Genomic DNA, 72,089 nt, shown 5'->3' on the forward strand with positions numbered 1-72,089 from the left:
TGCCAGAAGAATGAACAAATCAGCCATGGAGGAAGTACAGTCTGAGTCCTCCTCGGAAGTGAGATGGTAAGATTTTGTCTCACTTACTTTGGAAACATCATCAGGAGGGACCGATTGCTGGAGAAGGACATCATGCTTGGTCAAGCAGAAGGTCAGCAAAAAAGAGGGAGAACCATAAGATGGATTGACACAGTGGCTGCAACAATGGGCTCAAACATACCAACAATTGTGAAGAGGGCACAGGATCAGACAACTGTTTCCTTCTGTTATACATAAGGTTGCTGTGAATCAGAGTCAACTCAACAGCAACTAACAGTAAGTAGGTGGTGCAAGCAGTTTGCACTCAACTAAAAGTTGACGGTTTGAACTGTAGCAGCACTGCAGGTCTGGTGATCCGCTTCCACGAAGATTACAGCCAACAAACCCTACAGAGCAGTTCTACTCTGTAACACATGGGGTCGCCACGAGTCAGAATCAACTGGATGGCAATGGGTTTGGGTTTTGGTTTTTAGTAGGTGCCGGGACCTCGTCAGTGCTGAGTATGGGGCTGAAGATAAGACCCAGTCCTCTGTGGGACTATTGAGACAGCAGCCTCCTGAACACATTCTACAAAATAGTTTGTACTTACCTTCATGAGTTCACATCTAAAATCAAGAAACCCCAATGTACACCAATGTTCATTACAGCATTATTCACATTAGCCAAAAGATGGAACCCTAAATGTCCATCAACAGATGAATGTATAAACAAAATGCCGTACCAACATACAAAGAAGCATCACTCAGCAATAAAGAGAAATGAAGTTCTAACACAAGCAATGACATGGGTGAACCTTGAACACATCATGCTGGGTGTAATAACTCAGTCACAAAAGGCCAAATGCTGTATTATTCCACTTGTATGAAATATCTAGAATAGGCAAGTGTAGACAGACCTAAGTTCATTAGTGGTTACTAGGGGCAGGAGGGAGGGACGGGGTAAGGGACACTCCTTGCTCAGCGACACTGAGCTTCTATTAAGGTTGATGAAAAAATTTGGAAACAGGTAAGGGTGATAGTTGCAGAACATGATGGAAATATCACTGACTTGTACATGTGAAGAACGTGTGAAGAACATTGAAATGGCAAATGTTTTGTTACACATGTATTTACCCAAATAAAAAAAGACACTAACAAGATGAAACCCAAAGTCCAATTCCCCTTGAGTCTGGGCTACACAAGCTAGAAAACCATGCTTTCCTAGGGCACATACGAGACACCTGTCAAAACTAAGCACTAGACTTTTTCACCGATTCTGTATACACAAAATACCGCTAGCCTTGAGCAAGTGTACTTCTTTTTAAATAAAGTCAATATGCAGAAATTGTGATTTATATAACAGAAACTAAAACCTGCTGATAATCCCCCATACACAAATAAACTTAAAGAAACCCCAGTCATGACATACCCACATGCACAAATTCCAAATGTCTATTTCTGCCTGCCTCACAAGTTTTAACATGTTCTTTTTCAGATAAGATATGGAAATGGGAGCTGAAGAGTAATCTATTATGCCATTAGTACCAATATTTACTGCACAGCCCCTGCTCTATCCGGAAAACATGTCTGGGAGAAGGACACAGTAACTCTGTACATGAGTAGGATACACAAGTGCTGTAAAACTCAAATGTGGATCTCGGGTCCCTCATCCAGCTGCTTAGGTCTCTCTTTAAGACTCCAGCAACATTTTTACACTCCAAAAGTCAGAGGCTACTTGACTGCAACACTGGACTTGGGTGGCAAAGACTGTGTCATCAGGAAGAGCCCAAAAACTCTAGATTCACTAAGGGGAATGATCCTCCAGGTTGAAGGAGCCTTCCATCACAGACAACAGGGAGCCCGAAATGCTACAAAGAGCATACTGATACACAGCTAACTTTTTTACAATCATACTTTGCTACAGTTGTCAATAAACTTTAGCACCTAGCAATAAATTAGACCTAAAGAAGGATTTAGAAATGTAAGTGCAGCTCACAGAGGTGGAGTTCTACTGCTGAGAGGAATAACTGCAAGTCAGTCACAGTCTAGCTTCCTTCCAGACACAGCCCTTCCCTCTGTCATCATGAAAACACCTCAAGACCCCATGCCCTCATCAAAATGAAACACACTTAATGAAATCATGGATTTATATCTTTCCATTTATTTTTTAAAATCTTATTCAAAATATTAAATAATACAATTTCAGATATGAAAAAAATTACTGCAATAAAACAGTTGTATTTCCATTGTGCTTCCCTTCCTTATTAGGACAGTAAATTGTCCACCTGGAAGAAATGATGGACTGCCCTGCTTCTTCCATTTCTTTATAAAGCGCATACCCACTGACTCGTCTGGGCTTTGTGGATGGGTGTTTACAGAATATTAGGGATAATGTTTTCTAAAAAGTTGTACAATGACACTTTAAGTCAACCATGGTTCAAATCACATATTTACATAGTGATCAATTCTTTATGATAGAAAGATAGTCAAAAATAAAATACAGTAAATACTTTCTAGTCACTGTAAATAAACAAAGAAAATAAAACAAGTACAGGGGGAAAATAGGGCAGCGTACACATGTATCTTTTATGTATACAAACAACTTCATTCAGGTATAATTAACATTTGAAAGACCTAGATACAATTTTATTTAAGTGATAATGGCCCCTAAGATTTATTCAAACTTACTATAAAATAATAAACAAAGTAAGCAAATCTTATATAATTTTCACCTCTGCCCCTTGCATGAAGGCTTGAAGGAACCCATGCTACAATCAATTGCTAGCTAAAAGCAACCATATATGTATTTGATATTTTATCACAATTTCTACTTCTAAACTTAATTCAGTAAATCAAACAAAAAATATCTCTATAACATTTATCTATGCCCACTGCAAGTTGCAAAGTTTCTATTGCCAGAATTTCTAGACACATTTAATGTGTACCTAAAAGTGGGGTCAATCTGAGCAATATCATTATCTTAAATTATATTTAAATTATCCAAAAATATCCAGAGCAGTTTTTCTGAAAGGAAAAATGTTACTTAAATGCAAAGTACTATCACATATATCCTTGTACATGACAGTTTGAAAGCACAAAATAATGCGTGCTTAATAGTTTTTTTTTTTTTTTTTGAATAGTATTTGGATGGTAGAGAATCTGAGTCAGCAGTACCAGATATTTTAGGATTTTGTTACGAATTTGGGATTTTTTAAAAGTAACATTACAAATACTTCCAGAAGTATGGTAAAGAAATCTAAAACAAAAAAACTAACACAGTAAATATAAGGTAATGCTCAGCTCTACATTTTGGACACCTGATTGAATTCAACTCTAAAAGTGTAGATAAAAAACCATATACTCCTTGTTTGTGAATTTAATTTCCAAAGCACCAAGGCAAAACAAAGAGGGACCCACCTCCCATTTAAATACCAATTGTCTATGGCAAACATCTGCACAATATCATATAAAAAGTCAAGCAAACAAAATTATATAATAAGCAAACTCAAATCACAGTATTTTAAAAAATATAATCATTGGTAATCTTCAGAGAAGGCATTGCCTCATTAACATTCTGGTCGAGACGATGATATTCCACTGTTTTGGAACAAAGACCATCACGCCATTTCCGGCTTTGAACCAGAAGAAAAATCTGAAATAAAACAAAATTAATTAGATACGCAAAAGAAAACATGGAGGATACGGTAAAAGTTTTTATAACAATTGAATTCTCACTCTCCTACGTTCCCAAATACAAAGAGTGAAATATCAACTACAACAACAAAAAAGGCTATTTTGTTTTCCATCTTGTAAACAACACTAGAGTGCATCTCAAATTTTAACGTATATATAAGGAGTGCCTGTTAAAGACTCATATTCCTGGGCTTTACTTTCAGAGATTGAGTTAGTAGATTTCAGCAGAGCCCAGGAACCCACTTGTTTAACAAGGCCTAGGTGTTTAGAAGAGAGATGGTCCAATCCTAAACACTGGGATAAAATACCACTGGCATTCAAAATTTTGTCCACTGACAAGTATTTACAAAGCCAGTGGTAAGGAGACATTGAGCTACAAAAAACCAGAAGGGTTTGTTTGCTAATTTTTTTAACTCAAAACCGCAAACAAAATATTAGAAGCACTGACCCTCAAAGCTGGAAGGCATTTTGAAATTATCCGGTCTAGTTTTGCCATTTCTCACGTATGAAAATCAAAGCCCAAAGGTAATGTGCCAGAAATCACAAACCAATTTACTGTAAAGTCAAGAATTGAGATTTCCTGACTCATAAGCTTTAAAAAGGAAATTTTGTGTGCACTTTCCAATTAAATATTCTGAAAGGCCTAAATATTCCAAGACACACCCCCTCATTAAATTGCCCGTTCAGTCCTATTTATGCGTTCTTTGCCAAGTGTAATCCAACAAACATTCTTATGTCATTTAAAACGTGGCAGAATTATAAATATTCCAGTACTGAAATGTTCATCACAATACTGTTTCTGAAACCAAAAATTGGAAACAATCTAAACGTGCAACAAGGGAAACAGCTAATTAAATTGTGCAGCTATTAAATCATGTCTTCAAAGAATATTAATGATACGTAAAATGTTCATGATTTCTTAGGTTAAAAACGAGAAAAAAATCACCATATGAGATCAAATTCACTTAAAATTTATAACACACACATATATGTGTCTATTTATATACACATTTACAGATTAGAAATACACCAAACATTACTAATGCCCAGCACTAGGTGGTAGCTTAAGTTTTCTATACTTTTACTTTCTGAACGCCCTAAAATAAAAACACTTTTAAAAACAGAAAAAAAAAAAATTATTTCAAAAATAATGAAGTTCAATGTTTAATGAATTAAAGGACAAAAGTATTAATCTTTCTCCACAAGTATACCCACTGAAGCAGCATTGCTAAATCAAGATATGAAAACTTTTTTTAAAAAATAATTTGGCTTTGGTTTTGCTTATTAAGAAATAATTTGAACTGGAATTGGTACAACCAGAACGGAATGAATGAGAATTAGGACACACTTTGAAAAATGTAACCGATATCACTGAATAACCCATGTAGAAATTATTAAATGGGAACGTAATTTGCCGTGTAAATTTTTACCTTAAACACAACAAAATATCATTAGAAAAAGAATTTGACTACTTCTTTTCTTAGAAGCACATGTAGTCAAGCTTCCTTCAATTTGTTAAAATACTCTGCAGATTTATAAACTGATTAGACATCTCAATACTTAAACTTGACTTAAAAATTTTTTAAAAACCCTGAAATCTTCAAAAGCATTAATAAGAAATACGACTGATGTAAACTTTCACTTAAAGCACAATTAAAAAAAAAAGAGACAATAAAGAGCAACTAAAGGGGCTGAAAATTGCCAACGTACCTTCCTTTTGTTGTGATACGTAATGTAAACGACAGCAATACAAAAAGCAAAAATAATAAGATGAAAAAAGAAATGGCTGTCTTCCTCTTCTATATCTGAGGACGGGGTCTTAAAGGATTTCACTGACTGTTCGATTTCCATGTAACCCCTGTTTTCTTCCAAGGTCTCCTCAGACTCATCGTCCCTGGGGCTGGTGGTCCAGTCATAATCTCCATAATCTCCATTGTCCTGAGTGTCTTTGGCTGTGGCTGGAGAACTATTCAGTGTGAAAAGAACTTCCTCCTCTATGTTAGGGTCTTCATTGTTATCAGCTTCCTCTTGGGGCAGAGTAGTAGTAGGTGAGATATGAGAGGCCACAGATGCTCGTCTACTTTCCTCTGTACTAGTTATGGGAGGGAGAGTAGTACTGGTCTGGGCAACAGAAGATCTGGTTTGGTTTTCACGTGTTACAGCATTCCTATTTGGAGTAGAACCATCTGGGTTGTGTACAGTCTGGCTCGGTGAATCAGTCAGCGATAGAGCTGAAATAATAAAGAACATTCAGCTAAAATCTCCAACTTTATCTCTACAAAGCTAAAAGCACATTGACCTCAATTTTCACAGGCCTATCACTAAGCACTTCTCTCCTAAATTCCTGTAACTTTCTCTTGAGAACGAGTTAATAAGCCTCAACAGCCAGCAATCAGTTACATTTCTTCCTAGTCAATTATGAATCAGGTAACAATTGCTTTGCCAGGTAACAACTTAAGCATCATAAAAGACCTACTTCATTACATAGCCTGCCACCAGAAGAAAAGAGATTTATTTAGGTCACAATGGCAAGGTCCACACAGCTCTTACTCATTACCCGTTTTTATTCACAAGGAGGTTGGACTGAAGTCATCCTTGTCTCGACTGCACCCCATCACAGATCCTGGCTCAAGTAGGTCACAAACTAAACATGGAATTCAGACCTAAATACTTTCATCAAGATACAACCAATTCAAGAGAAGCTATACGCAAGTGTAGACAGTATTCTATGGGATACTAGAATTGGAAGACTCCCTCCCCCAAGTTAATAATTTTTTTTAGGGAGAAGAAAGGGAACACTCCTAAAGGACAAAAATGGGGAACTAGAACTTGAAAGCTAAGTGCAAGATTATGAAAGGCAGATTAGGTATGAGGAATGCACCAAAGGCATACAAGCTCTTATTTCTCTATGTTCCTACCCCCTCTGCGTGGTTTACTAAAGGTAAAATTATTTACATAAGTAATTCTAGGGACTAGAACTTCAGAGGAATCCCTGTTGAAATTTAACAGTGTCTCATTAAATACTAATCTAATGTAATACCTGTTAAAGGACTGAGTTCATACTTTAAAAAATATGAACTCTGTCACACGAGATTGAAATATGCTTAGATAATATTTTAAAGTCTACGAAAGTAAAATATTTCACAGGTATAAGAATAAACCAAGTCATTCCAGGGCTTTCACAAACGTGTGCACGCACACAAATTAACAACCTAACAGACAACTCTTTGTTTATGTGAATACACTTTGGTTTGTGTATCACAGTTGACATCTATTTCGTGCAGAAAAAAAAGAAACAGCTGGTCCTCAACTGAACTGAATAGAGTCTCCCTGAAAATACTTAGTAAATTAGTAAAACTCTCTTAAAACATTTCTAATGGTTGGTTCTTTGAAATTTTAACTGGAAGAAAAGAGAAATAAGCAGGTCCTACAACTGAGTACATTACTCAGAAAACTATTAACAGAAATTATTAAAAAGGATTTTTTACATTTATCACCTCAACTTATGATTTGGGCATTTATGAAGTACTATTTCTCTGATACATTTAATTTTCCTGCCAAAATATGGGAAATTATGTTTAAAATAGAATTAAAAATTAAAATAACTAAGTGCCAACTAGCTAATCTTGATTTTTAAAAGCATTGTTTTTCTACACTCAACTTTTGGGAAAATCGTATATCTTTAAAGGACACAGCTAATATGTGTGGGTTTGATTATAATTTTGTTCTCCCACTCTCTTCATACCCAGAAACCCCTCCACTGGTCACTCCAGATTCACAATCAGCAAATCCCTTCTGTCTCTCACCCTTTACTTTCTTGTTATAACTGAAGCTTGCCTCTCCCTTAAGGACATGCTTTCCTTGCAGCCCTTTCAATGAATAGCTATTTTTTCTCCAACAACTTTGTACCACTGAGTCTGGAAGGGGGGGGAGCTATCTTTCTTCTCATTGCCCCTTCCAGACCATTCTCCCATCCTCCTCTCTAACCGCCCACAGCTTTGATTCTCATGTCATCACCTATCACTCACTGCCCTTCCTCCACCAACTCCCAGGTCACGCCCATTTCTCAACCATTTTAGCTCCTGGCTTATTCTCATTCTACCTAAGACATGTCTTCCTCTCTTGATTTCAAAATCCTTGACTTCCTCACCTCTGATGATCTAGCCTTCCCCCTTATCTTCACCTCTTACTCACATGGTCATTATCTATCACCAAGACTCCTCCATAATCTCAATGTCAGGTGTTCCATTTACTGGCATGCTCTCCTATCCTTCCAGTTTATTCCCTGATATATATTCCGACTCCATCAGATCCACCATCCTTTGATCCTGCCACCTTTTCAGTCCCTCACCACCACTGCCACCACTGCCTCCCCCCACCCCGCTCCACCTGCCCCAGCCATGTACTCTCTTCCCTCTTTACCCAGATTAACTTCTGAGGTGAACCATTATAATCCCTCTCTTATATACACCTCCAACTCCCTTCCCCCTCACTCACTCTACTCACTTTGCCCCACTCACCTGGAAGGCTACAATCCTAGTTGAAACCAACTCTCTTCACTACTCCCCATCTGCACCAAGCAGGTGAACATGGCTGGAAAAAAAATACACAACCATGCCACTCTTTTTGTTTCATTTTAAATTCAATGCCAAAGACTCAGGCTGGCTTTAACTATTTTCCTGGTTCATTCATCTTCCTGCTCCCTTAGAACAACATTCACATTCCCCTCTATCCTCAAACTTCCAACATCTTCTCTGTCATACTCGTTTTTCAAACAATGACATCACTTCCTAACTTCTCTGAGAAAAATGAAGCAATCAGAAGAGAACTTCCATGAACTACTAGACCTCTAGATTCATATACCCAACTGCCTACTTGGCATTTCCTCTTAGGTGTCTGACATTCAAGTCAACATGTTAAAAATGAATTCTGACATACATTTCCCTATTCCTCCTGCTAAGAACAACTAAGAATCTTGCACGTTATATATAAAAATAACTTGAGAAGACTCTGAAAGGTAGAGAGAGGGCAGACTGGCTAGAAACCTAGAGTGGGACCTGAGAAATGACATGGTGATGAGTTCCCGAGATTTTCTTTTTGCTTCATGTTTTCTAAACTTGGAGATGAAAAAGCCAGCAAACTGGACACGCCAACGCATATAGACAAAAAGGGCCACCACCAACTCTGCTCTCCCTAGCAAAAGGACCAGGAGAAAGGCAGCCTAGCAAGAAAGAAAACTTTTAAACAATAACATTTTTGCTTCCACCTGGCAGTAACACGAGCACCGAACTTTCCTTGCTAAAACAACATCATCATAAAAAGCCAGCTAAAACAAAGTTTAAAAAAGATTCAGAGTCTCATAACATAAAATGATGTCCAGATTTCAATCAAAAATCACTTCCAACAGCAGAACAAAGAAGATCTCAAACTGAATTAAAAAAGGCAATCTATAGATGTCAAAACACAAATGACATATATATTAGAAGTATATGACAAAATTTTAAAGCAGTCATCATAAAAATGCTTCAACAAGCAATTACAAACATGCTTGAGATAAATGAAAAAGCAGAAAGCCCCAGCAAAGAACTGGGAGATACAAAGAACCAAATAGTTTTTTTTAGAACTGAAAAATATAATCATTGAAATAAAAAATTCAGTGAATAGGTTCGACAACAGAAGGGAGGGGATAGAGGAAAGAATCAGTTGACTGGAAGATAGAGCAATAAAAATTACCCAATCTGAATAGCAGAGAAAAAACAGACTGGAAAAAAAAAAAATGAACAATCCCACAGGGACCTGTGGGACTATAAAAAAAAAGATCTAACGTTCATTAGATTGGAAGGAGAGGAGAAAGACAGTAGGGATGAAGAGGTGCCCAAGAGAATAATGGCTGGACACTGAAAATTTCTCAAATTTGGAAGAGAAATAAATGTGCAGATTCAAGAAGCTGAATGAACAGAAAACAGGGTAAGCTTAAAGAAGACACAGTAAGACACATCCTAATTAAACTTCTAGAAACTAAAAAGACAAAGAAAATAATAAAACCATAGACTTAAGCCCTAATATATCAATAATTGGAAACCCTGGTGGTAAAGTGGTTAAGAGCTATGGCTACTAACCAAAAGATCAGCAGTTCAAATCCACCACGAGCTCCCTGGAAACCCTATGGGGCAGTTCAACTCTGTCCTATAGGGTCGCCATGAGTTGGAATCAACTCAATGACAATGGGTATGGTTTCTTTTTTTTTCCATATATATCAACAATACATTAAGTGTAAATGGTCTAAATATGCCAATTAAAAGACATATTTGGCAGATCCAGCTCTACACTGTCTACAAGAAACTCATTTCTTAGATAAGAACTACTTTAGGTGACGGGAAAGACAACACACAATATAGGCAAGGTCAGCACAATTGGACCAAACCAAAAGCAAAGAAGTTTCCTGAATAAACTGAATGATTCAAAAGCCAGTGAAGCAGGGGCTGGGGTTTGGGGACCATGGTTTCAGGGGACATCTAAGTCAATTGGCATAATAAAATCTATTACAAAAAAATTCTGCATCCCACTTTGAAGAGTGGCGTCTGGGGTCTTAAACAATAGCAAGCGGCCATCTAAGATGCATCAATTGGTCTCAACCCACCTGGATCAAAAAAGAATGAAGAACACCAAGGATACAAGGTAATTATGAACCCAAGAGACAAAAAGTACCACATAAACCAGAGACTACCTCAGCCTGAGACCAGAAGAACTAGACGCTGCCCGGCTACAACCGATGACTGCCCTGACAGGGAACACAACAGAGGACTCCTGAGGGAGCAGGAAAGCAGTGGGATGCGGACCCCAAATTCTCATAAAAAGACCAGACTTAATGGTCTGACTGAGATTAGAAGGACCCCAGTGGTCACAGCCCCCAGACCTTCTGTTGGCCAAGGACAGGAACCATTCCCAAAGCCAACTCTTCAGACAGGGACTGGACTGGACAATGGATTGGAGAGGGATGCTGGTGAGGAGTGAGCTTCTTGGATCAGGTGGACACTTGAGACTATGTTGGCATCTCCTGCCTGGAGGGGAGATGAGAGGGTAGAGGGGGTTAGAAGCTGGTGAAATGGACATGAAAAGAGAGAGTGGAGGGAGGGAGCGGGCTGTCTTATTAGGGGGAGAGCAATTGGGGGTATGTAGCAAGGTGTATACAAGTTTTTGTGTGAGAGACTGACTTGATTTGTAAACTTTCACTTAAGGCACAATAAAAAATTTTTTAAAACTCACTTCAAATATAGGCAGACTGAAATTAAAAGGATGCAGAAAGATATATCACACAAACATCAGAGGAAAGAAAATACCAGGGTCAATCACATAGAAAACATAGCAGTCCTAAATATGAATGCACAAACAATACAGCTGCAAAATATTTGAAACAACCGATAGAACCGAAAAGAGAAACAAACAAACCCATAATTACAACTGGAGATTTCAACACCCCTCTCTCAAAAACTGACAGAACACTGAGGTCTTAAAAGCCTGTGAGCGGCCATCTAGGATACTCCACTGGTCTTACCCCTTCGGGAGCAAGGAAGAATGAAGAAAACTAAAGATACAAGGGAAAGATTAGTCCAAAGGATTAATGGACCACATCTACCATGGCCTCCACCAGACTGAGTCCAGTACAACTAGATGGTGCCCCGCTGCCACAATGGACTGCACTGACAAGGACCACAATAGAGGGTCCTGGACAAAGCCGGAGAAAAATGTAGAACAAAATTCTAACTCAAAAAGAAAGACCAGACTTAATGGCCTGACAAAGACTGGAGAAACCCTGAAAGTATGCCCCTCCCAGACACCCTGTCAGCTCAGTAATGAAGTCACTCCTGAGGTTCACCCCTCAGCTGAAGATTGTACAGGCCCATAAAACAAAACGAGACTAAAGGGGCACGCCAGCCCTGGGGCAGGGACTAGCAGGCAGGAGGGAACACGAAAGCTGGTAATAGGGAACCCAAGGTTGAAAAAGAAGAGTGTTGACACGTCATGTGGTCGTCAAGCAATGTCACAGAATAATGTGTGTACTGACTGTTTAATGAGAAACTAGTTTGTTCTGTAAACTCCATCTAAAGTACAATAAAAAATCTAAAAAATTTTTTAAAAATCGACAGAACAATTAGAAAATCAGCAAGGATACAGAAGAGCTCAACAACACCAACAACCAACAGAATCTAACCCACATATACAGAACAGTACACCCAAAAACAGCAGAAAACACTCTTTTCAAGCGCCTATGGAACATATACAAGTTAGGCCATATTCTGCACCATAAAATAAACAAACTTAGAAGAATTAAAATCATGCAGAGTATTTTCTGTGACCACAGTGGAATCTAACTAGAAATTGGTAAGAGAAAGATAACAGGAAATCTCCAAACTCTTAGAAACTGAACAATATACTTATAAATAAGCCAAGGGTCAAAGAGAAAGTCCCAAGGAAAAACTATTTTTAAATATATACATTGAACTGAATAGAAATTAAAATACAGCATGTCAAAATTTGTGGGACCCAGCTAAAGAGTGCGAGAGGGAGATTTATAGCATTAAATGCATACATTAGAAAAGAGGGAAAGTCTCCAATCAGTCATCAGCTCCTACCTCAAGAACCCAGAAAAAGAAGAGCAAATAAACCCAAAGCAAGAAGAAGAAAGGAAATAATGAATAGCAAGAATCAATGAAATTGAAAATAAAAAGCAGTAGAGAAAAATCAGTGAGACAAAACACTGGTTCTTTGAAAAAAATCACTAGCAAGACTAACAAAAAAGAGAGACATTGCAAATTACCATTATCAGGAAGGAACAGGGGATATCACTACAGAACCTGCAGACATCAAACGTAAATTAAGGGAATAAGACCAACAACTCTACACATATAAATCTGGCAACTTAGAAAAAATGAGCCAATTCCTTGAAAAACACAAACTACCATCACTCACCTAATATGAAATACTTCATTTGAGTAATTGAATTCATAATTTTAAAACTCCCAAAAAATAAATATCTAGGCCCAGATGGCTTCACAGGAGAACCCTACCGCAGTTGAACAATGAATTAACACTAATTCTATATAATCTTTCCCAGAGAACAGAACACTTTGCAATTCATTTTATGAAGCTAATATTACCCTGACACCAAAAAAAAAAAAACTATAGAACTATATCTCAATTATAATCCTGGACATTTATCCCAAACAAATGAAACTTAAGTTCACACAAAAATCTGTACACAAATGTTTATAGCAGCTTTATTTATAAAAGCCAAAACTGGAAACAGACATCCTTCTGCGAGTGCATGGTTGAACAGACTATAGCACATCCATACTACGGAACACTATTCATCAATAAAAAGGAGCGAACTACTGACAATGCAACAGTTTGGAATTACTACACCAGAAAATAATGCTGAACGGGGGGGAAAAAAAGCCAATGCCAAAAACTTACATACTGTATGATTCCATTCATATAACATTCTTGAAACAGGAAAATTATAGAAATGGAGGAACAGATTAGTGGCTGCCAGGAGTTCAGGAGGGGGTGGGTATAGGGGAGAAGTGGATGTGGCTACAAACGGGCAACATGGGGGATGTGTGGTGATGGGAATGTTCTGTATCTTGACTGTATCAATGTTAATATCCTGGTTATGATATTGTATTTTGCAATATATTACTATTTTGGGAAACTAGGTAGAGTATACAGGATCTCCCTGTATTAATATCTCTGCAAATCTGTCTTGGAAGAAGTAGAACCAGAACGCTCCTTAGAAGCACAGATGGTGAGACTATGTCTCACATACTTTGGACATCATGCTTGGTAAAGTAGAGGGTCAGTGAAAAAGAGGAAGAACCTCAACGAGACGGACTGACACAGTGGCTGCAACGATGAGCTCAAGCATAACAACAATTGTGAGGATGATGCAGGACTCAGCAGTGTTTCATTCTGTTGTACGCTATGAGTTGGAACTGACTGAACGGCACCTAACAACAACAACAGGTTAAGGGTACACAGGATCTCTCTGCATTATTTCTTATATCTGCATGTGAATCTACAATTATCTCAAAACAAAATTTAAATTCAAAAAAGGAATATCTACTTCCCGCTCAAAACAAAAACACACACACAAAAATTTGTGCTACCCATATTCTTCCCCATTTCAGTTAATGGCAACTCTATCTTTCTAATTGTTCAAGCCAAAAACTTTGTAGTCATCCTTTTCTTAACACCCTACATTCATCCTTCAAAATATGTGCAGAATTTGATGACTTTTCACCCCTCCACTGCTTCTGCCTGGTCCAAGCCACCATTATCTCACCTGGATTATTACAGTATCCTCCTAATTGATCTACCTGCTTCCACTACAACCCCAACAGTCCGCTCTCAACACAGTAGCCATAGTCATCCTGCTAAAACTTGAGTCAGATGTCTCCTCTGCTTAAAACCCTCCAATGGCTGTTTCTCTTAACAAGGTCAGTCTTTTTAACAGCGTACAAGATCCTATATGATCTGGCCCCCGTTACCTCACTATCATTAGCTCTTACTCATCTCCCTAATTACTCTATTCCCACTGCCTACTTAACAGATAGCGAACATTCAAATAAGTATTCATTGACTACGCTCTTGATCCAACTAACTCTCACCACAAATCCTACACCCCAAGCAGTAGGACCTAGTGCACTCCTGGCCTGAAAAGCCCTTCCCATGCTTCTCAGGCAGGCAAAACCCCACTCATTCTTCTAATGATACTTCCAGTGTCACCCTACTCATTGTTGTTAGACCAATATCTAGCAACAAGTAGGAGCAGAATTACTATTTATTTTCAAGGAATAAAAACTTGGAAGGAATACACAAACATAACACAAGCAAACTAAGAATTCATCTGAAAGATTTAATTCAAATTAGATTACCTCTTTGATCTCTTCTCCTTCAGAGACGGTGATGCAGTTAGATATGAAGAGTATTCAGAACAAAGTGGTAACTCTGACTTCATGAACTTAATTGTTGAGCCTCTACAAATATATACATTACTTTAGACTTTTAAATCTTCCATTTCTACTCTTTCCTATTTGATATTTATTACCTATTTAGTTAAAAACTAACATTTTAAAAATAAAATTTTCTAAATTTAATTCTTTTCTTTTACTGGTCCTTTTTAAAAACTGCCTTACCTAATCATAAAATGGGCAAAGGACTTGAACAGACGTTTCATCAAAGAGGACATTCAGATAGATGGCCACCAAACACATGAAAAGACGCTCAGTGTCATTGCCATCAGAGAGATGCAAAACAAAACCGCAATAAGATACCATATTTCACTCCCACTAGGATGATTAAGATAAAAAAAATTTAACAAATGTTGGTGATGATGTGGGGAAACTGGAACCCTTACCCATTGCTGGTGGGAATGCAAAACTGTACAGCTGCTGTGAAAAACAGTGTGGTGGTCCTTCGAAAAACTAAAAATAGAACTACCATATGACCCAGCAATTCCACTCCTGGGTATATACCCAAAAGACGTGAAAACAGAGACTCAAAAAATAGAGACTTGTACACCAATGTTCATTAACGGCACTATTTGTAATACCCAAAAGGAGGAAATAACCTAGATGCCCACCAACAGATGAATGGATAAACAAAATGTGGTACATACATACAGTGGACTACTACTCAGCCAGTAGGAGAAATGATACCTGCTACAATATGGACGGAGCTAGAAGACGTTATGCTGAGTGAAATAAGTCAATCGCAAAAGGACAAACACTGTATGACCTTGCTTATATAAAAAGACAAGGCAAATGCATAGAGGCCAAAGTTTAACAGTGGTCTCCAGGGGCAGGAGGAAGGGGAAAAGGGGGGAGGTTAAAAGTGATGGAAATATCACATTGATTAAGGGTAGGATTGCACAGCCGATTATTGTAGTATTTATTAAGTTGTACACCTGTAAAAAGTTGAATTGGCAAAAATTATGTGATATATTCACAACAACAACAAAAAGAAAAGGAATAGCTGCTAAGGCTGCTTATGTACAATCAAAAACCTCATGGGATTTGGAGATTTAGGTCATAGCTTCATGGGACATCCCAGTTAAATGGCCTAATAGCATGTTTAGCAATTCTGTTCTACCGCCTAGTTTGTCACGTAGTACCTGGGGTCTCAAAAGCTTGCAAGCAGCCATCCAAGGCACAACAATTGGTGTCTAGTCACCTAGAGCAACAGAGGAAGAAGGAGCATCAGGAACAGAAGAATATGGAATGTGTTGGTAACTGCCTCCATGAACAACTGCCTCCTTTGCCATGAGGCCAGAAGAACAGTATAGTGCCTAGCTACCATTACTGAACATTTTGATCAGGGATTCAATAGAAGAATCCTGATCAAAAGGGAGAAAATGCAGAACAAAATGCAGACTCCCTGGAGCCATGAAGAAGGTTGGATGAACCCGTGAAACTACTGCCTTGAGATAATCTTTACACCTTAAACCAAAAATATCCCTTGTAGTAGTCTCAAAAACAAAACAAAAAAAATAGTTTAACTAGTAAAAAAGGTCTGCCTTGAGCAATATGCTCTTTTAAGAACTATCTATATGGGATTAAACTGACAATACCAACCTGAAAGATTAGATAGGAATCTTAGGGGACAGTGAATTTATGTTAACGGGAGAGGAACAACTCAGAAAAGGAGGGTGAGAATGGTTGCACAACTCTAATGAAATCAAGGTCACTGAACAGTACATGTAGAAACTATTGAATTGGTGTATGTTTTACTGCATATATTCTCAACAATAACAACAAAATAAATATTTTTTAACTGCCTTAAAATAAACTATACCCGTATCCTCAAACTTGATAATGCAGAAGACCTGAGAAATCATGTACATGCACACATTAGAGAAACACTGCCTTGAAAATTAAATGCATTACAGGGGGAAAGGAAGACAGAACACTTAGGGGACACTGAGTTTCTGTTAGGGGTAATGGAAAAATTTGCCAACGGTGATGGTTGAACTACATGATGAACATATTTAATGGTATTGTGCTGTACATATGAAGACTGCTGAAATGGCAAAAGTTTTGTTACCTATATATGTACTATAATTTAAAAAGAAAGAAAGTAGAAAGAAAAAAAATGAATTACATATTAAATTTAAGTGATCATTTAGAAGCAATGTGATGGTAAATGCAGAGAAGCAGGCACTTAGAAATGGCATGACAAGACTTAACATACATACGGTAGTCATCCAGTGATCCAGAACAGTGCTTATATTAATTTTCTTTTGACTTCATCAAAGCAAAAACTTAAAAATTCTTAAATACCGCCAAGAATATTCACAAGCACTGAAATTTTAAGAAACCTAACATGAAACACGTTTAAATAAATCCAGTATGGTAACTCTGTAACTTTTTATACTTGAGATATGGAACTCAACACATTCTAGATTTTAACTTTTTCTATTGACTAAGTACATTTACCATAAGCAGACTTTCAAAAAGTACTTACATTACCCCAAGCCTTGCCAACGAAACAGAGCTGCTTCCCCATTAAAGGCATATATGTTAATTTTTCATTTAAGTTTTTTCAGTAGATAAAATCTGAATTTATAACATTTAAAATTAGTATATATAAAGACCTAGTCAAAAAAATAAACATTCCCTAAAATGTCTCAGTGTAGTTGGAGCAATATTTATGGCACTCTAACAAAGACAGAGACAAAAGGACACCTTAATACAGCACACTCCTGTCACCAGCCACCATCACAAGATTTTCAACCACCTCTTGGGAGAAAAAGTTGTTTCTGAAACTACAGTTACTAGATATATATCCTCCAAACCATACTTCTTAAGCATTCCAGCAGGACACGTAAATGTTTAAATGTCATTTTTTCTTAGAAGATTAAATGATCAAAACAATTATGCTAATTGAAGTACTTTAGGTACAGCAATGTTTGCATCAACCAGGGAAATCCTCATTACATTTTACGAATGATGAAAGGACCTTGGGAAAATGGACATCACTCCTTTCCACAGACTTGCAAACACTTCTGGGAGGGTGGTCCAGGAGCTACCCTGCCCTTCTTGCTGCTGGGGAAACACAAGGATGTGCCCACAGTACTGTGATAAAGGAATGTGTGGTTGGGCAGTCCTTGTTAAATAAAGAATGAGAACGCTATCCAGTTCATGTGCTTTTTCATCTGAATACCCAAAAAACATTTAGGGAGAAGGGCAGGATTGTGACTGGGCCTGAAAGAAAAAAGGGACTACAAAACAAGATACTGCATAAAAAAAAAAAAAAAATGATTATAAATTCTTATTAGTGTATATGTTCCCACTAAGTCTCAGGTCCTGGTTTATAGATTTCCTCACTTCTCAATAAAGCCTTCAATATCTTGATTCACATTTGCAAGAAAAATCCTATTCAATCAAATCCCACGGATTCATAAAAAAGAGGTAGGATTGTCCTTTTCACCCAAGACACAGGGAAGGAGGGCCATGTTTACCAAGAATCTCTCTGGTCCCAGGACTCCTCTCCTCCAAGCCCCTAAGGAGTCCAGTGCCCGAGGATTCTGGCTCTTTACCAAGTCAAGAAACTCCCAGATCTAGAGATGCACCAGCGCCCGAAGATAGCTCTTTCCCCTTCACTTACGCTCTCCAAAATATTTCAGCAGCTCAGTCTGGCTACTTCCCCTGCTTCCCTTGGCCTTTGGCACAGACCTTAATAAGCCTTCCGGAAAACTCCCACCCTCCCTTGTGCCCTCTAGATCCCTGAGTCCCCCCGCCTCCGGACTCTGTCTAGACACCAACCCTCCCAACCCTGGTCATCTTCTCAACCCCATCTCCTCGATCCCCTCTTCCAGACTCTCCTGACACCCCCGTCCTCAGAACTTTGGAGACCCCAGCACCACCACTGCTTGTGCCAAACCATTCTTCAAGTCCCTCTAGACACCACCGCCACTCCACCCTCCTCCGCCCATCTACACAGTCTGTCCCCTGTTCCCTGGGTCCCTGCATCTCTCAGCCCCACGTCTCAGGCCCCTAGAGACCCCACTTCCTTGGACCCTTTCAAACACCCTACCCTCCCTCCTCGGGCCGGTAGAGACACTACTAGTCCATCCTGACATCGCCGTCAGCTCTGGACATTTGGAAGTGCCTTTTTCCCGGCCTGCCGGTCTCCCGGTTCGCGCCCACGGCCGCCCTGCCCCCGCGCCCCCTTTACCACTGGACAGCGTAGCGGAAGCAAACAGGAACGCCAAGACCAGCGGCCGCGCCAGCCCTCCAGGAGCCTGGATGCTCAGCCCGGGCAAAAGCTTCGCTTGGGCAGCCCCCCTCATCCTCCCTTGGGCAGCAGCAGCCATAACGGACTCGACCGGGAGCCTGCGCCGTTGCTAGGCTCTACGTCATGACATCAGATACTACGTAAGGCGGTGCCTCGGCCCTAGGCGTCTACGTCCCAGCGTGATGACGTAGAAGCCTGGCGGTGGCTGTAGTAAACGGAACAAGCAAGGGTGTTACACAGCCTGGTTGCAGCGAGCCCGGTCCGCCAAACTCCGCCGCCGGCTAAGGGTGTGGTGTGTAAGGTGCTAGAGGGCCAGAGCGAGCCCCTCACTCCCTCCCACAGGATGAGATACTGCAGAGCCAATAAAAGTGTTTTTAAGTATTTTTAAAAGGAAACTCCAATTGTGTAAATTCACTGATGCTAAAACCCAAGTAACTGCTCTTCCCCCTTCCAAAGCGAAGGAAACGCAAATGTTAACGATGGTTATATCCGGGTGGTGGAATTACAGGTAATATTGTATTTTTTTTATCCTTTCCCACATCATTTGTTATTGCAACAAGTATTTAGCACCTCTTCATATTTCTGGATACGGCAGGGAAAAAACGAACTCCTGACTTCATGTAGAGTTTATGCTCTAGGGGAGACGATAGTGTAAAATACACAGTATACACACGATGGTAATGATCATATGCACGAAGAGCAGGGAAGGGGGCTCAGAACTAGAGGTGAGGGGTTGCTATTGTGAATAGCTTCCAAATTTCCTGCAATAAACACATATTACTATTTAAGTTTTGTTGTTTAAAATAAAACCCCAGTACAGGCAGTCCCAGATTACAAACATCCGACTTAAACGCACAAGTCGTACTTAGGAACAAACTCCCATAAAACATATTAAAAATTTGAGTTAAATACATGCAATGGTTTATAACGATCAACCCACGCACTACGTTGTGACACTCAAGAAAACATTGCGCAGTTTGGAAGTGTCAAGTGTTTTACATGCATGTTGTTGTTAGGTGCCCTCAAGTCGATTCCGACTCACAGCTACCCTTTGTACCACAGAAGGAAACACTGCCCCATCCTGCACAGTGCTCACAATCGTTATTCCTGAGCCAATTGTTGCAGCCACTGTGTCAATCCACCTCCTAGAGGGTCGCTGACCCTCTACCAAGCATGATGTTCTTCTCCACGGACCGATCCCTCCTGACTACATGTCCAACGTATATAAGACACAGTCCCGCCATCCGTGTTTCTAAGGAACATTCTGGTTATATTTCTTCCCAGACAGATTTCTTCGTCCTTTTGGCAGTCCATGGTATGTTCAATATTCCTCACCAACACCACAATTCAAAGATGTCAATTCTTCTTTGGTCTTCCTTATTCATTGTCCAGCTTTCACATGCATATGATGCGACTGGAAATACCCTGGGCTTGGGTCAGGCACACCTTAGTCTTCGAAGTGACAACTTTGCTTTTCAGCAATTTAAAGAGGCCTTTTGCAGCAGATCTGCCCAAGGCACTTCATCTTTAGATTTCTTGACTGCTACTTTCATGAGTGTTGATTGTGGATCCTAGCAAAATGAAATCCTTGACAACTTCAATCTTTTCTCCATTTGTCATGATGTTGCTTATTGGTCCAGTGTGAGGATTTTTGTTTTCTTTATGTTGAGGTATAATCCACACTGAAGGCTATGGTCTCTGATCTTCATCAATAAGTGCTTCAAGTTTTCTTCTCTTTCAGCAAGCAAGGTTGTGTGATCTGCTTAATGCAGATAGGTTGTTAATGAGTCTTCCTCCAATCCTGATGCCCCATTCTTCTTCACAGAGTCCAGGTTCTCGGATTATTTGCACAGCATACAGATCGAATAGGTATGGTGAAACTATACAACCCTGATGCACACCTTTCCTGACTTTAAACCATGCAGTATCTCCTCCTTCTGTCTGAAAAACTGCCTCTTGATCTATATACAGGTTCCTCATGAGCACAATTAAGTGTTCTGGAATTCCCCTTCTTTGCAATATTATCCATAATTTGTTATGATCCACACAGTCAAATGCTTTTGCATAGTCAATAAAACATAGGTAAACACCCTTCCGGTATTCTCCGCTTTCAGCCAGGATCCATCTGATATCAGCGATGATATCCCTGGTTCCACAGCCCCTTCTGAATCGGCCTCAATTTCTGGCAGTTCCCTGTAGATATACTGCTGCAGCTGCTTTTAAATGATCTTCAGCAAAATTTTACTTGTGTGTGATATAAGTGATATTGTTCAATAATTTCCACATTCAGTTGGATCACCCTTCCTGGTAATAGGCATAATATGGATCTCTTCCAGTCAGTTGGCCAAATTTCTTGGCATAGACTAGTGAGGACTTCCAGCACTGCATCCATTTGTTGAAACATCTCAATTGATACTTTCAGTTCCTGGAGCCTTGTTTTTTGCCAATGCCTTCAGTGCAGCTTGGACTTCTTCCTTCAGTACCATCAGTTCCTGATCATACGCTACCTCTTGAAATGGCTGAATGTCCACCAATTCTTTCTGGTATAATGACTCTGTATATTCCTTCCATCTTCTTTTGATGCTTCCTGCTTCATTTAATATTTTCCCCGTAGAATCCTTCACTATTGCAACTTGAGGTTTGAATTTTGTATTCAGTTCTTTCAGCTTGAGAAATGCCATGCATGTTCTTCCTGTTTGGTTTTCTATTTCCAGCTCTTTGCTCATGTCATCATAATACGTTACTTTGTCTTTTCAAGCCACCCTTTGAAATCTTCTGTTCAGTTCTTTTACTTCATCATTTCTTCCTTTTGCTTTAGCTGCTCAGCATTCAAGAGCAAGTTTCAGAGTCTCTTCTGACATCCATTTTGGTGTGTTTTTTTTTTTTTTCCTGTCGTTTTAATGACCGCTTGCTTTCTTCATGTATGATGTCCTTGATGTCATTCCACAACTCCTCTGGTCTTCAGTCATCAGTGTTCAACACATCAAATCTATTCTTGAGATGGTCTCTAAATTCAGGTGGGAGATACTCAAGGTCATACTTTGGCACTCATGGACTTGTTCTAGCTTTCTTCAGTTTCGACTTGAACTTGTATATGAGCAGTTGATGGTCTATTCCACAGTCGGCCCTTGCTCTTGTTCTGATTGATGATATTGAGCTTTTCCATCATTTCTTTCCACAGATGTTGTCGATTTGATTCCTGTGTATTCCATCTGGTGAGGTCCATGTGTATAGTCAGCGTTTATGTTGGTGAAAAAAGGTCTCTGCAACGAAGAAGTCATTGGTCTTGCAAAATTCTATCACGTGATCTCCAGCATCGTTTCTATCACCAAGGCCATATTTTCCAACTACCAATCCTTCTTCTCTGTTTCCAACTTTCATATTCCAATCACCAGTAATTATCAACGCACCCTGATTGCATGTTCAATCAATTTCAGACTGCAGAAGTTGGTAAAAAATCTTTAATTTCTTCATCTTTGGCGTTAGTGGTTGGTGCCTAAAGTTGAATAATAGTCTTATCAACTGGCCTTCCATGTAGGCGTATTATCCTATCACTGACAGCATTGTACTTCAGGATAGATCTTGAAATGTTCTTTTTGACACCATTCCTCTTCAAGTTGTCATACCTGGCTTAGTAGGCCATATGATTGTCCAATTCAAAATGGCCAATACCAGTCCATTTCAGCTAATGCCTAGGATATCAATGTCTATGCATCCATTTCATTTTTGATGATTTCCAATTTTCCTAGATTCATACTTTGTACATTCCAGGTTCTGATTATGAATGGATGTTTGCAGCTGTTTCTCCTCATTTTGAATCATGCCACATCAGCGAATGAAGGTCCTGAAAGCATGACTCCATCCACGTCATTAAGGTCAGCTCTACTTTGAGGAAGCAGCTCTTCCCTAGTCGTCTTTTGCGTGCCTTCCAACTTGGGGGGGCTCATCTTCTGGCACTGTGTCAGACAATGTTTCACTGCTATTCATAAGGTTTTCATTGGCTAATTCTTTTCAGAAGTAGACTGCCAGGTCCTTCTTCCTAGTCGGTCTTAGTCTGGAAGCTCAACTGAAACCTGTCCTCCATGGGTGACCCTGCTGGAATCTGAATACCAGTGGCATAGCTTCCAGTGTCACAACACACAAGCCCCCACAGTATGACAAACTGAGACACGTGGGGGTTTATATGCATAGAAAGGTAAAATATATGCTATATACCAAGATAAACATTTGACTAACTGATGCCAAACAAAAACTGCATGTGCCTGATCTGACTTACCTACAAATTCAACTTAAAGACAGACTTAGGAATGAATCTCATTGTAACCAAGGGACTGCCTATATATGAAACGCAAATTTAAAGACTTCCAGCAAGTTTACTTTGGGCCTTGGTACAATTCTTCAGTCTGTGTGCATGTTCTGTGAATGCTTTCTTAATAAACATTTATAGGCTTCGATTCATAAAAGTTTCATTTGATCAATTTTCAGGAAAATCAGCATGGCATAAAGCAAAATATTTACTGTGGCCACAGCTTCACCACTCTGGCCTCAGAAAATTGCTGCTATCCCAAAACTGAGACACAGCTGAGCTGCCTCTGAAGAGAGAAGAGCCTATGTTCTACTCCTGACTCTGGTTTCTCCATAACATTTATCTGGCCCCAGTGACAGCTCAGAAACACATACTCTGTGTTAAGAAAACTAAGAGATCATTCATCTGCTCATTTCCCCAAGCCCAGATATACTGAATGGTGCCTTTATTGCAAAACTTCCAAGTTAGCCAGAGTACAAAGTCCTCCCCAGAAGTCCCCTTAGAGCTTTCCTTCTTCACAGAAGGGGGCTGAGGAGACAGCCGAGATTGGGAGGTGTGCAGAAAACACCACACTCAGTTTAACCAAGCCTTGGCTTGGAGATTGGTTCAGACTTAAACAGGGCTTTTTCTGTAATAAACACACCTTGAATACTTTTTTTCCAATTCTTTGTCCACTTTGACCTTTGCCCCCATACCAGATTGTCTCAATTCTCTTAACTGGTGAGCTATCATGAACTTAAGGCATTGAAGACTTTTACACAATGATATTCCAAAATGCTATATACAACAGGCAGACAATAAGTAACTGGGGACAGAAATTCTCCCTTATATTCAGAGGGGTCTTTATATATTTCAAGATACATTTTATGCTGTACCTGGCATATGATTGGATGTACCCAGCACCCAATACATGCCATAATCTCTGGACGAATTCAACAAATTTCAAATGATTCTCTTGGGAATAGCTGTAGGTTCTGACAAACCTGGTGAAGGCAGTATGTCAAATACTGAGTGCAGCAGTTCTTAAGTGATCAATTATAGAAATTGCCAAATCTGTTTTGAATTGTCACTTTCAAACACCCCCAAAAGAAGAAATTTTGCTAAAAATGTCATCGAATGGAAAAAAAAAAGTTCATATTTGTTGAAGCTGGATGATGGACTATGTGGTTTGTTATACTACTGGTTGAATTTTCTGAAATCAGGTTATTAAAAATATGTATATGGCAGAATTTTAAAATGACCCCCTTGTACAACGCCCTGTCCTTGAATATGGTATGGACCTGTGAAATGATAGGCTATTATTCCTGTGATTAATCAGTTGCCATTGAGTCAATTCTAACTCATGGTAACCACATGTGTCAAGAGAACTGTGCTCCACAGGGTTTTCAAGAACTGATTTTTCAGTATATCGCTAGGCCTTTCTTCCAAGGCACCTCTTGGTGGACTTGAACTGCCAACTTTTCAGTTAGCATCCAAGAACATTAACCATTTGCACCACCCAGGGACTTGACTCCTGTGATTAGATTGTTATTATGGCACAGTTCACTTCAAGAAAGGAAAATTATCCTTGGTGGCCTGACCTAATCAAGTGAACACTTAAAAGAGCCATGGGCTCTTCCTGGAAGAGATTCAGTTATATCCCTGAGAGGGATATAGCTCAGGAAGCTTTTCTGTTCCTGACTCTAGAGATGGAGGAGACCACACGGCAAGGAATGTGGGTGGCCTCTAGGAGCTGAGAGCCACTCCCAGCTAACAACCAGCAATGAAATGGGGACCTTCATCTGACAACGGAAGGGAACTAAATTTTGCCACACTCAAGAGGACCCTGAGCTCCATGTGAAAAAGCAGTTGGTTGACACCCTGACATCATCATGGTGAGAACTGACCAGAGAACCCAGCCACACCATGACCTACAGAAGTGTGAAATAAATGAGTGTTGTTTTAAGCTGCTAACTTTGTGGTAATTTGTTATGCAGCAATAAAACCCATACCATTGCTGTCTAGTCGATTCTGGCTAACAATAGAAAAGTTAATAATACATAATACCCACATATACACAGCAAGGGGCCAAAGAACAAATCAAAACAAATGTCAAGTTTCCATTACTTTTTTTTAATAAAGACAACAGAAGAAGGATGAGGTTTCAGTATTTTATTCAAGTTTTATTTTAAGTGATGTGAATTACAGCATTTGAAGGGGAGGATCTAATCCACACAAAAATGGAAGACTCTAAAACGTACCCATTAAACTGCTAAAAAATAAATTGAGTGGTGAATACAACACAAGTCCAATTTAGATTCTGAGTGTTGTCACCATGTAATTACAGTCACAGAGACCCTTCCCAGCTCACAGCTGGAGCTGTTGGAAGCTATTTCATACTCTGGTACAAGTGCACAAAACCACAACATGAGAGGGATTTAAAGTTCTGAATTATTGGCTTCATCACATCCACCCTCTCCACCCCAAAATGGCACAAAAAAAAAAAAAAAAAGCTACCACACCCTGCAGACTACTTTTGGTGTAAAAGAGGTGATAGACTGGGGTGGAAACAGGTCATGAATGTCTGTCTAAAAAAGTCCCTTTCAGATGAGTTTGTACACACCATCGCGCAATGAGCTTCTTCTCAGTTAGGATTAGGAAAGCAAGGTTCAATTTGCAGAAGTCACAATTTCATTCGTTTGCTCAGTATGAATTTACAAAGTGCCTATACATTATCAGCTTCCACGCGCAACCACTTCTAGGTAAAAAAGAAACCTCACATCTCTAGAGGGGCTACCACGTTTCCCCAAAGTCTACAGCTGAAAGGACCTTTTTGGAATTGGGTTTTTTCTGTACCTCTGAAAGGGTAACACTTTAAAGCTGAATCATCTTTAACCTGGAGGTCTAACATGATATTTAGCAATACTTGCATCCCAGACATACGACATTAAAGGTACACTAAAATTCTGAAGGTAGCTATGCTGCAAAATAGTTAAAATTAAATGATTGTACAGTATTCATTTATGCTTGAAATTCCAGTCCTAGACCAAGCTTGTGGCCACCGGCATTGACATTCTTGCCATCCAGCAGAGCTGACAGCGTCAGTTTGATACCTGCAGGGGGAAAATCCAGGGAGAGAAAGGGGAGGGGATGGAGGAAAGAAAAGAAAGGTTATCAGATGAAGGATGCTGAAGCACACTGGCAAAACCACGCCAAATTCAGGACCCTAACCATTTGCACCACCGAGGGACTTGGCTCCTGTGATTAGATTGTTATTATGGCACAGTTCACTTCAGGATTTTTATTTTAAGGGGCAATTGCTGAAAAAGCTCACTCCATGGTGCCAGTGGTAGAGAATCAGTTGTGGCAGGGGGACAATGAGAGGGAAATGGAAAGTGGGGTTCTCTGAAGTGAGTTTGGCCGGACTCTCTTGTTTAAGAATAATTACAGTTATTTTATGAGCTCGCTGTAGGATACCTGTTGGTCACTGTTAAGTAGTAAGGACTGAAGTGCCAGGTATTCTCACTGCTGCTGAGCACACCCTTAGTCAGGTCACCTCCCTGATCCAAGGTGAAGAGAGTTTCCCTGGGGTGTGACCTACACCACCATTTCTCTCTCAAGAGATAAAAGTGAAGCAAGCAGAGAGTTGGGGACCTGCTACCACCAAGAAAGCAGCACCAGGAGCAGAGCGCATTCTTTGGACCTGGGGTCCCTGTGCCTGAGAAGCTCCTCGACCATGGGAAGGCTCAGAACAAAGACCTTTCTCCAGAGTCGACAGAAAGAGAAAGCCTTCCCCTGGAGCCAACGCCCTGAATTCCGACCTTTAGCCTACTTTACTGTGAGGAAATAAATTTCTTTGTTAAAACCATCCACTTGCAGTATTTCTGTTATAACAGCACTAGATGACTAAGACACCCCACATTCCTTTATAACATTTAATTATAAAACTTTATATACGCTCATTCACAATGTACTATAACGTGCATTTTATAAGCAATAACATAAATCAGCAAACTGACACAATTTTTTTGAAGACAAAGAACTGATTTCACACATAGTGAAAACGTACCTGGCTTTAGGGTCTGAGTGTATCCTAAACCTATCAGGCTGGAGTTGTTCACTTTTGCCTAGACAGGGAAAAGATAAGAGAGTGAAAACATTCAGTACTTTACACATCCCATCTCCAAAATAACCAAGAGTTCTTGAACCAGCCAACTCTGGACTTCAGAATCAAACTATCTTTTTTCATGACCACCTCCTTGCTTATGGGATTCATCAAATCAATACGAAATATATCAAATTTGGGAGCTGCATCTCAGAAGGCAGAAGGGAAACTCAAAGACCCAGACCATTTTCAAATGTTTATGCTTTTACATCAACAAGATTTCCAACCAGAAGGAAGTCATTATTTACATCTGATTATAAGAGGTATGAATGTCTGAGCCCGTTTATACTGAGCAGGTCTAAGAGCAAGTAAGGATACTTTCATTTAGGGCCAGAGAAATAAGGCTTAAAAAGGCTTCCTTGTATTACTGATTCCTTTAAGATCTGTTTGTTGTGATGAAGGAAATCAAAGCAAATGCCAGCCTGGGTACTGAAGCTTTTTAAGGTAGAGCATGGTTAGGGTTTTCTCTTCATGAAAAAGAGAAGCAAAAACCATAATGACATGACATGAACGAATCTGAATTTAAATATATATTAGAACAAAGAATGACCTTGCCAGACAATCATTTAAATTTCAGCAATACTGAATGTTAAGTTCAATAAAGCAGTTGAGCCAATAATAATTTCCTCCCCCCCATTCCTCTGCCTGGGTAGTAGGAAATTTAAATGGTTAAATTAGAAGGGGCAGGAGCAGAACAAGCTCAGACCATGAGAATGCCAAGTCCCAAGAGATGCTGGGGCTGCCAAGGTATTTGTCTGCCTGCTCAAATGGCATTTTGAGACCTGACCTCCTCTGTAAGAAAGAGCAGAGCAGGGAGAAGAAAGGCCTCCAGGCAGCCAGTGCCCCCTCTAGCTGTCCCCTTTGACTCATACCATCCATGTAGAGGACATTTTTCCCCTGTATTTAAGTGCCTAACATTAAGGGAGCCAAATTCAGTTCCCAGTTTAAGAGACTTGAAATGCGCTGTCTGTAAATTACACAAACCAGCACATAAACCATTCTGCGACATTTAGATTTCTTCATTTCATCCTAATAGGGGTACTTCCTGCAGCCCCTGTGACAACACAGAGAGCTCAACAGGATATATTGCAAAAATTTTGAAGCAACCCAAGGGCTCACAAGCAATGCTACAGGATCTGCAAGGCAAGATGCCAACTGCCCACTGCCAGGGCCTGATTTCTTCATATGCAATGCAGGAGCTGGGCAAGACAATGAACACTGAGGGGTGAGGGAGGTATGTGAACATTTACCCCTCTTTATAGTAAGTCTGCATTATGAACAACAAAAAAAAACCTAAACTGTCAACTTGATTTTGACTCACAGAGGCCCCATGTATGCAGAGTAGAACTGCTCCATAGGGTTTCCAAGGCTGTTACCTTTTGAAAGATAGCCAGGCCTTTTTTCCCCGAGGTGCATCTGGGTGGCTGTGAACCACTAACCTTTCAGTTAGTAGACAAGTACTTAACATTTTGTATCACCCAGGTACACAAATTATGGAACAGTGACTAGTTAAAAGGAGGACGCTGGATAGCAAGCCAGTATCGTCAAATCCAGGCCCCTGCACTCACCAGTTGTGTGCCTTAGGCAAGTTACTCAACATCTCTAAGCTTTCATTTCTTCAGCTGCAAAAACAGATGTGAGTAGGGGGGAAGGGGAAGCATCTACCTCAAATAGGTTGTTGCTATGAGGATTACTGTATTTTTATGCAAATAATGCTTGCCTTCTACGTTTGTTTGCCAACCCCTCTCTCCCCCAATGAGGTATTTTCATGTTGCTGTAAAAAACTAGCACACTGCGCTTACAAAAATACCTTGTAGGGGAAGGACATGGCTGGCAAACAAACACAGAAGGCACATGTTATTTGTGTAAACATATAGTAAGTACAATAATCCACGTATCATGAGCTCAGCAGCACAGATGCCTGGCATACATAGTAGGTACTACCACTATTATCATTTCATTCATTTTGAACTCTTTTCACAGTGAGATAACCTTTAAGCCAAAGCATGACTCCAACAATCCTGAAGAATTTCAACCTTGGGATCAGGTGGGTCCCATTCCCCGTGAGATGCATGACCCATAGGTACCCACCGAGAAGCAGGCATCAGGGTCGATCTGATACTTGGCTGCTATCCCGAAGCGAGTGTTACTATTTCCTGCTGTCCAGGCAAGATTAACAGCAGTCTCCAACTTCTTGTTCACCTTCTGGTAAATGGAGCCGCCAAACTCTGTCCCATCGTTTCTGCAACCAAGCACAATCCAAATGACAAGCTGCCCAGGGAGGCGGCAGGAGCCCAGGCAGAGCTGCCCATGCCTGACAAAGGCGGGATGCTTGTAAGTGGACTGAACTGATCACTGGTATTGAGAAGGCCAGAAGTTCACTAAATCTGATGAAACAGATAAGAAATTATAGAAAGCCTGATAGGAATGAAACCAATACCAGAGCTGGGAAAGCTCACGGGAACTCAAACTCAGTCCAATTACTCTGAGAAGTAATTTTCTTTTAACTCTGCGCAGTTCTTGTTAATGCACTGTGACAACAGTTACCAACTATCTATGTTCTCAGTTAAGACACATATACTAAAATACAGCTATTTATATCGCCTCTAAAATTATCCTAATGCAAATGTCCTTTAGCAAGAGCTGGATGTAGCTAATTTTAATTTCAAATTCTATCAATTGAATAAATATAACCTTATAGAATTTAGAATTAATTTCTATATGAATTTATATTGCATTTCTACTACTTAAGGTTCAAAGAACTTGAAGTTTGCTTCCACAGTATTCTTTGAAACAGAGATAGTAATGGGTACTGAGTTTCTGTTTGGGGTGATGTCATGGATTAAACTGTGTCCCCCCAAAATATGTCAACTTGGCTAGGCCATGATTCTCAGTATTGTGTGACTATCCACCATTTTGTCATCTGACGTGATTTTCCTCTGTTGTAAATTCTACCTCTATGATGTCGATGCAGTGGAATTAGCAGCATTATGTTAATGAGACAGGGCTCAATCTACAAAATTAGGTTGTGTCTTAAACTAATCTCTTTTGAGATATGAAAGATAAAAGTGAGCAGAGAGACATGGGAGCCTCCTATCACCAAGAAAGCAGAACTGCAAGCAGAGCATGTCCTTTGGACCCAGGGTCTCTGCGCTGAGAAGCTCCTAGTCCAGGAGAAGACTGATGACAAGGACCTTCCTCCTGAGCCAACAGAGAAATTCTGCCCCTGGAGCTGATGCCTTGAATTTGGACTTCTAGCCTACTAAACTAGACGGTGATAAAACAAACTTCTGTTTGTTAAAGTCACTCATCTGTGGTATTTCTGTTACAGCAGCACTAGATAACTAAGACAGGTGATGAAAAAGTTTTGGAAATAGCAGTAATGGTTGGACAACAGTGTGACTGTAATGTCAATGAACCGTACACTTAAAAATGGTTAAAATGGCAAATTTTATAGTACACCAGAAGCAGCAACTAGGGCACTGGGATTATGAATGATTACTTTTTTGGCCTGGTAATGTCATTACTTTTACGAAAGATTTTTCTCATAAAGATGGTAAGGGGAAGCAAATGAGGACACAGAGACAGAAAGAAAAGCTGGGGCACTCATGTTCCACAGAAGGCAGATGACAGCCTTTAACATCATCAGCAGCTGGGGGAGATACCAGGTCTGATCCAGGCCCTTGGAGGAGCAGCAAAAACAAAAACACTTAACCTCTAATTCACACTGGTCCACCCTGTTGACCCATGCTGTGACATCTAAGTCCTGTCAGGCTTTGAAAAGGGAGCTTCTAGTTGTAAAATTTTCTAGCTTTCAAAAAAGGAATGAAACCCTAGCCGGCTGAACTCCTTCCTTTCTTTCCAACATACCGTACTGACTCCTGCTGCTGGGAATACTGCCTTCCTCTCCCCAACCATCCAAATCCTCCTCTTCCTCCTCAAGGCCCTGCTCAAGCTTTTGGAATTTGGAATTCTTTCCTACCCAGCTAAGCCTGCAGAACAGTCTGTACAGGCTTGTGTGGTCACTGTCAGCCCCCCCAAAAGTATACTAACAGCTCATAGATAGAGTCTATATCTTCTCCTTCTCTCCAGCCTGTTGTCTGCACAGATCATTTCCATTACTTGTTTTTGGATTGTTGTTTATATGTATGGTGCGTACTGGTACCTGGTCAGAAGCAATCCTTCTCCAAGAAGGGAACCACTGAAAACAGAAATAGTTTACCTGGCTGCCATTAGGGATATGGGATGAGGAGGATGAGGCAGAAAACCATTGCTTTTCATAAGTTCTTTTATACTATCTGCCCTGGTGGTGCAGTGGTTAAGAACTCGGCTGCAAACCAAAAGGTTGGCTGTTCAAATCCACCAGTCACTCCTTGGAAACCCTATGATGCTGTTCTACTCTGTCCTATAGGGTCGCTATGAGTCAGAATCAACTCAACGGCAATAGGTTTGGTTTTCTGTTTGGTTTTTGTACTATTTCATTTTATGACCATAGGTGTGGATTCCTCTGACAAAAATTTAAGAAGAAAAATTTTTATGCTGTAATTTAAAAAAAGAAATACTCACCCTCCTTGCATCATTTGGTCTACAAAACCTGCCTAAAGCCTCTCAAACATTTTTATCATAAAATAACAACATTAGAGTTCTGCCTCATCATTTTGGGTGTTTCCAATGGAAACTGCAAGGCTTTGGTACCCAGCAAAGGGCTAAAAATTCACTAACCCAAGAATAAATTGTTGCTGTTTCATTGTAAACTCTGCTCTTCACCAACACGCTCTTCCTGAAGTAGATGCTCATCAAATTCATTCTAAATTCTTAAGTTTTTCCCTGAAATCCAGCCAAACAGACCCTGTGCTTCCAGAAAGCACAGGGAGAGCCCAGGCACTGCCTGATTCGCAGGTGGTTCTATACGAAAAGCAGGGAATCCTGTCTTCCTCAGGAAGTCAAAGCACAAAAAGCCAGCTTCTCAAAAATATAATAGATGTTCAGATTTTTTAATTTTACTGTGACAACACTTGTCTTAGGCTAGGTTCTATAGAAGTGTGTGTGTGTGTACAGAAGGAGAGAGATTTATTTCAAGGAAATGGCTCATGTGGTTGTAGAGGCTGGCAAGTACCAAGTCTGTGGGTCAGGTGTCAGGCTGGAGGCTTCTCCTGACTCACAGAGCTACAGGGGCTGCAAAGCCAAAACTGGCAGGTCAGACAGCAGGCCACTGGTTCATGGGCTGCAGAGGCTGACAAATCCAAGATCAGCGGGTAAGACAGCAGGCTGCTGACTCACAGGCCACAGAGGTCAACGAATCCCAAGATCAGCAGGCAATATGCAGGCCGCTGGCTCAAGTCCCAAGAACCAAAGGTCAGATGATGACAAACCGGATACAGGATGCAGAGAGAGCAAAAGGTAGCAAGCTTCGCCAGAATGCTCATACATATTAGATGCAGGCCACACCCCTAAGGAAATATCCCTTACAACTGACTGGCTGATCACATCAGATCACATCATGGAGGATAACTACATCATTACGTAACTGCCAAACCACTGAGAATCATGGCCCAGACAAGTTGACATATAACCTTAACTATCACAATACTCAATTGGAGAAACCTTCTTGGGCTTAAATGTGTTTAAAAAGAAAGGTCAGATTTCTCAGTATATTCTAAAACCAGCATACTGCCTTCCTATACTGAGCTCTCAAAGCTATAAACAGAGGGAACTAACTCATTGTTCAAACACATCTATATGAAGCACACAGACCTTCTGTTATACGTCCAGACCTCTGCAAACACCAGAGCAGCCACGTTTAGTCTAGCCAGCTGCCTCCATGCCATTTCCAAAGATAAATCCTGTCCAAACCAGAAAACCAGCTGCTGTCCAGTCAACTCCAACTCACGGCAACCTCGTACATTTCAAGTAAAACTGTGCTTCATGGGGTTTTCAACAGCTATGACATCTCAGGAGTAGGTTGTCCTGACTTCCTTCCACGGCACCTCTGGGTGGACTTGTACCTCCAACCTTTCAGTTAGTAGCCAAGTACGTAACCATTTTCGCCACCCAGGGATTCCTAAATCCTGTCCATTTGTTACTTATTGAAAACCGTGAAGCTCCAGGTAACGGCTAACAACTCATCCCAGAACTACTGCCAATTTCCAATTCCAAACCAAGGAAGAACTTACTATTCTAATCAGAATTCTAAACTTAAAGACTCTTCTATGCTTGTGACTTTTTTTCTATTAACATTTTTTGTATGTTACCTTTTTTTATTTACATTAATTGACCTTTTTTTGGTGCCCATGTCTATGGATTTTAACACGTACAGATTCATGTATTCACCACCACAATCAGGATACAGAACAGTTCCATCACCCCCAAAAAACTCCCCTGTGCTACCCTCTTTGTAGTCGCACGCTCTGGCAACTCCTCTGGCCAGCAGCTCTGGCAACCGCTAATCTGTCCTCCATCTTTAGGGTTTTCCTAGGACCTTTTAGTTTCAAAAGATGCAAAATTTGTTATTAATTATACAAATTCCTCAAAAAATTATATGAATGGAAACATTATTAATTTAAAGGCTAATGCCATTTACTTGTCATAATTTAAGAAGTCACGTCTTTAGCAACCTCTAGTGGAAAGAAATAAAGTATACTTGGTAAAGTTGTGCCCCATTTGTGCCACAGGTTAGTTTCCCATATCTACAGGATGCTTATGAATGAAATTTTTGCTCCCCTTCACCTCAATCATCACTCTACTTCAATTCCCAAATTGGAATACAAGGGGCCCCTTCAAAATCTAACCCATAATTTTTTCTCTTCCATTCACCGGTCAAGCAGTTAATAAACTGTTAAATGTCCCATCATGCAAAGAAGACACTTTGTATTTAACTGAGATAAACATCTCCTAATTTATCTACAATGCCTACATTTCATTAAGACCAACCAGCTCATTACTATGGATTGAACTGTGTCCCCCAAAAATATGTGTTATAAATTCTAACCTCTATGCCTATGGTAGAAACCCTCATGGCATAGTGGTTAAGACCTAGGGCTGCTAACCAAAGGTCAGCAGTTCAAATCCACCAGGTGCTCCTTGGAAACCATATGGGGAAGTTCTACCCTGTCCTATATGGTCGCTAAGAGTCAGAATTGACCCAATGGCAATGCGGTTTTTGGGTTTTATGCCTGTGGTTATAATCCCATTTGGTAATGGGTTGTCTTTGTTATGTTAATGAGGCAGGATTAGTGTAGGGTGTATCTTGAGTCAATTTCTTTTGAGATCTAAAAGAGATTAAACAAGAAAGAGCAATGGAAGCAGAGATGGAAGAAAATAGATGACAAGCCACATGGAGACCTGTAAGGAACCAGGAAGCAGAAGGTGAAGAGACAAGGACTTTCCCCCAGAGCTGACAGAGACAGAAAGCCTTCCCCTAGAGCTGGTGCTCTGAATTCAGATTTCTGGCCTCCTAAACTGAGAAAAACAAATTTCTGTTTGTTAAAGTCACCCACTTGTGGTACTTCTGTTATAACAACACTAGATGACTAAGACACTGATCCTCAGATGTTATCCGGAGACAAAGCTGCACCTTTCTTTTTTTCCCTCCCATTTTGTGAACTAAAAATAAAAGGACCCCAGCGTTCAGAAAGCTATGTGGAAAGGACTCTGCTCTGGACTGACAACACACCATTCCTATAATTCATTAGTCATTCTGTGTACCAATGACCATACTTATGTTCATAGACTAGAAAGAACTAAGACACTTCAGGAAGTAGGTAGGTGGGAAACAGAAAAATATTAAAGGCCATTTGATTCATCTGATTCCAAAAGCTTACTTTACATTTATTAAAAATTAATCTTAGAACAAAATAATGAAAAGCAATTCTCCTGCCACATACACACACACACAGGTACACTTACACATTAGTGTGAAGCTGGAATTCATCAGTCTTATAGCCAACAGCAAAGTTGCTCTGGGTCACGCGGGACTTGGCAGTCTCAAAGTTCATCTGGTAGCCCGCCAGCCAGCCCTCATAACCCAGCACCACAGCACCCCGGATGGAAGGCCCGGCGATGTCAAAATCCACGTCGCAGCCCAGGTTGATGTGCTCCCGCTTATACCCTGTCTTGATTTTAGCATTTTTTTTCCTGAAAGAAAGGGAATGGTATTAAAATCAGAAATTAACTCACTTTAGGACAATCATGCCAAGAAACGCACTTTACCAAAAAAAAAAAAATCCCAGTTTAAATAACTGGGGCAGGGGCAGGATGGCAAGGTCAGAGTCCCAGTTCCCTCAGGTAGATGCTGTGCCACAGTGGGCAGGATGACACAAGCATTCTTCAACTGAAATCCGGTCTGCAGAAATGCTGCTATAACAAAGTGGAACGCAGGCAAGAAAAGCTTGAAAAATAAGCACTAAATTTTTTTTTTACTATTCTCTCCCTATGCTTAAAGTAGAAGCCTACATTAGGAAACCCTGGTGGTGTAGTGGTTAAGAGCTACATCCGCTAACCAAAAGGTTGGCAGTTCAAATCCACCAGGCACTCCTTGGAAACTCTATGGGGCAGTTCTGCTCTGTCCTACAGGGTTGCTATGAGTGATAAACTCAATGTGATGGGTTTGGGTTTTTTTTTTGGGTTTGAATGAGTATTACAGTGGCACTGCCCACTGCCGTTGAGTCGATTCCAACTCATAGCAGCCCTATAGGCCAGAGTCAAGCTGCTCCCTAGAGTTTCCAAGGCTGTAATCTTTATAGCCGCAGATTGCCACATCTATCTCCCTCAGAGCAGCTGGTGGGTTTGAACCACCGACCTTCTGGCTGCTAAGCAGAGCGCTTTAACCATAGCACCACGAGGGCTCTTCAGAGTAACACTAATATCATACAAACAACCAGGCCTTATAACGCATCCCAACAGCAGCATATAATACCACCCATAAAGTATTCTGCCAGCCCTCCCTTCCAAATGGAATGTAAACGTGATGATGCCTTAGACTTACCAATTCACAGGAAATATTGGGGACAGAGGAACAAAGTAAATGACACCATGGAAATGCAATCATCAAAATTCAGTCTGTAACTTTATAGGACAAATGATCTAATTTCCTCAACAAATAAATTGCAAATAGAAAAAAAGAGAGGGAGGGGGAATCTAAAAATAGAGTAATTTAGGAGACATATGAACCAATTGCAAAGTATGGACAAGTTTTGATTCTGTAAGAAAGCCCAAGAAACAATCAAAATTTGAACAGACTACAGATTCGACAATATTAAGAGTTATTAATTTTTTTTCAATATGATGATGGTATTGTGGTTATGCTTTTTTAAATAAGAATCTTACCATTTAAAGACATGCTAAAATGTTTACAGGTGAAATTATGGGCTGTTATTTACCTCAAAATAATATGGGGTGAGGGAGGGGAAGAGTATAGATGTATAAATAAAACATGATTGGCTGTGGGCTGATAATTAAAAGTACATCTTCTCATTGCTTTTCTGCATACTTTTGTTAAGTTAAATACTTTTCTGCACACTTCTGCAAGTTTGAAATTTTCCATAATAAAAACTTAAAACTTAAAGGTTATACCTTCCATGTCCTCAATGAGACAAGGCTTTTTGGAAGTCACAGTTGAAAATAAAGCTAACAACCTTCCCAAGTGACAATGACACACTGCACCTTGGGGCTGCAATTTCATTCAAGTTACCTCTGTGCATTTTCGCAAGCTTCTAAGAGAAGGATTAACATCCAAACAAATTCTGTCTGGTAAGAAAAACTCCACATGAACCTATCTTGGTCTGCCTGCTCTTTGGGGAAAGGAGTCTGGGTTTTAGCCAAGTATCCACCTGGCACCACGCTGGGTGGGGTGATGATGAGATAGCTGTTCACAGGCTGACATTTAAAAAGAAAGGAGAGACCAAGAAATATACCATCTGGGCAGATAAAAGGCCTCTGGGGACCACAGGTGGCACGCACCAGCCACATCTGATGGTTTACATGGCGTCTCCACACACTGTCTCACGGGATTCTGGCCAGGGGCCCATGGCTGCCAAGAGCATGGGGCAGTGCTGGGGCAGCAGATCGGGTTTCTCCCCAAGTTTCTGCTCTTTCTAATACAGCACACCACATCTTTAGAGCCTGTCCTCTTAAAGATAGTATTGGGATTTTATTTAAGCTATGTTAACAGTGGTGCTAATCTGACAAGTTCCCAAGAGAGGCATGACTGATTGTGCTTAACAAGCTAGTGGTATCTGTAGTGAGACACTCGGAGAGGGAGCTAGTCCCCAGATGAGGTCTGTAGCCTCACCCAGATATGGTCTACGCTCAGCTCATTCTGGGAGCCAGGATGCTTCCCCAGCCTAAGCTGGAAGTCACACTGGAAAGCCAGCTTTCATTTCCAAACTTCCTCAAGATTCACAAAACCTTCTTCAAATACCCAGTAGCAATGTGTGCACCTAGCACCCACAATCTTGGTTTCTAAACACCATTCTCCAATAAAGCAAACCACGGTTACTTGGAGAAACAGCAGACAGCAGAACTGGCAAGGGCAAGTATATATGAGCCTGGTATATCTTTTCAAACCAGAAATAAGAAAGTGATCAAAAAATGATGAGGGCTTCTCAAAAGCACACAGGACGAAAACTTGAATGAAACCCCAGTGGCCGTATCTGGGACAATTTGAACAACAAAAGAAATAATGGTAGTAATGGATTATAACCCATAGAGTAAATGTTTATAAATCCATAATATAAACAATTGGTTAAATAAATAAATACGGGAGAAGAGACAGCTTTTTCTTATAGTAAAATACAAATAAATAAATGTAGAAGGAATGTTGGCAACAGAAAAACATCATTTGCCAAACAATTGTTGCAAGCAAAAATCATCAACAGATGTGAGCCAAAGTATGATGATAAATAGAATACAGGCATAGTATCGAAGTATCTCTCCACAAATCCAAAAAACCAAACCAGTGCCATCGAGTCGATTCTGACTCATAGCGACCCTGCAGGACAGAGTAGAACTGCCCCATAGAGTTTCCAGGAAGCACCTGGTGGGTTTGAACTGCCGACCCTTTGGTTAGCGGCCATAGCACTTCACCACTACGCCACCAGGGTTTCCATCTCTCTACAAGATATTTATTAATTACAAAGAGAAAAAAAACAGTAGCTCTATAGTGGAGAAGCCTGGCAGATACCACCTTAACCAAGCAATCAAAGTTAACATTACCAGTAATGAGGCATACTGACATATACCTCCTAATATCCTGCACCAAGGACGCAGCACAACATCACTGTTGCCACAAAGGCATAATCTGAATTTAACCATGAGGAAACACCAGACAAATCCAAATTGGCCAATACTCTTCAAAAGTGTCAAGGTCATTGTCATGGATCAAACCGTGTCCCCAAAAAATGTGTGTCGGCTTGGCTAGGCCATGATTCCCAATGCTATGTGATTGCCTACCATTTTGTCACTTGATGTGATTTTCCTGTGTGTTGTAAATCCTACCTCTATGATGTCAATGAGGTAGGATTAGTGGCAGTTATGTTAATGAGGCAGGACTCAATCTACAAGATTAGGTTGTGTTTTAAGTCAATCTTTTGTGAGATATAAAAGAGAGAAACAAGTAAAGAGACAGGGGGACCACATACCACCAGGAAACAAGAGCTAGGATAACAGTGCATCCTTTGTACCTGGGGTCCCTACGCTGAGAAGCTCCTTGACAGGGGAAGACTGATGACAAGGACCTTCCCCCAGAGCCGACAGAGAAAGCCTTCCCCTGGAGCTGGCACCCTGCATTCGGACTTCTAGCCTCCTAGACTGTGAGAAACTAAATTTCTCTTTGTTAAAGCCATCTACTTGAGGCATTTCTGTTAAAGCAGCACTAGATGGAAACCCTGGTAGTGTAGTAGTTTAGAGCTAAGGCTGCTATCCAAAAGGTCAGCAGTTCGAATCCACCAGGTGCTCCTTGGAAACCGTACGGGGCAGTTCTATTCTGTTCTGTAGGGTTGGTATTTCAGAATCAACTCGATGGCAATGGGTTTGGTTTTTGGGTAGATGACTAAGACAGATTTTGGTACCAAGTGTGGGGTGCTACTCTAACAGATATCTAAAATGAGGAAACAGTTCTGAAACTGTGAATGGATAGAGGCTGTAAGGTCTTAAAGTGCCTAACACTAAACACCTAGATTGCCTTGAAAAGACTGCTAGTGGAATTATGGACATGAAAGACAATTCTGATGAGGACTCAGAAGAAAAAGAGGAGAGCTGTCACACCGGAGAATGGGGTAGACGGCAAGAAGCAGTAGCAGAACTAGGAGACCAGTGAGAGACAGCGCTGGAGCCAACCCATGGAGCGAGACAGCTAGGCGCCTTGTCGCAGGAAGCTTCCTGGCAGACTGCGGTGCCTCTGAGCACTTATTGGTGGAGCTGTGCTTGCTGACCCACATAGCAAGACAGCTGAGTGTCTTCTGGCTGAAGTCTACTGGTGGAGTGGGGTGCTTCCAGGCACTTATCAGTGGAGCTGAAGAGCTTTGGAACACTTGCCCCAGGAGGGCAGACATGGGCGGTGAGGCCTGAGGGGTGAAAGTCCAAGGAAGCAGGAAGCAAAACTGAAGAGACAAGGAACACACGAAGCAGAGCTGCCTCAGTCTCAAAGAGTAGGGCAATGACCTCTGGGGTCTCAAAGGGTGGAGTCACCACTCAGATGGACTAGGAGAACGGGGCCGCCCAAATTCAAGGGTGCAGAGTTGCCTTTCCAATGGGCCTGGAAGGCAGAGATGCAGCCCAGGGCTGAGGGGCCTCCACACAGAATCCAGAAAGTGTGGTCAACAGCTAGAGTCTGGAGGGCAGGGCCATTGTATAAATGGTCTTGGAAAACAGAGGATTATTTTCAAGCATTGAGGACTAATGTAATGTGTTCTGCTGACTTGCTAGGTGTCTGTTATCTCTTCTTTCCCTCTAATTTCTCCCATTTGTAATGGAAATGTCTACCTTGTACCTGCTCCACCATAGTACTCTGGAAGCAGATAACTTGTATTCTAGATTTTGCAGATGAAGAAGAATTTTTGGATTTTGGACTTGAAGTTCATTTACGACTTTTGCTATGATATGATGGGGTGAATGTGTTTTATATGTAGCAAGGACGTGAATTTTCGGGGGGCCAAAGGATGAAATGTCAGGGATTTAATTCCAAAAATGTGTGTCAACTTGGCTAGGCCATGACTGCCAATATTATGTGACTGTCCACCATTTTGTCACCTGATGTGATTTTCCTATGTGTGGTAAAGCCTACCTCTATGACGTTAATGAGGTAGGATTAGCAGCAGTTATGTTAATGAGGCAGGACTCAACCTACAAGATTAGGCTGTGTTTTAAATCAATCTCTTTTGAGATATAAAAGAGAGAAGCAAGCAGAGAGACAGGGGGACCTCATACCACCAAGAAACAAGAGCCAGGATAATAACGCATCTTTGGACCCAGGGTCCCTGCACTGAAAATCTCCTTGATGGGGGAAGATTGATAACAAGGACCTTCCCCCAGAGCCGACAGAGAGAGAAGGCTCTCCCCTGGAGCTGGCACTCTGAATTCAGACTTCTAGTCTTCTAGACTGTGAGGGAATAAATTTCTCTCTGTTAAAGCCATCCACTTGCAGTATTTCTGTTATAGCAGCACTAGATGACTGAGACAGTCATAAAAGACAATGAAACAGTGAGGACATGTCCCAGACTAGAGGAGACAAAGGAGACTTGACAACTATACGCAATGTAGGAGCCTGAACTGGATCATGGACCAGAAATAAGACATCAGTGAGACAAAAGATCAGTTAATAGTATTAACCTGTTGCCATCGAGTCAATTCCAACTCACAATGACCTCACAGGACAGAGTAAAACTGCCCCATAGGGTTTCTAAGTAGCAGCTGGTGGGTTCAAACTGCCGACCTTTTTGGTTAGCAGCTGAGCTCTTAACTACTTCACCACCAGGGCTCCATAATAGTATTACAGCAACATTAATTTCCTGGTCTTGATAATAGTATCAGTCATGTAAGATACTATAACATTAGGAACAGCTGTGTAAAGAATATAAAGGAACTCTGTGCACTACTTTTCCAACAATTTTGTAAGTATAAAATTATTTCAAGGAACCTGGAAGGCATTATGCTGAGTGAAATTAGTCAGAGGCAAAAGGACAAATATTGTATAAGACCACTATTATAAGATCTTGAGAAACAGTATAAACTGAGAAGAACACATACTTTTGTGGTTATGGGGGGGGAGGGTGGGAGAGGGTTATTTACTGATTAGTTTGTAGATAAGAACTACTTCAGGTGAAGGGAAGGACAATACTCAATACACAGAAGGACAGCTCAACTGGACTGGACCAAAAGCAAAGAAGTTTCCGGGATAAACTGAATGCTTCAAAGGTCAGCAGACTATGGCTTAAGGGGACTTCTAAGTCAATTGGCAAAATAATTCTATTTTGAAAACATTCTGCATCCCACTTTGAAATGCGGCGTTTGGGGTCTTAAATGCTAACAAGCGGCCATCTAAGATGCATCAATCGGTCTCAACCCACCTGGATCAAAGGAGAATGAAGAACACCAAGGTACACGATAACTATGAGCCCAAGAGACAGAAAGGGCCACATGAACCAGAGACTTACATCATCCTGAAACCAGAAGAACTAGACGGTGCCCAGCCACAACCTGACAGGAAGCACAACAGAGAACCCCTGAGTGAGCAGGACATCAGTGGGATGCAGACCCCAAATTCTAATAAAAAGACCAGACTTAATGGTCTGACTGAGACTAGAGGAATTCTGGCAGTCATGGTCCCCAGACCTTCTGTTGGCCCAGGACAGGAACCATTCCCGAAGACAACTCATCAGACATGGAAGGGACTGGACAATGGGTTGAAGTGAGATGCTGATGAAGAGTGAGCTACTTGTATCAGGTGGACACTTGAGACTACGTTGGCATCTCCTGTCTGGAGGGGAGATAGGAGGGTAGAGAGGGTTAGAAACGCAAAATTGTCACGAAAGGAGAGACTGGAAGGAGGGAGGAAGCAGGCTAACTCATTAGGGGGAGGGTAAGTGGGAGTATGGAGTAAGGTGTATATAAGCCTATATGTGACAGACTGACTTGATTTGTAAACGTTCACTTAAAGATCAATAAAAATTATTTTAAAAAAAAGGCAAAAGAAATTATTTCAAAATAAAAGATTTAATTAAAAAATAAAAACTTTCCTCCTATGTATATTCCTGGACACTTCTCTGCAAACCTGTCAAAGTTAAAGGAAATCTCTTACAAATTGCAAACCTGTCAAAGTTTATAGGAAATCCCTTACAAAATGTGCCTTCTCAGGGCAATAGGCAAAGCCCTATCAGCAAATTCAAGCATGCACACTTATCATCCAGTTCACCACCCTATCAGAGGGTCTCTCGGGATAACTTCTCCCATTATGGCAGGATGCTGGAAGGCGAGGGAAGTAGACAAGCAGGAAGGCAATGCTCCAGGCAGGAGAAACTACTGCAGAGGTGAGAAGAAGAGTAAATTCAGCTCCTAGCCAAGGGTCTTCAGATTATCTATAACCAAGGTATGCAAAGACCACACCCTTCCAGAAGGCAGAATCCTGTCTGCCCAGACCCTTGTGGTCACTCCACACCCAGCCCAGGGCCTGGACTCAGTAGACCTCCCTCAATAAACATTTGTTGGAAGAGAAAAAGGGAGGGAGAGATGGAAGTAATATGGAATAGCAAATGATGAAATTCAGTTCATGTCCTTGATCTGTCATCAGTGTGCAAAAGAACCTCACCAAGGTTTGAGACTCATCACTGTAAGTGGAAAAAAACAAGAGTGTGTTCTAGAAGGGAATGATTCCTTCTAGCCATTTTGAAAAGGCTCCAGGAGCTGAGGTAGACTAACACGTCATCTTACCCCCTGGGTGTCTAACAACCATCTAGCCTATTCTGTGGCCAGAGAGTGGCCTGAGGCAGAAAGTGCATCTGAAGAGCCACCTTGGAGTTAAACCACAGCGTCTCGCTTTCCTCAAGCAGGCAACAGTGACCAGTCAGCCACTCACTGCTGTATGGCCTTGGCCACTTAACCACAGCAGACTCGATCACATAAAATGGAGCATTTCTGGACAAGAAATTCTGCAGCCTCCACAGCTGAGGCCAGGAAAACACCAGCAGATTACACAGAACCTTGTTTCAAGACCCTGGTGAACACTGATATGAACCCTCCATCAGAAGGAAGCTTCTCTGGGAGAAGGGTAGTAGTGATTGTGGCCTGGGCATGCTCAGAACCCCAGAAGGGCACAGGAGGCACTTGAAAACATCTGTTGAGTAAACTACCATCCATGAATTAATCCAGGAGTGCTCATTAGAGCAGTCTGTTAGTGGATGGATGTGGATGTCTCCTAAAACCAAATCAAAACCAGGGACCTTGAATCTCCTGGCCTTGGAGGCCACCTCTTTGGTGACGTCAGCCCCTTCACAAAGGGCTTTCACTGTAAGTAACATCACAGAATGCCCTTGCCAAGAAAACAGGTGAAATTCTTACCCAGTGTTAGGTGAGAAGGATGAGTCAAAGGTCAACTTCAGTCCATGTGCAAGCTGAACAGAAAAGAAATTTGCCAGTAGCTTTAGTTACAGGCAGGCCAGCAGATATGAACTAATAAATCTGTGTCTTTTCACAGGTGACCATTACCTGGTCTTCCACAGTAATCTCGGTGCCTAGTGTGTTGTCAGTGTTCCATTTCTCCGTGAATGTCAGGCCATATTCAGTCCATCTGTACTTGGTTTCCAGACTGCCCGTCACTTTGGTGGTCTCAGTGTTGGCTGAGCCTGAGCTTGTAAATTCCTTTAAAGGAGAGATAAAATCACAGCCTGCACGTCAGTGCTTCACTTTGCATCATTCCATCCCTAAATGGACTGAACTTTCCTTTATGCAAGAGGTGAAACCCAGGATGTATGTGGACAAAAGCTAACTCTACACTTCAATGAGACATTTAAAGCATAGATAGCGGTAAAGGAACCTACTGCTTAAAGGAATCTTACAGGGAAATCTCTATCCGGAAACAGCTTCCTTTCCCCCTGCGACTCTTTGTCTGGACAGAAAGGTGCCCCCCAGACGCCATCCTGCCTCTAGCCTCATACAGGGAAAAAGCGCTGAACTAAAGATGACACTGCAGTGTTCAACCTCAGAATGTCTTCCTTCCAACAATTACTGCATGCACAATCGGAAAAGGACTATTAAGATTTTATTATTATTATTTTCTTTAATGGTGGTGGAATAATTTGGAAAAGGACAGGAAGAATGGCTACACAACTTGAAGAATGTAATCAATGTCACCAAATTGTGCATGCAGAAATTGCTGAATTGGTTTGTTTTGCTGTGTGTATTTTCACCAAAAAAAAAAAAAAAAACAATTTTTTAAAAAATAATTACATGGCACGGAACACAGATCATTTTTAAAATAAGAGAAACCGGAAAAACTAAAACTGAGGCTTGCCCCCGTTTTCCTGTGAGTTAATCAGCTGCTGGGGTTGCTGGCTTGCTGGCACGGTTCCCCTGGACCACCCGTCCCTCAGAGGCCGTGCTGAGTGGGACAACCACAAACTACCCCAAAAAGTCTTTTCTGCTGTTTGTTGACCTCCAATAAATGTCCACCCCGCAAGCATGTCAGACAACTTACCAGCCCATTCTCAGATTTTGTTTTCAAATCGAGTTTTATCAAGCCAAATCCTAAAGAAAGAAGAAGACAACTGTTATGGGGTTAAATAACGACCTTGAGAACAGCATCTCCACCTCCTTTAAGGCTGTTTCAAAATGTTTCTTTTCCAAAGGAAGCATGCGCCAGGGACACGGGCTAAGGGTGCCCTGCCTCCGCGGCTGCCTGTCTGCGTGTGGAGCTCAGTTGCCATGGAACAGTGGCAGACAGAATGGGCCCAGGTTCCACCTGCACTCCCAGTGGGGTCGGAGAAGAAGGTGCCTGACAGCTGGCAGAGACAACTCCCTGAGCCTCGTGGGCACATGCCTGAGGATGGGCTAAGTTTAGATGCCGTGCTTCACTGCAGCTGCGCCCACAGAGCTGCTCCACACATGGGGGAGAAAACGAGAATGTCCACTTGTCTGTTGCAATCCACGGCCCGCCCCTACTGAGTGCACAACCAAAAGTGCTTCACTAGCCACACAAAGCTGATCTTTGTTCCCTGACAGGAAAGTTTTGAGCAGGTGACTGATGCAGGTCTCCCCAACTGCTATAGGTAAAATCCCCCCAAGCATGCTAGCCCAGCCTGTGAGCTGAAATGCCATTCCCTGCAACACTCACCGTAGCCTTTGGTGAAGACATCCCTAGCAGATTTGCCAAGGTCCACGTATGTGGGGGGCACAGCCATCTTCTGCTACAATAAAAGAGAACCACCAGAATAAATACATTTGTTAATTCTGGAAATTAGTTTTCCATCCACAAAAATTATTAGATAGAGTTAGCAACTAATAAAAATCGCCTGGTACCAGGAACATAACAGAGAGTCCCGGACGGAGCAGGAGAAAAATGGGGTGCAGAACTCAAACTCTAGTTAAAAAGACCAGACTTAACGGTCTGATTGAGACTGGAGGAACCCCAGAAGACACGACCCCTGGACTGTCTGTTATCCCAGAACTAAAACCATTCCCGAAGCCAACTCTTCAGACAAAGATTAGACTGGACTATAAGACATAAAATAATATTCGTGAAGAGTGTGCTTCTCAGGTCAAGTAGATACATAAGACTAAATGGATAGGGGTAGCTCCTGTCTGGAGGTGAGATGAGAAGGCATAAAGGGATAGGAGCTTGTTGAATGGACATGGGAAATTCAGGTGGAAAGGGTGAGCGTGCTGTCATATTACAGAGAGAGCAGCCAGGTCACATAACAATGTGTGTATAAATTTTTGTATGAGAAACTAACTTGAGCTGTAAACTTTCACCTAAAGCAAAATTAAAAAAAAAAAAATCGCCTGGCACTAAGACTTCCAGGTAACTTCTCCTCCCAGGTGTGGGCAGAGAAGCCTGTGCTGTCTCATGCTTCTTTTTGTGGTCAGAGCTTGGTACCCACTAAGTCTCTGTTTACATCAGATCAGGCTGACTTCAGACCACTTCTCCTTGGCATCCCCAGGACTCAGCCCAGGGTCCGGAACACAGCTGCAGTCAGTAAATATTTGCTGAATGAATTAAGTGTCAAAGACACATTCCCATGAGCCAGCTACTTTACTGAGTTGCCAGTAAACCATATCTTCTTACAAAATGTTGGCTGCTAAGACATGAAATGCAATGAACAGAAATCAGAGCTTTCCATGGTAACATATTTTCCATATATGAATAATATATTTATTACCCAACAAATATTTCAGGAGTATCTACTATGTGCCCAAATGGGCTCAACTTTTCACAGAATTTTTGCATTGAAAGGGAACCCATTTTTAGAGTATCCCATGCCTCACAGGAAATATAGTAAAGCCTAACTAGTTAGGAAACTTCTCACATAAAAGGAAAATGCAATCATATCTCTCAAAACAATTTAATTCAATTTATTTCAGGCCAACATTTATCGAACTTCAGTATGCCTTTGCTTTAAAAATCAACTGTCAAACCAAGTACGGCGTGGGATTGTTACTTGATCACTAAGTCGATCAACCATCATTTAATGAACACCTCAGTGTTTGAGGAAAGAGATAACTGAAATAGTCCTTGCAGGTCTGCTTTGACATGCTATATACACAGGATTAAAACTCCAATCTGGGACAGCACACAGTATGTACTCCAACCAGAGAAGTGGTCAGAGAAAGCACCACCTCCCACACCTTCTCCATCTCCAGAATAACATTAGCCTCCATTAGCCAGAAATTCAATTAACCGTCCAGTCCATTAATTTTTAAAAATACAATATATCTAAATTGCCAAATTGAATCTCACTACCCTAAGTTGCACATATATGTCCACATACACACACACACACACACACACGGCATGTTCCTGGAGAATGTGGGCCCCTTTTTAAAAGGAGCCCACTGCAAAGTGGCTCAAGCTTTCCCAGGGGAATGATATCATAATTGGAAACTGCATTCCTAAGGCCTTAGCTTCAAAGAGGTCACAGGCCTACAGAACAAATGAGTAGGTTGTAAAAGAAACGACGATAAATTTCCGTAATTCTTAAATCATGAAGTTGTGGTCCAGATCCCATACAGCTTTTTTCAGATGTTTTGCTAATTCTGCCCCAACTCACTTTAGTGTCAGAGCAGGGAAGAGAGCCCAGCGAGCTGTTTACTGTCCTATTTTTGCTGCTGTTGTTATTTCTTGCACATGATCAGGCTGGCACCATGGGCAGCCCAGCCTGTTGTCTACGCAACCAAAGTTCAGTGCCCACATTAGGGTCAAGATACAGCGAAGACACGGAAGATCCGTTTCTGGCACTCCCACTGGCTCTTTCAAGTCTGAACAAGCCCCACAGGCACTCCCACCCCAAGGGCAGACCAGAAAACCATCTACCAGGTCCTTGAGAAATGCCCCCTGCCTGATGGCAAATGCGCAGCCAGTGATGGGCCTGCCCCCCCCCCCCCAGGAGAGGCCAACACAAAACACTCCTGGATGAAGCAAAGAAGGCTGAGGTAATGCGGCCCTTAGGAGATCCACAGGAGAACACCTCAAAGGGCTCAGAACATTCTCCATCCCTGTCAGCATTAACAAGGCATCAATGGATTGAGCACCTCTCTTTGGAGCTTCCCCATACCTGGCTGACCATAAACTCAGTCCTGGGGAGGCGCAGTCCAGTGACAAAATCTCTGGGTCAGCTAAGACCTCCCCATAGCTCAAAGGCCAGGGCCTTCCAAGCTACCCTCCTGGCTCCACAGAATAAACACTCCAAGATCAGCCTCCCCAGACACAAGCATCCTTCACATCTGGATTGGTCCCTCCCTCATAGAAAAGGCAGAACATTCAACACTTAATGTTCCCCTAATGCCCTCTCTCATCGCTAATCCCCAAAACCCAACAATCGAACCACCTATCAAACAACACTCCGCTAGAAACAAATGTCAGCCTAAAGTACAGCCACTAAGGAGACTGCCACCCCAGGACAAGAGCTGGGATGGCAGAGTGCAGAAGAGCAGGCAGGACGCTGGATAAGGCCAGGCTCTCCTTGAAGCCAGAGCTCCCTTCCTTGAAGGGCGAGTTTACCATGAACAAGGAGGTTCCACAACACCTCACTTATTTGGTTACCAGTTGTACTTACATGAACTTGTCAGTTAATGAAAACATCCTTAAGTGCCAGCACTTTTCATTTTAGCCATGCTGAATGCTAGCTTTCTCATTTGTGCATCACCTTCCCTGTCTCCTTAAAGGCAGACAATGAAGCGCCATCTCCCCAGTTCTGGAACCCTCAGGTAAGTGTCCTCCTCACTCAGGTAGGCGTCCTCCTCAGCACAGCGCCTGGCAGAGGTGATACACAGGAACCACTGGCTAACTGGAGTCCAATCCACTCCTGGATCTAAGGTACCGCCCACCAAGAAGAGCAAAAGGATGACTCATCCCTTCACTAAAGGCCCCCGACTGCTGTACAGTTGGCTGTAGCTTCCCTTCCTGCTTCTGGTGCGTCTCTGGCCTGCTCCCTTGTTCCCCATCTGTCTCACAGCAGCTCCACCTCCTGTCACCTGCTGCATTTATCTGGCAGGGCTGAGGAACAGTCTGGGATGGCACTGCCTCTCCCTGGGAAGCTCGGCTTCCTGACAACTACAAACAGTCCCCAGAAAACACCCATGTTTGCAGAGTTCTCAGCACCCACTTCAAAAGCCAATTTTAGTGTAGCAGTCCTATCACTATAATGCTTATCTCATCATCCTCACAGTCGCTGGGCCTTTTGGTGAATTTCCTTCCAACATTTGGATTTCCATTTGTGTTTTCTCAAGCCAGGCCTGAGGGGAAGAGAACTGGGCATCCTGCCTTCTCACTTAACACCCTGGGGGCACTGACTTGGAAGCTGAAACTTTGCCCTGGTCCCTCCTCCCATTCAGATCTGCCCCAGCTCGCTCACCCTCTGTGCACTTACTGACAGAAAGCTGTCTCTGCAATACCCACTGCATGTGCTTTCAAAACCCTGCCTCTAGAAGCTAAGCATGAAACAGGGTGCAGTCTGACATGGCAGGGTGGCCAGCCCTGCACAGCAGAAGTCAGAAGGAGCCCAGGAAGACTATGGCCAGAGGGCTTCCCACTTGGACGGTGGCTTCAGGGCACAGCCTGGGAGCTTCATTCCCACAGGTGAATGGGAAGCAGAAAGGTGAGCAAAGCTGGGCTGAGCATACCTGTCTACAGCCACTGATGACTTTAAGACCAGCAAGTCACGCCAGGCAACAAGAGTCCCCGGTTCCCCTCCACCACCTGTCAGCCTACCTACCCAACCATTCCCTGGTTGACCTTGCACAAATTATGCAAGCTCCTCTCCAGCTGTGGAATGAAAATCCTGCCTATACTGGAGCCTCAGAGGTGAGGGATAGTGTATCACCCAGCATGGTCTGCATAATGTTTACATAACCTCCATCTTGGTGAGGGGGAGCACATCCACCTTGACTCACTGGCTGTGCAGCGGTGGCAGCTGCTCTGGTCACAGCACCCCCATACACAACAAAAAAAAACCATTGTCATAGCGAGTAGAACTGCCCCATAGGGCTTCCAAGATTGTAAGCTTTACGGAAACTGACCGTCACATCTTTCTCCTATAGAGTAGCTGGTAGGTTCAAACCACCAACCTTTCGGTTAGCAGACAAGCACTTAACTACTATGCCTCCAGGGCTCCTCCCACACACACACCTACCCCCAAATCACACCCTTGAACTAAAAGCAACGCAGAGCCTGTCATGCACAGATTTATCCAAAATACGGAAAAGCCACATGTATAAAGATGCCAAGGCCTGACAATGGTAGGTATTCAATGACCATTAAGGTTTTTTGCTATTAATAATACCAAAAAAAAAAAAAAAAGGGTAGTAGAAACTTAGTACCTAACAACAATGACTAAATTACAATATAATAGAAACTTAGTACCTAACAATAGGGACTAAATAAATTACAACATGACTAGGCAGTAGGGGCTGCCTACTGCAGCACCACCAGGGGTAGACATGGGGAAACTCGTCACTAGGACCCACCTGCCCCTACCTCAGCCTAAGAAGAGCTGAACTTAGGCTGAGGAGAACAAGTGCCTTCAGAAGTGAGTGCTGTCTACTCTGACCTCAAAACCAAATATGGGTTTTATTCTAAGGGACTCAGGGAGCCACTAGAGCAAATGACAGATCTGTGTTTAAGAACGGCAGATTGGCAAAAATGTAAATGATACTCTCTAGTGTTGGTGAGGGTGTGGAAAACAGCCACTCACATTCACTTGGAGTACAACTGGTACAGCCTTTTCGGAGGGCAACTGCTGGGCAATGTCTAAACAGCCGTGCATTAATTAGTCCCAGCAGTTATCCCACTACTAAGAACTCACCCTACAGGAGTACCCACACACCCAAAGATGTGTTTATGAGGATGTTCACTGCAGCACTGTTTGTTACAACAATACCGGAAAGCAACTGAAATGTTCATCAATATGGAAATGAGTGAATAAAAATTACGGTACTTGCAAACTAAGGAGTTGTTGTTGTTGGCTGCCTTCAAGTTGGTCCGACTCAAGGCAACCCCACGCACAACAGAACAAAATGCTGCCCACTCCTGTGCCATCCCCATGATCAGTCCATCGTGACCCACAGCGTTTTCACCGGCTGCTGCTCAGAAGTAGATCGTCTTAGTCTGGAAGTTCCGCTGAAACCTGTTCAACAGCATAGCAACACGCACACCTCCACTGACAGATGGGTGGTGGCTGCCCTTGAAGTGCACTGGCCGAGAATTGAACCCAGGTCTCCCACGTGGGAGGTGAGAATTCTACCACTGAGCCATCACTGCCCCACATAAAGTCACAGAATGGGAGGGAAAAAAAGGAAATTCCCATGTGGTAATCAAAAAGCTACCTATGACACAATTAAATGTTTTAATTTATATATTATCTTGATTAATTTTGAAAGTTAAGGACGGGAAAAAAAAAAAAAAAAAGCCCTCACTATTTCTGAAATTGTCTCGTGTTGCTCTCGGGTTGCTGAAATAAGTCACGTTCTAACAGGCTGTTGCAGTAGACATGTCAAAAGGAAACGTATTCTAGACCGTGTCTACACTGGCTCCAAAAACAGAGTCAAACTATGCTGAGACTGCGGGGTCACCAGGCAGGGTCTGTGGAGGACACATGCCACTCCACTCGTCACCCCGGCCCAGAAGGTGGGCACAAGACATAGGCTTCTGATACTGTGCATGGGAATCACCTTGGGCGCTTGTTCAAAAGGTTCTAGGGGAGGGGGCACTCCTCCTACCCTCCCTCTCATCCTCTCACTGACTAACAGGCAGGACAGCCCCAGATGCCACTAACAAGAGTGGGCTCCTGCTCTGCACCAAGCACCCACCAGAATTTCCACCTTGACTTATGCCATTTCACTGCAGAGCCTCCCTCAGAAGAATCTAGGCTGGGCAGAGAGCCACAACCACTGCACTGCAATGGCTGACACAGGGAGCAGGGCAGCCCCAAGGCTCAGCCAGGCAACAGCTGGGAGAAGTCTCTCAGGAGCAAGGGTGTGGCAGGTCTGGGACCCACAGAGCAGGAGCTGCCTGCCACTGACATTCCCAATCTGCCCAGATGCCCAGGCAGCAGGGCACAGTGATTACCGGAAGGGGCTATGAGCCCGGCAGACATTCTAGCTAGCCCTGGCTCTTGGCTGTGTGACCTGGGACGAGCCACTTCTACTCTCTAAGTCTCATTTTCCTCACCTGTAAATCATGGCTTTCTAATGGAAGTGTTGTAAGGACTAAGCTAAAGAGGTAGAACACTTAGGAGTGTCTGGCACATGGTGAGTGGTCACAATCAAGCTGGATATTCCTTGTCTGCCCTTCTAGATACACTCTCCTCCCATCTCTATCCTGCTCTGTGCCCCAAGAGCTGATTACTAGGGACTGTTGTTAATGGGCTTCCAGCGGATTTGGCCATTGGGAGGCCCCGGCAAAAGACAGGCGTAAGGAAAAGTGAGGTGGGGGATACTCATCACCCAGGCTTCCTCCCTGCTGGGCCTCAGGTGGACAGTGACAACTTTCCTCTACCCAAGGCCTCAGCTCCTGCCAGCAGGGCCCCCCCCGCCTCCGGCACTCCAGCTCTCTCCTGGTTCCCCTAACCACCCCTCAACCTGCAGGCCTAGGGGTGTTAACCAACCAGTGCTGCAATGCTTGTTAGGTGCCTTACACCCGGTCCACACCTTGGTAAAAGATCCCTTCACTAAACTCTATTTAATTACCCCATGTGAGTACACATATATGATTCCTGGAAAGACCCAGGTCAACACAGCAATCACCATCATCCCAGGATTCCCCTCAGGAAGGTAGAAATGTGGGAAATCCTTTAGCTCTGCTGTTTCTCCAGCACCATACAGGTAGCATACAGGTGGCTTTCTAGGACAGAACTGGGCCAACCTGTAGCAGAACCAGCCAGGGATTAGAGCAAAAAGTACCTCCCCCTGACCCCAAACCTAGGGCTTAGGAAAAGGAACTTCCTAGCAGGAGGCAAGCTCATCTCTGAAAGTCACCCCACCCCCACCTCCCGCCTCCCCACAGCAGCACAATCACCCCTTATACCCTAGCACTTCCCCATCACCCACAAGCCAGGAAGAGGCAGCCCCGGGGGACAGTCCCTGACCCAGGCTCCAGGACACTGGCAAAGCCAGTGGCCCTGTGCTCTGGTAGCACGCCTGAGCTCCCAATGCAGCTGTTCGCCACTCCTCCCCCACCACAGGCTCACACCGGGCAGCCCGGCTTTCCAGGCGTTGCTTCTATTTTAAAACACCCTGTAAGCTGGGACACTGCCAGCACCACCTTCCGTGAGACTCAAGAGAATGTAGCTGACTCAGGGGCAGCCTGCCCACCCACCCATCAAGGGAAGAGGGCCTGGACTTGCGGGCAGCACACCTGGGTCTGGGTCCCAGGCGCACTCAAGACTCTTACCAGACCTCAGATACCTCAAGTTCCCTGGAGCCTCATGGCCTGGCTTGACCGGCCTGGCTTGACCGGAGTGGGTTTAAAATATACAGTGCTTCGGCAGGCACACTGGGGAGTCAAGCAGACCTGAATTCACAGCTATTCCACTGCCTTCTAGCTATGTGACCTTGGACAAGTCACAACCTTGGTACTACATTTTCCTCTGGCTCTAATATGGGAAAGAAGCAAGCACCTGGCTCAGTGTCATTGTGAGGACTGAATTACAGTGTTTATATAAAGCACTTAGTACAGTGGCTGGCGCACACTAAACGTGCAATAATCACAGCTAGTACTTTATTACAGGTTTTCATTTTACATATTTCCTAGTATAATGATGGCCATTGTACAGGTGCCCGAAGGTCACCCTGAACTGCAGGGTCCAGAGTCCTTCCTGAACATAATGAGATATTGTTTAGTCAAATACTGTCCCACCAGATCCTGGAAGGATGTCTCCCCCCACATCCCAGGAAAAACTGACCCTCTGCCCCACAGACACCCAGCACCACTGTCTTTGCAACAAATAGGGGTGACTCCACTGACTGCTGTCCACTGCCGGCTGGCCTACGCCCAGCCATGCACACACTCACTCCAACCAGTGTGAAAGAATAACATCTCAACAGCAATTTCTAGTTTCCAAAGGGCTTGCACATCCATTTTCTCCTTCCAACAGCCTGCTGGAGTGTCAACTACGTATGAAAGCACCGTTGGAGCTAGCCAGATCAGTCTTTGAGTCCCAGCTCCACCTCTGCTGAGTTGTGTGACCTGGGGGTGGTTACCACACCTCTCTGTGCTCAAGTCTCCTGACCCATGAAATGGAGACAAGTGTCCCTCTCTCCCAAGGCTTGCAGGGCGGTGGATTCAATGTCACCGAACACATGCCAAGCCCCCAGGACGGTGCTGATCAGGCCCTTAATAAAGAATTGCTAAGATGATGATGATCACACATTTATACTGGGAAAGTGAGGCACCAGAAAGTGGCTTGACTTGTATTAGACCCTACAGCTCATGTCACCTGTGTTCTGAGCCCAGACTGCTTTCCAGGTCTCTTCCCAGCCCTATTCTAGGTAACGGACTTAGAATCCCATTCATCCCTACGCACATCCCCCCTGACTGTGCCAGGCTCAGTATCTCACTGGTCACCTTTCCTTGGCAGCTACCACAGGAATCTCTGGGGAACCAAAGGCCATGGACCATAGACCCTGTGGGCACCCAGAAGGACTGTCGGAGGTTGGACTATGGAAGGCTCTCAGCACAGATATTCCCCTCCCAGTCACTATCAACAAAGACTTTGTTGTTGTTGGTTGCCGTCAAGCCGATTCTGACGCATTATACCATGGGATATTCCATCAAGGGTAAAGTGGACTTCAGTGCCTCTGCAGCACTGAATGAGGGGTTAGCGCCTTCATCGCCACCAGCCTGGAGCTCCTCATCCACATCTGCCCAGTGTCCAGCAGACCAAAGGCCCACGGGCACCTCCTCACCATATGGTCCCCAAGTCCTGAGCTCCAGGTTTCTGATCTGTAAAATATGTCTATAAATGGCTCCCCACCCTAACTCCCATTCTAGAACTGCAGAGATAAAACTAAATAATCAACTGAGAACAGCTCCCTCTCCCAGTGGGGTCAGGCATAGGCTTCACCCAGGGCACCTCCAGCAGAAGCCATCAACCCACCCACTCACGCACCACTACAGAGGGAGGGATGCCAGTTCAAGGCCTTTCAGAGAATCCCAATTCACCCATGTCACCCTCCTCTCAAGCCCAGAAACACCAGTTCAACAAGTTTCTGGACTTGGACAGTCACAGAATGAAGATAATGCACTTCAAGCAGTTATTTCAAAATAGGAAATACAGTAAAACCTGCGAAAGCTGGAACTTGTGTAAGGCAGAAACCTATCAAAAAAGAAAAATGCAAATATTTTCCACTAAAATGAGCAATAGAAAGGTGTTAAGCCTATACCCTGTCAAAGGCAGAAAACTTGTGAGACCTGGAAAAACATGGCAGTTCTGGCTCTCACAGGTTTCACTGTGATTTTTGCCTCTCACGGCTCCAAGGCTGTATGTACATACCATTGTAGATCTTTAAATCTTTGAGACTCTGCTAAGTGAGGCCATTTTCTGGAAGTGAGTGAGATGTGTGTCGCCCAAAAAACGATGTCCAAGATCCGGGACTATGGTCTGGGCCTGCAGTCACTACCTATGCCCATTCAATCATTCCACACCTGAGCACCTACTATGTGCCAGATGCCTGAATAATAAAACTAACCTTTTGTCAATAACAGTGAGTCAACTCTTAGAAAAAAAAGCAATAGTGCACTTACCCCCACAGATCCTTCTCAAGCACCTACTGTCTGCCAGGTGCCACTGCAGGCCCTAAGAACAAGGCTGCACCAGGTCGAAGCCTGACCCCCCAGGAGCTCAGTTAGACCAGAGCTGGAGTGGAGAGAAAGAAGTCAGGCCCTGGGGAGTCAGCCCTGGCCTAGGAAAGAGCAGAAATCTTGGCAAAGGAAGAGCCCATTTCCCTATCCTCTCTGGAGAGGGGAGGCTGGTCAAGAAGATGGGGCCATGGGGTGCAGCCGGGTCTCCCCCTGCATTCAAACTTCCTGCCCCAGCCTGACTTTATCAGTCTGTAAACTTACAAGATTTTTTGTGAATTATCCTTAAAGTTACTCAATGCTTTGCACACAAACGGTTATTAATAATACCTCCATAATGTTTAAAATAACAGGGACTACATTTTCTGAGCCCTTTGGAGAACACCACGTGGAGGAAAGCGCTCTGAGGAGGATGGACTTGATCTTCCCCAAAAGTCTGAAGCTGGTTAAGTTTCATGGTTTTTACCGAGGCCTTCTTGGAGTCTGGCAAGGTTCTGAAGGTTTTACAACTTAATCATCTCACTTTATTCTTCCCAAAATCCCCAAGAAGGAGAGGTATAGCTGCTCCCATTTTACAGATAAGAAAACTTAGGCTTGGTTTCTTCCCAGTTGTGTGACCTTGCACAACTCACTTATGCTGCGGGCCTCAAACCCAAAGTCGAGCTCCTAGTTCCCTGCATGCACACAGCCGTGTTCGGTGAATGAATGAGTGACCGAACCAGAAATCCCTTCTAAGGCCTCAGGGGCCACAACGATCCCCGCACAGCCTCCTCTTCTGAGGCCTAAACCCGAGTCCGGCCCCTGAGGCCTAAATCGACTCTCCGGCACCCGTTCCGCCCGGGGAGGCGCTGGCCCGCGCGTACTGCCGGGTGGCAGCTCCTTCGGGCGTGGACTGGGCAGAGCGTGCGGGGCGCGGGGCCGCAGTCGCCACCTGCGGCTCATCCCTGCGGCGGCAGTGTGGCCCGCACAGGGCCGCGGGTCTGGCCCGGGCAGCGTGGGCGGCGGCGGGCGTGCCCCAGCCCGAGCAGGGCTGTCAGAATCGTGGGCCAGAGGGCGCCGAGGAAGGTCACCTAGACCCGCTGCTGGCCGGGGCTCCACGCGGCTGCCCGTGCCCTTCCGCCCGCATGTCCGGGCGGCTTTCGTTCCTAGCCGCAGGCGCCTCTGGATCCCCGGCCTCCCGCTCCCCGCCCGGGCCCACTCGGCACCCGCCCGTGCGGCCTGCTCCGTCCGCGGCTGACCCGCCAGGCCCGAGCGGACCGCTCCCTCTCCCTCCCTCAGGCCGGGCTCGGGGGCCCCTCGCCCTCGCCCGCTCCTCCTCCCACGTCCTCCCTCTCAGCTACCCAGGGGCCCGGTCGGCGGCACGGGGCGCAGGCAGAGACTGCCCTTCCCACTGCGCCTACCTCAGAGGCGGCAGCAGCTGGTTCAGTGGTGACTACGGCGGGGGCTGCGGCGCAGACGAACCCAGCGAGCGGCGGACCGGGGGCGGAGGCAGCGCGGACGGCGGCGGCGCGGACCCGCCCCCGCCCTGCGCTCCCAGTCGGGCGAGCTCCGCCCAGGGCCCGCCCCGGACACCGCCCAGGGCCCTGCTCCGGGCCACTCCGGTTCGCACTAGGCGCGCTGACCCTTCTAGGCTCTTAAGCGCCCTGAGCGGCCGAGTGTGCTCGCGGGCGTGTGCGTGTGCGTGTGCGGGGGAGTGCCTGCGTGCGCACGAGCACGGGGCGACAGCGAGGGGTGGGACTGACGTGCGCACGGATCTGTGCCTGCGCAGGGACACGCCTGGCGGCCCCGCAAGGGCTAGTCATTGCTGGAACCTCCGTCAGGGTAGAAGCGTTCGGGGAGGGGGGTCTGGTTAGCTGAACGGTGCCGAGGGGACCCCGCGCTAATACAAGATTCTCAGGCTACTGGGCCTCCCTCTCGGCCTCGGGGCTGGGAGACCACCGGGAGTTGATGTAGCGGATGGTGCTGAAACAGGGCCTAGCCTGGGTGGGCGAGGTGGCTCTCAGGCCACGGGGTATTACAGCCGGCTGCGAGCCCCTGGAGACAGTTGTAGGCGGGGCTGGGGAACTGGGAACCGGAGGTGGCGTGGATACAGAGTAGCGGCCCGGACTGTTGCTCCTCTGCGCTGCTGACACAATGCTTCCGGCGTCTGGGTCCCGCTTGCACAAGGCGCGGGATTGGCAGAGCCTTGCGCTAGTAGGAACGATCACGGAGAAAACTCCCCTCTGCGCCGAATTTGCACTGCAAATTAGCACTTTTCCGCTATAGCAAAGCTGCTCGCAAGCCTTTTCCGAGAAGTAAAAAACGTTGCGTTTTGCAAGAACGTCCCCAGCTGGGTATCACCACGCGCCGAAGTAAACGGTGATTCCGGCCTGCCAGTCGAGCGCATCGCGGGCAGCCCGCTTGCAGCCCCGGGCCTGGCCCTGCACCGCGGCTCTCGGTTCATGTGTGTGGTGGGGCCATCGCTGTCCTCGCTAAGCTGTGAACGCGTGATGACTCAAGCTGCTCATCTAGTTCACCACCGAGTGTCCCCGGCGTCCTGCGGGAGGCCTACCGGGAGCAGGCTTCGAGAATTAACGGATTCACGCTGAATGCAGAGTCTGCGGGCCATGCGCTTAGGCCAACAAACGTCCCCGAAGGCGGAAGGTGTTGGGCTACAGAGCCAGCTGCGGAACAAGCGAAAGGAGTAGGCAACTGGAGCAGGCAGCAGATTAAATGGAAAAGTGGCAACTGGCAACTCGGGTTAGAAGTGGCAGGGTGTTGAGGAAGAAGAGAACTCATAAAGGGCAGCCCAGAGAATGTAGACAGGGCTCACACGAAGGCAGCAGTTCACTCTCTGAGAGGAGAGGGGAGGGCGGAGAAAGACACTGAGTCACCTACCCCGTGCAGTGAGGCAGAGTTTGGGAGGAAAGGGCCTCAGAGAGGCAGGGCAAAACCAGGTGGCTTCGCGCACACGGGCTAGGAGCGGATGCTCTACTGTTGGAATCTCAACTTTACTAGAATTGTGACTCATTGACTCCTCCCCACCACAGCCCGAAGGAGGGAGGAGGTGAAGGCAGTCTTTTACACCAGGTAATAACCTCCATCCCCTTCAGCCCCTCCCCCACAACTGATTGAGCTGAGGGTAGGCATCTGACCCAAACCCAGCCAATCAGTTCCTCTCTTGCAAATTTAACTAAAAAACCCAGAGCCTTGTGGGACTCTCTAGTCATTTGGCCTAATAATGTTTTTAGAGTTGCTGTTCTACTCCCTAGTTCAGTGAGTACTGCAGCCATCCAAGATACAACAATTGGTCTGTATCTGCCAGGAGCAGCAAAGGAAAGAGACCCAGGAATCAGAGAAGGAGCTGGATTGCAGATCTAACTGCCTCCATGAACTACTGCCCCTTAGCCATGAGATCAGAACTGGATAGTGCTTGGCTACCATTACTGAATGTTTTGATCATGGAATCAGTAGATGAATCCTGATCAAAAGGGGGAAAATGTGGAACAGAATTTTAAATTCTTACAGAATCCAGACTTACTGGACCTATTGAGACTGGAACAACCCCCAAATCTATCACTCTAAGAAAATCTTCAAACCATGAACTGAAATTGTCCCCTGAAGACATCTTTACATAGCTAAATTAGTAAAGAATGTTCTACATGAGCATTGTGCTCTTTTAAAGAATTATGTATATGAGATCAAATTGTCAACAGTGGCTCTAAAGCAAAGATGAGAAGTTTATGCAATAGAGTCTAAAGTCAGTGGTGGTGAAACAGTACGGGTAGAGATAACAAGAATGGTGACGCAATGTGAAGAATATAACCAATGTTATTGAACTGTACATGTAGAAACTGATGGATGTCCTGCTGTGTATATTTTCACCAAAACAAAAACAAAAAACCCAGAGCCTAAGTGAGACAGAGGGTCTTGGAGCCCTTGGGTCTCTCAGGTAGACCTGGGTCTGATGGTCATGTTGAGTCTTGAGAAGTTAAAGAGACCATTGTACAGAGCACCTGGGCAGGGCGGCTGCAGGCCCCTGTTTCATGAGCTGCTATTACTCTTCCTGCGCTTGGGTTTCCTTGGGCCATTTAAATAACCACCCCCCTTGAGCTTGATCCAGCAAGAGTGGGCCCCTGAGGAAGACCCTGGATTCCTGGTGAGTGGGAAAAGGGGATTTGTGGGAATAGAACAGTCTCGACAGCAGTTTTTCTTTAGGAGAATGATCTCTCTTCCCCTCCTTTCAGTTGATTCGCTTTTTTGGAGCTGACTCCATCTCTGAACCATCCCTTTGGACCAAGAAACCAACTGAGACTTTTCCTGGAGCTGTTGAGAGAGACTGAGACTTCCCCTAAGAATGAAGCCAGCCCATAAAAGAGAGACAGAGACCAGGTCCTAGGGACATCATGCTCCTGGATCTAGCTATGCCTGAGGCTACCTCCTGTGATTCCCAGCTCTCTGAGCCAATAAAGTCCCTTTTTGCTTAGTCCAGTTTGGACTGGGTTTTCTTCCAGGTCCTAACTCAGTACTTCCCTTTCCTTCAAGCAGAACATACAGGGAAACCCTGATTGTGTAGTGGTTAAGTGCTACAGCTGCTAACCTAAAAGTTGGCCGTTCGAATCCACCAGATGCTCCTTGGAAACTCTATGGGGCAGTTCTACTCTGTCCTATAGGGTCGCTATGAGTCGGAATCGACTCGATGGCAATGGGTTACAGGTAGAATGTATAGTATCCAGGACAGATTAGGTTTTTCTTTTTAATATTGGAATAGTGGTTAAGCACTCAGCTACTAACCAAAAAGTCAACAGTTCAAACCCACCAGCCACTATGTGGGAGAATGACGTGGCAGTCTGCTTCTGTAAAGATTACGGCCTCGGAAACCCTATGGGGCAGTTCTACTCTGTCCTATAGGGTTGCTATAAGTTGGAATCGACTTGATGGCAATGGTCTTTTTTTTTAACAAGTGTAAGAATATTTTATTTTAGGGAACTTCTTTCTTATATCTAACTTACAGCCATAGGGCTTCTACTTAAGATATTTACCAGCATGGAAAGCAGTCACTCACCCTTCTAAAAACCTATATTGAAACACTTCTCTTTTCAAGGCCAGATGTCCCTGTACCTCAAAGTGACTTATTAGCATTGCTTTTGCCAAATACTTGAAGATGAAGTCCATGAAGGTAGAAATGGAAGATACAACTTATACAAATTATTTTAAAGGGAAAAAGTATTCTACTTTTAACCAGCATCAATTACCTTGATTACAAAACTGAATTATCATAAAATCTAACCTTTTCTAACCATTTCCCAATGAACTCATCAGATTTGAGTCTGGGTAGGAGGAATTAGGATTGAGAATTGGTGGTCAAGTGTCTCAGGTCACACTCACATCACTGTACCCTGACCCTCATCATCCAGGCGAGGACACACGCAGGCCTCCTCTCCAGTGATATGGAGAAGAATAATCAATTGAGAAAGGAGCCCTGGTGGCACAGTGATTAAGCAGTTGGCTGCTAACCAAAAGGCTGGATGTTTAAACCCACCAGCTGCTATGTGGGAGAAAGATGTGGCAGTCTGCTTCTATAAAGATTACAGATTTGGAAACCCTATGGGGCAGTTTTACTCTGTCACATGTGGTTGTTATCAGTTGAAATTGACTGCATGGCAGTGAGGTTTTGTTTTTTGTTTTTAAATCAGTTGAGAAGGTGGCACAATGCTTAAGTGCTTGGCTGCCTACTGAAAGGTTGGCAGTTGGAACACATTCAGCTGCTCTGCGGGAGAACGACCAGGCAATCTGCTTCTGTAAAGATTACAGCCAAGAAAACTCTATGGGACAATTCTACTCTGTTACATGGGGTCCCTATGAATCAAACATCAACTCAGCCAGATCTTACCATGACAATTAACTAAGAAAAGAGGATGGAAAACATCCCGAATAAGCACCATAAAATATTTTACCCTGCATATCTAAAAACATGAGGTACCTTAGATCTAAAATAGTTCCAAGAAGGTCCAACATCATATCCATATTTTTTAGAAATTAGGTGTACATCCACACAGAGAGAGAGAAATACTAGAAAGAAATGCAGTAAATATTAACGAACATTGTGTCTCAATTTATAGGGCTATAAGTGATTTTTGTTGTTGTTTTTGTTCTTTGCTCTTTCTATATTCCGAGACATTCTTCAATGAAGATATAATACCTTTATTATAAAAAGAGAGGATCTTTATTTTTAAGACAGTCAAGTAAAGTTACTCAGGAGTGGTTGTGTAAACTAATACAGTCCTTCTGGAAAGCAATTGGGCAACATGTAATAAGAATCATAAGCCCATTCTACCCCTTTGACCTTGTGTTAGTCACCCAGTGCTGCTGTCACGGAAATACCACAAAAGGATGGCTTCAACAGAGAGAAATTTATTTTCTCACAGTCTAGTAGGCTAGAAGTCGAAATTCAGGGCACCGACTCCACGGTAAGGCTTTTTCTCTCTGTCAGCTCTGGAGGAAGGTCCTTGTGATGCATCAGTCTTCCCTTGATCTGGGAGCATCTTAGCACATGAACCTCAAGTCCAAAACACAAGCTGTGCTCCCAGCACTGCTTCCTTGGTGGTATGAGGTCTCCAATTCTCTGCTTGCTTCCCTTTCCTTTTTATCTCTTGAGAGATAAAAGGTGGTGCAGGCCATACCCCAGGGAAACTCCCTTTACACTGGATCAGGGATACGACCTGGGTAAGGGTGGTGTTATAATCCCACCCTAATCCTTTTAGCATAAAATTACAATCACAAAATGGAGGACAACCACAGACTACTGGGAATCATGGCCTAACCAAGGTGACATGCACATTTTGGCTGGGGGGGGGGGTGCATAATTCAATCATGACATTCCACAAATGTCTTAGGCTGGGTTCTCTAGAGAAGCAAAACCAGTAATGTGTATAAATATATAAAGAGAGATTTATATTAAGGAAACAGTTCATGGGATTGTAGGGGTTGGAACGTCCCAAGTCCTTGGATCAGGATAGAGTCACATCCCAATTCACGGCCACAGGAACTGGTGAACACAAAATGAGCAGGTTGGGGAGCAGGACTCCGCTCACAGGTTGTGAGGTGGAGGAATCCCCAAGGTCAGCAGGCAAGACCTCAAGGTTTCTCCTGAGTCACGTAGCTGCAGGTGCTGGTAAACCCAAGATAGGCAGGTTGGGGAGCAGGACTCTTGCTCGCAGGCGGTGAAGATCGACGAATCCCAAGATGGACAGGTAAGCTGCTAGCTCAAGTCCCAAGAACTATGGGTCAGATAAGAGACAGCTGCTGCATCCAGAACAAGTCAACAACTTTTGCAAGGCGAGCAGGAAGGAAGTAGGCGGCAGAAGGCAGAGAGATGAGGCTGAGGGGGCAGTGGGCCCCACCCCAACCGGTACCACTCAGCAGATTCCATCAGGGGGGTGATCACATATCAAATTTCAATAGGGAATTGATCACATTATACAACTACCAAAACATTGAGAATCATGGCCCAGCCAAGTTGACACACAATCTTAACCATCACAGAGCTGCTCCTGGGAACCCATGCTAAGATAAGAGTCCAGAATTTGTGAATGCCAACTGAAGGAAGATGCATAGCAGCTCAGGATGGAACAGACCCTAGTTTCCAGCTTGAGCAAACTGAAGCATATTCCAGCCCCCTGGAGTACTCACAGCCTTGATAAAAGATGGTTACAAAGATTTCATGTGTGAAAATATTTCTAATACAATATTCGTTGAAGGCAATCATATATTCAGTATTATTGTAACTACAACATAAAAAACTGTAGCGACCAACTGTGGTAGATAGAATAATGTGGTTGTTAGTTGCTGCCACATCAACTCCAACTCATGGCAACCCCGTGTACAACAGAATTTAGTGGTGCCTTGTCCTGTGCCATCTTCACGGTCTTTGGAATTCTCAAGTCCATTGTTGTGGCCACAGACAGAATAATGACCCTCCAAAGATGTCTATGTCCTAATCCCCAGAGCCTGAGAATATGTTACTTGACAGGGCAAAAGGGACTTTGCAGATGTGATTCCATGAAGGATCTTGAGATGAGGAGATTACCCTGGGTTATCAATGTGGGTCCAATGCAATCACAAAGGTCCTTCTAAGAGGAAGACAGGAAAATTGGAGTGACAGAAGGTGGTATGGAGGGAGAGAAGGAGATGTAATGGTAGAAGCAGAGGTCAGAGAGAGAGAGAGATTGGAAGATGCTACACCGCTGGCTTTGAAGATAGAGGAAGGGGTCATGAGCCAAGGAATGCAGTGGCCTATAGAAACTGGAAAAGACAAGGAAGCAGATTCTCCCTCAAAGCTACCAGAAGAAACTAGCCCTGACAATGCCTTGACTTTAGCCTATTGAGACTGCTTGTGGACTTCTGACCTCCAAAATTGACTGCAAAATAATAAATTTGTACTTCTGTTGGCCCACGACAGGAACCATCCCTGAAGCCAACTCATCAGACGTGGATTGGACTGGACAATGGGTTGGAGAGGGTTGCTGGTGAGGCGTGAGCTACTTGGTTCAGGTGGACGCTTGAGACTATGTTGCCATCTCCTGCCTGGAGGGGAGATGAGAGTGTAGAGGGGCTTAGACACTGGCAAAGTGGTCACGAAAAGAGAGAGTGGAGGGAGAGGGCAGGCTGTTTCATGAGGAGGAGAGTAAATTGGGAATATGTAGTAAGGTGTATATAAGTTTTTATGTGATAGACTGGCTTGATTTGTAAACTTTCACTTAAAGCACAATAAAAATTATTTAAAATAATAATAATAAATTCGTATTGTTTTAAGCCACTAAGTTTGTGTTAGCTTGTCACAACAGCAATGAGAAATAATACACAAACCTCTGGAAAACAATACTATAAACGATTTGTTAGAATGGCAAGGTTGTGAGTGGCTTCCTTTTTTTTTTTTTTAATTTTCTCTACTTTCCAGCTTTTAAATAACATGGTAAACAGTAAAATCAAACAATGATGAAAAGAGGCAGGTTTCTGCTGTATCATACCAACTGAGGGGTGGTGTGCAGCTCTTCCTGTTATTGTACAGCAAACCCAGGCCTTAATCCAGGTCCATTTCTGGTACCTGTGATGTTCCATAGGAGGAGACACCTGTGTGGGTACATGGGTGTGTGTGATAAATGGAATTGATCAAAGCTGTAATTCTACCAAAGACCTCTGAGCTGAGAAGAAGGTAAGAGTTTCTCCTTTGCTTACCATGTACTTGTTCCTGAGAAAGGATGAAGAACTGGAAAAATCCAGCCTTTTATTGCAAGGGAATCATGGAACCCCTTCTCCAGACCCTGCCAGTGAGTGGGCACATGCAGTTTGCCCTGAAGACAGAAATGGAGCGCCATCTTCCCCTTGACTTGCAGTCGTTGCCCAGGGGCCAGAGACTTTATGAAGAATGTCCCAAGTTACAGCAACCATGGTCCCTGGTAATAGGCTCAACCTTATTTTTATTATTTAAATGTGGACAAGGTCAGATGGAATTAAAATGGCCAGAGGCCTAATTTTCAGGCACTGTCCAAGCCCAGCATGTAGGATTGTGAGGTTTACACACTGTACACTGTGTAGACCAAAGGCGGCATAGGGGCTGAGATACCATACATGCACCCCTCACCAAGCCTTGGGTCCTGACAAGACTGCAACAGCCACAAGGAAGGGCTATGTTTCTACTTCAGGGTGCCTTTTCATAGGCTGTATACAGGTGCCAACTGGTAGCTGAGACCCATGTGCCCCTCTGCTGGGCATGCTCATCTGCCAGTTCTCACAGCTGGTATGGATGCTGTCTCATTCTGTGGGCCTCAGATTAAATAGGACCTTCTCAAGACTGGCTTCCCTGCTACCCTAAGGCAGGTTCTCCTTGGCCCACCATCTTTATTCTGAGCCCCGCCCTATGTTTTCTCCATAGCAGGCAGTGTCATTTATAATTATTTAATACTTGGTTTACTTTTTATTATCTGTCTCCCACTAGAGTGGGTGCTCTATGAGGGCAGGCACTGGTGCTGCTTTGTCCATCTTTGTGTGCTCCCCAGAGTGCCTGGCACATCACAGGTGCTCAGTGGTGAGTTAATGAATGACCGAAGGAATAATGAGTGGCACACAGCATAAAGGCAGGTGACTTAGAGTGGCTTACTCGCCCCTCAACATGTAGGTTGGACACTGGGGACAGCTTTGCTCTGTGCTCTTAGCTGGACAGCTAGGGATCATGCCCCAGAGGTTGTCAATCCTCCAGGAAGAAGGGATTCATGTCCTTGGTGTGGGCTGGGGGTTGTTTAATCTGCCTGCAACGATACAGTATTAAATCTTGCACAGAGAGTCCTGGCCTTCTGGAAGGTAATCTCCAAGCCCTTGGAATGTCATGCCAGATAGGAGTGTCTTTATTTAAACACAGGGCTGGCCACAACAGATAGTGGAACAATGTGATTTAGGGCGGGGGCTTTGAGTCATGCAGTATCATGACTCAAACTCCTGAGAGGCTGAAGACTAAGGTCAGCCATGTGGGTAGTCAACCGTGGAGCCCCAGTAAAAACTCTAGACACCAAGGCTCAGGTGAGCTTCCCTGCTTGGCAATACTCCGTATGAATTGTTACACATTGTTACCAGGAGGAGTTAATGTTGTCCATGACTCCATGAGGAGAGGACAACTGGAAGCATCATGTTTGGAACACATACTCTGCCTTGTGTGTCTCTTCCTTTGGCTAATTTTAATCTGTATCCTTTGCCTATAATAACCATAACCATGAGTATATCAGCTTTCATTGAATTCTGTCCTTCTACAAATAATTGGACCAAAGGGTGATCTCGGTGACCCTTGAGCTTACAACTGATGTCAGAAGTTAGGGTGGTTGCAATGGTTAATTTTATATGTCAATTTGGCTAGGCTATGGTGCCTAGTTGTTGGGTAAAACACTACTCTATTTACTGCTATAAAGTAATTACATGTGACTGAATCAGTTGGCCTCAAGTAAAGCAAATCATCTTCCATATTATGAGTGGGCCTCAGTCAATCAGTTGAAGGCCTCCAGGCTATAAACAGGCATTTTTCCAGAACATTATTCTTGTTGCCTGACCTGTGGATTTAGAGACACAAGCCTGTAGTGATCTCCAGCCTGTTGCCTAACCTGCAGATTTTGGATTGCCAGCCCTTTACAGCCCTTTACTTCAATTCCTTGAAGTAAAAATTTCTGACTCTCTATATACATGTATATACATAAAAACCTGTTGCCAATGAGTCAATTCCAACTCATAGCAACCCTATAGGATAGAAGTAGGGCTGCCCTGTAGGGTTTCCAAGGAGCACCTGGTGGATTCGAACTGCCGACCTTTTGGTTAGCAGCCATAGCTCTAACCACTGTACCACCAGGGCTACTCTATTTTATATATATAAAATACACACACATATATATGTATATTTGTGTGTATGTATGTGTATACACACAGCCATGTGTCATTTAACATCCATGATATGTTCTGTGAAATAGGATGTATGTGATTTGGATATTACGCGAACATGCCTAAATGGTGAGCAATAGCATATTCTGATTTTCCACCTTCATGCTGCTTAATAACTTTTTGTTAAAGTTATTAAGCAACACGAAGTGTTAATAATCACTTCCAATTGATACTTCTCCTTTGCCTCTTGCTGCTGCTATCACTAGCTGTGGTTTGCTGCATTTGGGAGACATGATGCACTTCATGGTAATATTTTCAAAAGAAAATTAAACAGATAACACTATAACACCCAAGAGATGCACAATACACGAGATTGGGTGCCACTGCTTATGAATAAAAGCATACACTGTTATATGGTGAACTTTTTATTTGTTTAAGTAGGGAAAGTTCACATTAAAATAATTATAGAAAGTACAGTATAATACATACATAAGCCAGTCACATAGCCATTTTATGACTATCAAGACATACGTATTAGTGGTCATCTAAGATACAACTATTGGTCTCTACTCATCCAGAGCAAAAGAGAAAAAAGGAATCCAGAGACTAAAAAAAGAAACTAGTCTATACAACCAGTAGTCTTCATGAACAACGACATTACCTACCTTGAGACCAGAAAAGCTAGATGGCGCCCATCTACCACTACAGACCATTCTGACCAGAGATGTAATAGATCATCCCAGGTAGAACGGGATAAAAATGTAGAACAAAACTCAAATTCCTGAAAAAAAAAAAAAAAAAAAAGCCAGACTTACTGGACCGGTAGAGACTAGATAAGCCCCGAGACTCTCGCCCTAAGATACTCTTTAAACTTGAAACTCAAACCACTCTCAGAGGTAACCTTTCAGCCAAATGACAAATTGGCCCATAAAATAAATATCACCCATGAGTACTGTGCACCTGAAAATTATTGCCTAAATGAAACCAAATGGTAAACATTTACCCTAGACCAAAGATGAGAAGGCAAGGGAAGACAGGGATGCTAGATTAATGGAAACACAACAACCAGAATGGAAATAATGACAGCACTGATACATTGTGAAAAATGCAACCAATGTCACTAAACAATATTGTCATAGTTATCTAGTGCTGTTATAACACAAATACCTCAAGTGAATAGCTTTAACAAACAGAAATTTATTCTCTCACAGTCTAGGAGGCTAGAAGTCCGAATTTAGGGTGCTAGCTCCAGCGAAAGACTTTCTCTGTCTTATCAGCTCTGGGAGAAGGTCCTTGTTATCAATTTTCCCCTGGAACTGGGAGTTTCGCAGCACAGGGACCCCAGGTCCAGAGGACACACTCTGCCACTGGCTCTTCTTTCTTGGTGGTAGGAAGTCCCTCTCCTCTCTGCTCAATTTTCTCTTTCATATCTCAAAAGAGATTGACTCAAAATACATCCTAATCCTGTAGATTGAGTCCTGCCTCATTAACATAACTGCCTTCTGCCTCATTAACATCATAGACGTTAGAATCTACAACATATAGGATAATCACAACAGATCACAAAATGGTGGACAACCACACAATACTGGGAATCATGGCCTAGCCAAGTTGACACACATTTTGGGGGACACTGCTCAGTCTGCAACAAATAGGTATAGAAATTGTTAGATGAGAATCTAATTTGCTGTGTAAACTTTCGACAAAGCACAATAAAACATATCGTTTTTAAAAAGACATATGTATTGTAAGTTACATATGTACTATATCATTATACACCTGGCAGCGCAATCGCTTTGAATACAAGAGACATGAGATACACATGTTGGATGTGGAAAGCTGCAATTTTACACCCAGTTACATCCACTACATCTCATTCTCCAACCGGGATTTCTGAACTCTTTTATAACCTTATGAGACCACAGACGTATACGTAGTTGGACGTTGCCCGAATGGATGTTATGACGTACATGATTATGTATCACTAGTTCTGTTTCTCTAGAGAACCCCAATTAAGACAGTGGTCTTAGGAATGATTCCCTATCTTCCTAGCTAATGTCAGAAGGGGGGCCAGATCTGGCTACCATTACTGAACATTTTGATCAAAGGTTCTATAGAAGAATCCTGATCAAAATTGGGGGATATGTGGAACAGAATTTCAAATTGTCATGGAATTCAGACTTTCTGGAGCTATTGAGGCTGAATGAACTCCTAAAACTATTGCCCTGAGATAATTTTTAAATCTTAAACCAAAAATATCCCCTAAGTCTTCTTTAAACCGTAGTTTGCTTAATTAGTAAATAATGTCTACCTTGAGCATTGTGCTCTTTTAAAAAACTACCTATATGGGATCAAATTGACAACAGCAACTTGAAAAGTTAGATAGGAAGCTTAGGGGGCAGTGAGTTTACGTTAATAGTGGAGCAACCACTCAGAAAAGGAGGGTGAGAATGGTTACCAACTTGAAGAATGTAATCAGTGTCACTAAACTGTACATATAGAAAATGTTGAATTGGTGTATGTTTTGCAGTGTATATTTTCAACAACAACAAGCATAAATAAAATAAATTGTTAAAAAGAAAGAAACTCCAAAAGAGAAGGCGGGCAGACTTGTGGCCTGTGCTCCCTCCAACATTGCACTGCCCCACGGCTGGGCCCCTCACACTTGGAATGAGGAAGGGTGGCTTTTTGCTTTTTCTGGCTGACTTAGGCCTGCCATCAGAGCAGCATTTGCCCTGGCTGTGGCACTCCAGCCTACTGGTTCCTGTTCCCAGAAGACCTCCTTCAGGAGGTAGACAGTAGTTGCCTCCTCATTGATTCCAGCACCAATGCCTCCTCCTCTGTCCTGGCTGGCAGGAGGGCCTTTCTTTCTGACATGGACGGTGACAGGTAGACAGACAAAAAGTCAGCAGCTAAGTTGGCCACTGAGCCTCCAGTATCCCTGCCATTGTCCCCACACCAGCCTCTCATGCCTGCCCATGATCTATTCTGGCCTTTCCTGCTGGAAGTGGGGTTGTGGGGATACAGACCACTGGGGTTTTCTCTGGAAATGCGGTAGCTATCACAGAACTTGCCAGTTCCCCCTTCCTCTAACACCTGCCATCTCCCCCAGCTGCCCGAGCAGAGACTGTCCAGCCACAGACACGGCTCTTCCTGCCAGGGCCAGTAGTAGGCCCAAGGCGGCAGCCGCCTCAGATGCCTCTGGAAGCCCAAAAGTTTCAGGTTCAAATCTAAACTTAGCAGCCCTGCTGCCCTGGGATTACAAAACAAGTTCTTCCGTGATTTACATAAGAAGATAAGGCCTTTCATCCCTTCACCCTGCCCCAGCTCCTCCTTACCCCAGGGAAATGTTTGTTTCCCCTTAACTCTGCTAAAGGCTCTCCCATACCAGGGATCCCACCCCTCCCTCCTTAAGCCCCAAAGACCTCTCAATACCACATACAGTATAGCATCTGAAGACAGAGAGGACCCAGTTTAGCTTCCTCCCATGTGGTTTATGCATGATCCTGCCCAGCCACAGGGGATTGGACCCTATGACCACTCTGTGACCCTGAGCTTCAGGCTCCTAAAAGGCAACTAAACATACCTCATTTTCCACGGGCTATTACGGACATGGGAACAGTTCCTTATTTACAAAGACTTTAAGAGACACAGGGTGTCTTTAAGAAACATCAGCCCAAGAAAATCCATACTTAGAATACAGAAACAAAAAGGCAATCATTCTCAAAATGTGGTGTGTATGAAAATCACCCAGAGGGTTTGTGGACAGTGCAGGTGGTGGGGCCTCCCTGCTCAAGATTCTCAGTTAGCTTTTCTAGGGTAAGGTCTGGGCACCTGCCCATTTCACAAGCACCCTGAGTGATACTGTACAATAGGCTCAGTGAAAGGCTGTGAGCTTACGTAACATTACGGAAAGAAACTCAGGGTGTGGTAGCTCTAGACACCAGTGCCCCCAGGGTTAAAAACAAAATTAATTCAGAAAATGTTTATTTATAGCCATATTTTTCAAGACCCAGCATCTGTTGTTGTGAGCAGGGGTGCTCCTGTCAGGGCATGCTTCACCTTTTGCCTTCTCTCCTGCCCCTTTTACTCAGAGTTCATTCCTTCAGCCAATCTGCATTGCTGTGGACAGGTTGCTGACACTGCCCTAAAAACTAGGGATATAATATAATATAATGGTGGGGAGAAACAGACACTGTCCCTTTCCTTTTGGAACTTACATTCTAGGGGAGAAAGTAGACTTTGCTCAAATCATCATATAAATAGACCTGTAATTGTGAACTTAGGGAAGTGCCATGGAAGAAAGGTTCTGAGGAACATGCATTTACTCATTCCACAAATATTTATTGAGCGCCTACAATGGGCCAGACACTCTTGTAGGTATTGGGGATACAGCAGTGAGTAAGATAGACATAGTCCCCCCCTTCTTGTAGGTATTGGGGATACAGCAGTGAACAAGATAGACATGATCCCCCCATTTCTTGATGCTTTCAGTGTAGTAGCCGAGACTGACAGTTAACAAGTAAATATGGAATATGACTGAAGTGCTGGTGTCATGTTGAAAGTTAAGACATGGTGTAGGTAGACAGAAATGAGGGGGGCATGGCTATACAGGAGAGTCAGGGAAGGCCTCTCCAAGGAGGTGTCTTTTCAGATGAAATGAGGGTATATTTAATGGAGGGCCCTGACTTGACCTGAGGAAGGCGGTGTGGTGAGTTGTCTGCAAAGATGGCAGCCAACAAC

The 72,089-nt window shown here is 43.4% G+C and overlaps 2 protein-coding genes across 2 annotated transcripts; both read right to left on the reverse strand.

Annotated features, from left to right (window-relative positions):
* Positions 1-2,155: 2,155 nt before the first annotated feature.
* On the reverse strand, positions 2,156-19,123 carry C2H5orf15 (chromosome 2 C5orf15 homolog). Its single transcript, XM_003404779.4, has 3 exons — positions 18,945-19,123; positions 5,421-5,941; positions 2,156-3,669 (listed from the first exon to the last, which is right to left on the reverse strand). The coding sequence occupies exons 1-3, from the start codon at positions 19,081-19,083 to the stop codon at positions 3,538-3,540; spliced, it is 792 nt and encodes a 263-aa protein (XP_003404827.2). The 5' UTR covers positions 19,084-19,123; the 3' UTR covers positions 2,156-3,537.
* Positions 19,124-25,446: 6,323 nt separating this feature from the next.
* On the reverse strand, positions 25,447-57,440 carry VDAC1 (voltage dependent anion channel 1). The gene is made up of 9 exons (XM_064276243.1): positions 57,350-57,440; positions 45,774-45,846; positions 45,138-45,187; positions 44,150-44,302; positions 44,003-44,055; positions 35,360-35,587; positions 29,546-29,696; positions 27,359-27,416; positions 25,447-26,402 (listed from the first exon to the last, which is right to left on the reverse strand). Exons 2-9 carry the CDS (start codon positions 45,838-45,840, stop codon positions 26,311-26,313), a joined length of 852 nt encoding a protein of 283 aa, XP_064132313.1. The 5' UTR covers positions 45,841-45,846; positions 57,350-57,440; the 3' UTR covers positions 25,447-26,310.
* Between the last annotated feature and the right edge of the window lie 14,649 nt (positions 57,441-72,089).

The sequence above is a fragment of the Loxodonta africana genome, chromosome 2 (assembly GCF_030014295.1).
Source record: "Loxodonta africana isolate mLoxAfr1 chromosome 2, mLoxAfr1.hap2, whole genome shotgun sequence".
Lineage (NCBI taxonomy): Eukaryota > Metazoa > Chordata > Mammalia > Proboscidea > Elephantidae > Loxodonta > Loxodonta africana.

Coding starts and splice junctions, on each gene's coding strand:
- C2H5orf15 (XM_003404779.4), bottom strand. CDS start 19,083: ATGGCTGCTGCTGCCCAAGGGAGGATGAGGGGGGCTGCCCAAGCGAAG. Junction 5,942..18,944: donor TTCCGCTACGCTGTCCAGTG/GTAAAGGGGGCG, acceptor TTATTATTTCAG/CTCTATCGCTGACTGATTCA. Junction 3,670..5,420: donor CGTATCACAACAAAAGGAAG/GTACGTTGGCAA, acceptor GTTTTATTTCAG/ATTTTTCTTCTGGTTCAAAG.
- VDAC1 (XM_064276243.1), bottom strand. CDS start 45,840: ATGGCTGTGCCCCCCACATACGTGGACCTTGGCAAATCTGCTAGGGAT. Junction 35,588..44,002: donor TCCTTCTCACCTAACACTGG/GTAAGAATTTCA, acceptor CCTTTCTTTCAG/GAAAAAAAATGCTAAAATCA. Junction 29,697..35,359: donor TTCCAGCTTCACACTAATGT/GTAAGTGTACCT, acceptor GCTTGGTTGCAG/AAACGATGGGACAGAGTTTG.